This window comes from Bubalus bubalis, chromosome 1 (assembly GCF_019923935.1).
Source record: "Bubalus bubalis isolate 160015118507 breed Murrah chromosome 1, NDDB_SH_1, whole genome shotgun sequence".
Lineage (NCBI taxonomy): Eukaryota > Metazoa > Chordata > Mammalia > Artiodactyla > Bovidae > Bubalus > Bubalus bubalis.
The window spans coordinates 190,631,974-190,694,517 of NC_059157.1; the positions used below are offsets into that span (position 1 = coordinate 190,631,974).

Sequence of the window (62,544 nt, forward strand, 5' to 3'; positions counted from 1 at the left end):
TAAATAGCTAAAAACCTGGCCCAAAATGTCCACCAGCAGGAGACTGGATAATCTAATTATGGCACATCCACACCATGAATAGTGCATATGTGCAGGAACAGAAAGAAACTGACACATGGATACAACATGGGTGGACCTCAGCAGGGTTATGCTGAGTGAAGAAGGAGTACGATGTCATCCATGCGAAACTCAGGGGAAAGGTAAACGTAATCTACAGTGACAGAAATTTCAGTAATGTTTGTCGGAGGGTGGGGGATGAATTAAACACAGAAGGGGCGATGGAAGTGTTCTAAAGCTTGAATGCAGTGCTGTTTACCAAGGTATATACATTGGTCAAAACTCAGCAAAGTTTACACTTAAAACTGGTTCAATTGGAGGATATAAATTATATCTCAATAAATTTTGGTTGTCATAGACTTTTCCTTTTTTTTTTTAATTTCTTTTTTTTTTATCCACACCACACTGCTTCACACTCACCACACCACACTCAATTCCGTGACCGAGTTCCATTGAACCCAGGCCGTGGCCACGAAAGCCCAGAACCGTAGTCACTAGGCAACCAGGGAACTCCTTATTTATTCACTTACTTACTTAATTACTGGAGTCATGGACTCTTCTTTTGCCACCTTCGTGTATTTATTGACAGGGATGGGGAAAAAAAGGCTTTTTTTTTTTTTTTTTTTTTTTTTTTCAGTTAATAACTGCACACCATGTCCCGGGGGATGTGCTAATTTGCTCAAGCAATGAAACAACGCCTGGAACAGCAGCTGCAGGTGAGGTCCCCTCCTCGGAAGGTCCACTCTCATGCTGCAGTGGCCAGCTGTCTTCTGCAGAGGCTGGCTGGGAGAGCTGCAGGAGGATGTGGGGGAATTGTCACCCCTGCATCTTTCAAGTCCTTGGGACTGGCTCTAATCTCTGCATTTACCTGGGGTTATGGCCTTGCTTTAGATTTACTGTTTTCCTGTGTAGAGGCAGTCTTGATGGCTTCTAGTTGGCCTTTGCCAACATAGTAGCCTCACTCTACAGGTCAGAAAACCAGTGTGGGAATGCTGCCAGCTGTTAAGTATGTGTATTCCAATTATGCTGTCTGGAACTGGGGGAATAACCACAAGGACACATTGACACCCCATGAGACAGACCTGAGCTAAAACCTATTGATCACCTGACCTCCATAAGCCCATCCTCTGAGTAGGGGGCCACAGTGATGTTTTCTCCTCCTGAAATCAGTGTCAATCAGTTCAGTTGCTCAGTCATGTCCAACTCTTTGTGACCCCATGGACTGCAGCACACCAGGCTTCCCTGTATATCACCAACTCCCGGAGCTTGCTCAAACTCATGACTCCATTGAGTTATGATGCCATCCAACCATCTCATCCTCTGTTGTCCCCTTCTCCTCCTGCCTTCAATCTTTCCCAGCATCAGGGTCCTTTCCAATGAGTCAGTTCTTTGCATCAGGTGGCCAAAGTATTGAAATCAGTGTCAGTTCAGAGCTATTGTCCAGCAGCCCTCGAAATGTCTGATTATTTACTCTTCTCCAAAACACAGTTCAGTTCAGTTCAGTAGCTCAGTTGTGTCTGACTCTTTGTGACCCCATGAACTGCAGCACATCCGGCCTCCCTGTCCATCACCAACTCCCGGAGTTCTCTCAAACTCATGTCCATCGAGTCGGTGATGCCATCCAGCCATCTCATCCTCTTTCGTCCCCTTCTCCTCCTTCCCCCAATCCCTCCCAAATCAGAGTCTTTTCCAGTGAGTCAGCTCTTCACATGAGGTGCCAAAGTATTGGAATTTCAGCTTTAGCCTCAGTCCTTCCAATGAACACCCGGGGCTGATCTCCTTTAGAATGGACTAGTTGGATCTCTTTGCAGTCCAAGGGACTCTCAAGAGTCTTCTCCAACACCACAGTTCAAAAGCATCAATTCTTTGGTGCTCAGCTTTCTTCACATTAGCCCTGGTTAAACGCTTCCCTGGTGGCTCAGATGGTAAAGCATCTGCCTACAATGTGGGGAGACCCAGGTTCGATCCCTGGGTCAGGAAGATCCCCTGGAGAAGGAAGTGGCAACCCACTCCAGTACTCTTGCCTGGAAAATCCCATGGACTGAGAAGCCTGGTAGGCTACCGTCCATGGGGTCACAAAGAGTCGGACACAACTAAGCGACTTCACTTTCACTTAAAGGCTGTATAGGTCCTTTTCAGGAAAGACTGGGAGAAAGATTAACAGTGTGTGTGCCAGGGTCCTTCTTTAAGGGGACTTGGCTTCCTCTTTATCCAAGAAGTTCTGGGTCTGTAAACTAGCTCAAATCTGGGGACTGACTGAGGGGCCATGACTCTCTTCTTATGATCTGAGTTACATTTCTGTTCAATTGACCTAGAACTTTTCTGCTTATACAAGGCAAGTAAGAATTTAGTAGATTTTCTGTGTTTCTCTCCAGGGACATCACAATTAACAGGCTGGTGCTGTCAGTCTATGAGAGTCAGACCATTCTGACAGCTCTTTTGACTCTGCTGCTTGTCATGGTGACCATGCTTCCCCTTGCCTTTGGCAGCTGAGTGCCACCACTAGGCCCCTGGCACCCTGGCACCCATACACTACACTGCATTCAGGGTTTCCAGTGAAGTGGCTGTCATTCCTACTATAAGGTCTGGGCTAGACAGAAAAACTATCATGGAGCCCCTGAAGGATGCCAGGCTCCCCTCTCAAGTTTATTTCTTACTGTAGTAGGGAAAGTGAGTCTTTTGGACCCTCCCAGGATGAATGTGTAGGTCTTAGTGGCAAATCCACAATCACATTCCAGTCCCATGAAGCCTTTGAGTCATTTCCTCTACTTGAAACCAAGAGAACTCGGGCATTTCTGAATTGCAGACAGTGGGCCAGTTTTTGGTCCACGTCTCAGCCAACCGGCCAGACACACAGCTCTCCCTCACTCCTGTAACATTCAATGCAGAATCTCTGCCTCATGGACCCAGATCCATAAATTTGATCTGATCCAATTTGATCCTCCTTCCATCAGGCCCTTAGGATCCGTTCTCACACCAGTTCCGGGATTTCTACTTGTATGAATCAGAACACTCAAGTCCTTCTTTTGGAGTCACACTTCCTCTTAGGTCACACTTTGCTCCTCACTTTTAGGGGCCTGTGGGGACTTGAGTCTAGTTATGGGTCTAGAAGCAAAGGAGAGCGGTGGGTCCTGAGGAGAGTCAACAAGCCACTAAGGTTTTCCCAGAAAATGCAGGTTCAACCCCTCAGATCAGATGGAAAGGCTAACCACCACCATGGGTGAAGACTCCACAGAGGAGGCCATTTCTGCTGGGGTTGATAAAGAGGCCTCATCATAATTTAGGAGCTTAACATCCATAGCTTTGTCAGGTCTTCCCACACTTCCCATTACAACCTGTAAGATCCATTTCTTTCACAGTCAATCCCCTCACATTAACAGTAGGTACTCTGTGATGCCAGGAGCAGAGTTCCGCTTGGGCTGTAATTCAGGCAACCGCATGGATGCATTTGATTTTGAGCAATGTCATCCCTTATATCCTTCAGAGAAATTCTAGAAGCTCTATGATCAGCACGCACAGCTGGAGCTGGGAATGTGAATTCTAGAACTCATCTTTTTCTTTCATCACTTTGTCCAGTGATATTAGGAGTAACCAACCAATGTCTTTATATTCCTCAGTTTTCCAAATGTTTGAAAGGATCATATACAGGGCCACCCAGCTCTTTGCCTTTCCTAAGTGGTTGGCTGGGAGCATCCTCTGCAGTACTCCGTGTGTCTCTATAAACAGTTCACGCTGTGGACTATCAGTGCTCTCTTGACTACTGAAAATGGTCTTTAATATCTTTAAATCAAATCAGATTAGAGAGCTAATTCCAGAAACCCCAGAACTAACTCCCCTGGGACCTAGGATATATTTATTAGTCTGGAAAATGCCCCTTTTTCCATCCCTGTCAATAAAGACCACCAGGAGCAGTTTGCTTTCATCTGGCAAGGCCAGAAATACACCCTCCCCAACCTGCCTCACACATATCATCTCTCCAGCCCTACGTCATAACTTAGTTCACAGGAGTTTTGAGCATCTTTACCTTCCACAAGCTATCACATTGGTCCATCACATTAATGTTACTATGCTGACTAGACCTAGTGAGCAAGAAGTAGCAACTACTCCAGACTTACTGGTGAGATGTTTGTGTGTCGGAGGGTGAGAAATAAATCCAACTAAAATTCAGGGGCCTTCCATCTTGGTGAAATGTCTAGGGTCCAGTGGGGTGGGACATGCTGAGGTAACTCTCTAAGGTGAAGGATAAGTTGCTGTACCTGGCCCTTCCTGAAATCCAGAAAGACGCACGATGCCATGGGCCCCTTAGCATTTTGGAGGCATAGTATTCCTCATTGGGCTGTTACTCCAGCTCACCTACCAAGTGGCCTGAACAACTGCTGGTTTTGAGCAGGGCCAGAAAAAGAGAAGGCTCCTTGCAGGTCCAGGCTGCAGACATGCTGCTCTGCTGTGGGCCATGTTTCCAGCAGATCTAACACCTGAAGTGTCGGTGGCAGAAAGGATGCTGTTTGGAGCTTTGGCTGACGGTGCAGGTAATCACAGGGCAGGCCTCTAGGATTTGGGAGCAAGAACCCACCATTCCATGCAGACAACTATTCTCTTTCTGGGAAACAGCCCTTGGCCTGCTACAGGGCCTTAGCTGAAATGAATGTAGCTGTGGGTCACCGAGGTGCTGTGAGACCTGAGCCACCTGTCGTGAAGTAGGTGTCATCTGATCCACCAGCCACAAAGCTGGGGATGCACAGCAGCACTCCATGGTCCCGTGGAAGCTCAGCCTGTGCGAGGGGCTGAGCAGGCCCGAGGGCGCAGGAAGTCAAGGAGAAGCAGCCCAGAGCCCTGGCCCCACTCCTGCTCCTCTGCCTCCTCCCCACAGCATGCACCTGCAGCCTCATGTGGAACTTAACTCCCAGGATCGATGGCGGGAGATAGGTGATGCAGACAGTGCCCACAGTGGATGACTCCAGAACCCCAGCCCCTCCCTGGGACATCCCCGGAAGTCCTGATCAAGGGAAGCCCCTCAGGGGGCAGGACTTTGGGCAATGCACCTGGTTGTGCACTTTGCTTGGAAGGAGAAGCGGCCAGCTGTGTGGTTATGCACCGACTTACGGCTGCAGCCCATGGTTTGGCTGGGCCGTCAGGGACTTGGAAAGACCGTGATTGGAAAACTGGTGACAAAGAAATTTGGGAAGAGGAAAATGGAAAGACCCCTCTAAATTGGGGGACAGTGTGAAGATATTATGTCTTGTAGAATGCTCCCCAAATGGTGATATCAATAGAGAGGGATTTTAATAGTTAAGTGGGAAGGTGACCCATCCTGTGGGTACCACGCGGCCTCTTTCCCAGCCAGCCCTGTCATTGCCCAATGGGCTGTTGAGCAAGATAACATGGTGACAGGAATGGGGGGATGCATGCCCCCCCTCATCCAGGCTGACCTGACCACTGTTACTGCTGAGCATCCAGCCTGCCAGCAGTGGAAACCAACACAGAGGCCCAACGTGGCACCACTTCCGGAGTGAGCGGGCAGCCACCTGGGAGCAGGTTGATTACATTGGGCCACTTGATCACAGAAGGAGCAGCATTTTGTTCTTACAGGAATAGACACAATGGATTCAGATTTGCTATAATGCTTCTGCCAAAACAACCACTGTGGACTTGCATAATGCCTTTCCATCACGTACTCCACTCAACATCACTTCTGATCAAGGAACTCAATTCACAGCAAATAAAAAAAGTGTGGCAACAGGTCCATGCTCAAGGTGTAATTCACCCTCTAAGGTTGAGTAGACATCCACCTTCTCCCACCCTCAGAACCACCCTCTCCCACCTTAGAATCTCCTGGTTCTGGGGCTTTTGGACCAGGACTTACAGCATCGGTTTCCCAGTTCAGGCCTTGGGCTTGGACTGAGTACACCGCCAGCTGTCCTAGGCCTCCAGCCGCAGGGGCAGCTTGTGGGGCTTCTCAGCCTCCGTGATCACTTAAGCCAACTCGTGTAACAAATCCCTTCTTATATATGTGCACATGCTAAGTTGCTTCAGTTATGTCTGGCTCTTTGTGACCCTATATTGACTGTAGCCCACCAGGCTCCTCTGTCCATGGGATTCTCCAGGCAAGAATATTGGAATGGGTTGCCATGTCCTCCTCCAGGGGAGCCTCCCAACCCAAGGATCGAACCCATGTCTCTTAGTCTCCTGCATTGGCAGGCGGATTCTTTATACCACCAGAGCTACGTGGGAAGCCCCTTCTCATGTGTATCTGTATGTAAATAGGTCCTTATACGAGTATCTACAGGATACACATATATCCTATACAGCTATAGATCTGTGTATACCCTATAGATGTAAGGCTATATATGGTTTCTCTGGAGAACACTGGACTGAGCCTCTTGCTGGGTCCCACAGCTGGAGATGCAGTGCCAGGGATGGCCAAGACCTCGGCATCCTTCCAGACTCTCTGGGACCAGGTTGTGCATCCTGTAGCTTTCTTTCCATGGCTCAGCCCTGTCAGCCACCACAGACCACCCCACCTGGCCCACAGGGGTTCACGGTCGACAGTCTCAGGTGGTTTCTCTGTTCTGCTGGCTCCCATCCGATGCACCTCCAGCCCTTCTGACTCCAACTAACACAAAAGGAGGGAAAACAGGCCTCTTCCATATTTCAAAATCTTAGTCCCTGAGCAGGCTAGAAGGACCTCAGGTTGGGCAGAAGATTCTGGAAAGATCCTGCTCCCAGATAAAGCCTGGCAAATGTGACTTTGGCAGAATTGACAAGAGGCACCCCGTCCCCCTGGCTGGGCAGGTGTACAGGCCCAGCAGCAAGGCCACCTGAGCTGCATCCACCTGGGTCCCCACCCAGCACAGAGTCAGAGCAGAATAGGCATCTGTGGTCCCAAGGGGCTCCACCAGAGGAACAGAGGTGACCACTGGGGCCTGGGGGCTGGGCAGGGCACGTCCCTGGCTCCTATCAGCATAGGCCCTGCTGTCTGCCCGCTGCCCATGCTTCTGCCCCCAGGGGCCCCCTGGGGTTCCCTGGAGAGGGTCAGAAGATTTTCTGTGACAGAGATGTAACAGCCAGGGGCCCAGGGACACAGAGGCCAGGTGGACGCTGAGCTAGGCTGAGCTGTAAGGAAATGAAATGCATGGTCCTGGCCCCACTGTACATAGCTGCAAAGCACGCAGGCACCCAGAGGACCAGGACACAGCTGGGTGGGACCAGCTGGGGAGGCAGCCCCTGGAGCCGCAGCCCCATGCTTTCAGGAGGGACCTGGCCTACCACACTCCCAACTCATCGGCCAAACCAAGGACCCAGCCAGGTGTCCTGGATGTGGGTCAGAAGCACTAACGCAGCCACTGCAGAACGGGACCCTGTCAGGTCACCAGTCTCCCAGAGCCCGGCCCTCTCACTGCCCCATGGTGGATGGGAGCACCAGCCCCTGTGGGTCTGAGGATCTGAGAGGCTATGAGGAGCTGCTCCCAGACACCAGCCCCCACACATGGCAGGCTCTGTGCCGGCAGGACCATAATTAGAAACAGACCCATGTGTGACTCAGAGGGAGCTGGCGCCACCCTCCCCCACCAGCTCACACAGGCCTTTTAACCGGGGTTCACTTCCTGTGAGCCCCCGCCTCTGTCTGGCTGGCATGCGTAGGCCGCACGGCTGATGTCATCCAGCTGGGATATTCTAGTAGGCTCTGCTCCCATGCATGTCCACTCCAACTCTGGGAGAGAGGTCACCAAGTTCCTCATGCTTCCCAAGAGCACCTGGTTACATATGTACACATGCATGCATGCACACACATTCCTTTACATGTGTGCGCACAAACATATACATATACACAGACGTATTTACACACACATTCCCTTACATGTGCTCATACACATACACTTACAGGCATACACACATTATGCCCTTACATGCATGCATACACACACATGCATGCATGCACACATTCCCTTACATGTGTGCATACATATACATGTATATACATGCATTCCCTTACATGCATGTACACAACCGTGTACACACATGCATGTACATGCATTTCCTTGCGTGTGTGCACACAGATGCACATATGTGTCTGCTTACCTGCATGCACACAGACACATTTACATACATGCACACAGGGCCATATACATATATGCCTACACAGAGATGTATGCACATCCACATACATATGTATGCATAAACATGCACACAGACACACACAGACACATATGCAAGCATACATGCACACAAACATACACACACCCATTTACTATACACATACATGTGCACTTATATATGTGTACTACACATACATATATAATTCAGACAGGCATATACACCTACATACACACACACGCAGCACATTCTACCAGCTCCTCACCCCTGCAGGGACATGGAATCCCAGCTCACTGCAGTGACCACTCAGGACTCCCAAGTCCCTGCCCCAGCCTCTCCAGGGGCTCTGCTTTGGAAAAACACAGATCTGCCATGGGATGAGAAGGACACCAGTCCCTCCTACCAGCCCATGACCCTCTCTCATACCCTGCTGGAAAACAGCCTTCATTCTCACAGCGAATCAGCCCTGCTCTGTGGGTGTGCACCATGGGAGCTATGTGTACCATAGGGGAGTGAGTGCACCATGGGGTAGGTGCACCACAGGGAGGTGTGCACGTTGGTTGTGTGTACCATGGGGTTTGTGGGTACATGGGATTTGTGGGTACATGGAGTGTGTGCACCATGGAGGGTGTGCACCATGGAAGGTATGTACCATAGGGGTGTGTGCCTGTGGGTTATGTGTGCACCATGAGGGTGTGTGCACCATGGGGGGTGTGCACATGGGGAGTGTGTACCATAGGGTGTGTGGGTACATGGGGTGTATGTATACCATAGGGGTGTGTGCACCATGGAGGTGTGTGCCCATGGGGTATGTATGCACTGTGAGGGTGTGTCCACATGGGGGATGTGTGTACCATGGGGTACACCATGGTACATACACCATGGGGGTGTATGTGCACCATGAGGGTGTGGGTATGTGAGATATCTGTGCACATGGGGTGTGTGTGCACCATGATGGTGTGTGCACATGGGGTATGTGTGCACATGGGGGGTGTGGCACCATGTGGTACATGCACCAAGGGGACTACCAGGATACATGCCCCTTGCTCCCAGACCTGCCCCTCAGCCTGGACTCCTTCTGTACCCCATCCTTGTGTTACCTGCTCTTGTTCCCTGGAGGAAGGTCCAGATGAACTGCCCTGCCACACCCACCTGACCTCTGGCTTCCCAGCTCTAGAACCCACTACTATGTGAGTGGGGAATAGCCATGAGCTTCTTCTTTTTTTTTTACCTAAGGTGTAATTGACATAATTAATAATAGTTTCAGGAGTATAATGTAATGACTCAATAACTGTATACATCGCAGAATGATCACCACAGTAAGCCCAGTGCGCCTCCATTACTACACACACTCATAATCTTGTGATGAGAACTTTTCAAGATCCACTCTCTTAGCTACTTTCACATATACAACATCTTTTTTTTTATACATCTTTTTATTAAGTATATGACATGCCCATGATGGATTCATTTTATAACTGGAAGTTTGTGTCTTTTGAGCCCTTCATTTATTTTGCCCACCCCCTACCACCCACCTGAGGCAACCACCAACCTATTTTCTATATCCATAGTTCAGGTTCTTTGCTTGAATTTTTGGTTTGGTTTTGGTTTTTTTAGATTACACATATAAGTGAAATCATATAGCATTTGGTTTTCTCCATCTAACTTATCTCAGCAAAATGCCCTCTAGGTCCATCAGTATTGTCACAAATGGCAAGATTTCATTCTTTTTTATGACTGGGTAATATTCTGTTGTATGCATATACCAATCTTCATTCTGTTGTATGCATACACCGCGTCTTCTTTACTTCTATTCACCCATCAGTGGGCACTTAGGTTGCTTCTACGTCCTGGCTATTGTGAATAAGGTTGGAATGAACATGGGGGTGCATATGTCTTTTTGTGGTAATGTTTTCTTTTCCTTTGCATAAATACCCAGAAGTGGAATTGCTGTATCATGTGGAGGTTCTATTTTTAGTTTTTTGAGGAATCGCCATACAGTTCTCCATAGAGGCTGCACCAATTTACATTCCCATCAACAATGTAGGCAGGGTCCCTTCTCTCCCCACGCTCACCAGTGCTTCTTGTTACTTGTCTTTTTGTTGATGGCCATTCTGACGGGTGTGAGGGGATACCTCACGGTGGTTTTGACGTGCATTTTCCCGATGATGAGCAGTATGAGCACCCTTCACGCACCTGAGCCTGTCCATGTATCCTCTTTGGAAGAAACATGAGCTTCTCCCTGGACACTGGGAGCACATCCAGTGGGCACCAGGTGGACCAATGGGATCTGCCAGTGGTCCAGTGGGGTCCGCCTCTTGAGTCCAGTGGGATCAGAAAAGCAGTTAAACATTCAGGGCAGGTGCCAAGAGCCTGCCAGCTTTGCAAGGACTTGGCAGACGGGGCCCCAGGAAGTGTATTCATTTTCTACAAACTGCGGCTTGAACACACCCACCCATAGCCCGCCATCCATGGGTGAGAACTGCAGGAGCCCTGCTGGTCCTCACATGCCAGCGGCAAGGACAGATAAGCTGGGGTGCGATCGGGTGGGGCTCTGAGGACCCCCTTCCAGGCTCATCCGGGTCCTTGGCTGAATCCAGTTTCCTGTGGCTGCAGGACTAGGTCTTTGGGCCACTGTCACCTGGGGCCGCCCTGAGCTACTGCCACGAGTCGCTCCGTCTCTGCATCAGAGAGCTCCCTCAGGTCCAGTCCCTCCCAGGGTTTCCTTGCCTGCCTCCATCCAGAGAAAACTCAGCTCCAGAAGGACCACCGGTCAGGTCAGGCCACCCGGACCGTCTCCCCATCCTAAGGTCAGCTGACTGGCAACCTCAGTTATACTGCAACCATGCCGTGGTGCTCAGGCCTGGCTCAGGGGTCATCTCAGAATCCTGTGCCAAGGAACAGAGCTGGACTCTGAGATGGGCACCAGAACAGGAAGATCTCCTGGGCAGCAAGGTCAGGGTCCCAGAGGTGGGGAATAAGGGTGGGGTCAAGGGGTTGAGAATGAGCCAATGCAGCCACCACACCTCGGACATGTAAAGCGATATCAGGGACGGCGGGATGGGGAGGAGACGCAAAGGCCCAATGATTTCGTCTTCAGCTCATCCAGACACGGGGGGCCTGTTCCACAGAAAACGTGGCTGTTTCACTGTTTCCACAGTTACTCACAAACAGCCCAAATTCCTTGATAAATTTGTTGTGACACACTCACCTCGATCCAACCACCTTCGCAACATTTTCTTAGAGTGACTAATGAAGCTCAGCTGCCCGGGTTCTGGAAAGTGCATCTTTACAGGAGCCGCTGTGGCCAAGCTGGCTGGCCAAGGAAAGGGCTGTGGCTGTATCTCTCCCCAACAGGGTGACGTCCCCACCCAAGCCCCACAGGAGACCCTGGCCCCCAACCCTAGGGACTGAGATATGGGCACAGAGCAGGGAGTAAGGGAGGGAGCCCTGTCTCTGGGTCTCTTCTGCAGAGGAGCTGGTGGGCTGGCCAGTCACTCTGTCTCTGGCACTTGCCCTGCGCAGGGCACCTGGGCCAATGGCAGCTGGCTCAGAGCTGCACGCGTCTTCCAGCCCCAGGTGGCAGGATGCCCAAGCTGGCAAGAGGCACGTGCAAGCCCTGGCATCTAGGACAGCCATGGAGACAGCCACTGCCGGCCACCAGCACCACATCTGGAACAGGGTCCAGGGTGGACAGTGGCCCCACCCAAGAGGACTGGGTGGGTAGGTGCACCCTGACCTCTGGGGCAGGCAGATCTAACCCAACCAGCGTCCAGGACTGACTGCTGAGGTTGGTGGAATTTCTCACTGGTGGTATGTGGTCCGGTGATGTCCCTTCACCTTCGTAGCCATTTCCTTGTTCTCGGGTGGAGCCCTTCACATGGGGACAGGAGAACCTCAACTGATGGCCAGGGTGCCTGCTCCGTCTCCCTGACCACCTCGCAGGACGTGTCCACCCATTTCACAGGTGGGGAGACTGAGGCAACGTGGGGCCTAGCAGTTGGCCTCAAGCTACACAAGAGACAAGCAGGGCCCCAGGATCCTGGCTCCTCATTAGTGCCATGTGTGGGCAGAGGTCTGCCTACCATGGAGTGACCAGAGTCTGAGGCCCACGGGGAGTGGTCCCTCTGTCATGCCATAGCCACACTACCCAGAGGCTGACCATGAGCATTTACCTTGGGCAGTGCAAGAGCCCATGTCCAGGAGGGCAACCCCCAGGGCCAGGCTGAGTGGGTGGGACAGGAGGGCAAGAAGATGGGGACCTCAGGGGCTTCATGTCAGAAACAGCTTTCCACATACACAAGCCTGACCCCCACCCTGGCAACCACTTGCTTGCACCAGCCACAGCTCGACCACTATGCTGATGGCTTGGCCACCATGGCAGGGACCCTAGGAGGCCAAGGTCAGTCCTAAAGCCGGAAGGCAAGGCCAGGCTGTGGCCTGTCTTCCTGGAGGGAGTGACCCAGGCCCCTACCACTCCCTTAGGATCCACCACTGCATCCCTCAGGTACCTGGGCCCTCCAAGGCCCCACCCTCCCTTCTGACTGCTGACCCAGAGGACTTTGTTCTTGGGCCAGACAACTTCTCCAAGACCCTTCCTGCGGGCCCGGCCTCAATGGCAGAGCTGGGTGGGCAATGGAGGCTATCTCTTTGGGCCCCCATGTCGCCCAGGCAGCCATCCAGACCAGCGGGGAGAGAGGGCTCAGGAGGACCTGGGATCTGGCAGGACCAAGTGAGTCAGCACCTCCTCCAGGAGGACCACTTAGAATAGGGGAGCCAGGTCACCAAACAGTCCAAGAGAGAGGCAGACTAGCAGGATCCAGGGACAGGGCAGGGTGCTGGGGTAACCAGATAAGGGGGCTCAGAGCTGATAGAGGTGTGCTCCAGGAAGAGGTGGCCAAGGTAGGGCTTCGCCACAGGCCAGGCTCAGACCAGTCCTGTAGGCCAGGCCTATGTGGTCCTGTAGGCCAGGTGGGATATGGCAGCTATAGCCAGAGGAACACCCTGGCAGGGTTCTCCAGCCTGGCCAGTCCTTTCAGACACTCAGCCACTTCCCCAAGTTTGGAAAGGTGCCCAAGGCTGGTCAGCTGCTTCCCCACCAAGTTCCAGGGTGAGTGAGGATTAGCCCTCTGCAAGAGGGTTGTCCACTCCTGCCAGACAGAGTGACTTCCGCACCCCTCCCACCTCATTGGCTATGACCACGCATGTGTGGAGGACTAAGTGTATGGAATAACTGAGTGGAGGGAGGGGCTGTAGGGACACAGCGCTGGTCTCTCTCAACCTCATCCACGTAACGAGGAAAGGCCTGCTCGATGGGGTTAACCATCCCCTGGGGCCCTGCAAGGGGAGGTCGGTGGCAGCTGCAGCCTGAGCCCCTCCCAGTCCGTGAGGCCCTGGTCTGAGGGAAACTCGATAGGGCTCGTGTGGCATTTCAGAAAAGCCCACACCCGCAATCACCCTGAGCCCTGGAACCAGGACTCTCTTGAAGTCCCTTCCAACTTGCAAATCCATCCCAATCGCCGCCCACAGAGCCGCCCACCCGCAATGTAGGTCTGCAGGAATTCACGACTCGGCTCCTTCGTTCTGTGTCTTAAGGCTGTTAATCCTCAGACAAGCTGGTTCTGTTTAGGGCTTCATTTGTCAGACAATTGAGAATTTTCTTCCTGCCAGAAAGGGGTTCCATCAAAGGGCAGGGACCCTTCTCTGTGGCTGATGTCTCCTCCTGAGAGTCAGCCATGGACAAGGGAGGGGCCAGAAGGCCTCCAGAGTGGACTCACATTGGGGGAGGGGTCTGCAAGCACCAGGAGAACGCTCATCCCCGGGAAACCCCTCAGGGCCCCAGGCTGGTGCTGTTACACCACCAGCCTTCCTAATTTCTCAGAGCGGCAGCACACTTGGGGGTGGGCATGAGTCCCTGAGTCCTGACTCCATGGGGTGGGAGGACTTGGGCTGCTGTGAAGTGGGTGTCCCTCCAGGTGGACCCTGAGGTTCCTTCCAGGCAGGGGATGCTCCATTTATGATTCTCAGGCTGCGCTCTGTGCCCAGGGGGCCCTTCTGCCTCCTGAGCCTCCCTGTGTTGGTAGTAGACATCTAAGCAGCAGCAGCCTGACTGACTCAGTGTCCAGGCTCTGGGTCTAAGTCTCCCCAGGTCAGTTGTGGCCCCAGACCTCACACTCCAGCTCTGGGGAGGAGCCAGGTCCCCTGCCAAGCCCTATGGTGTCCTCTCCCCTCTAACCACAGCATCTGCTTCGGCACAATCCCACCAGTCCAGAGGCACCAGGACACAGCTGGGCGGGAGGAGCAGGGAGTGAGCCGGCACCATGGAGGGGGACTGCCATCCAGGTAAGGTGCTGACCCCACAGCAGATGCAGTAGAGGAACATCAAGAGGAGCAGAGTGAGCCTAGGCAGGAAGCAGTCACCATGCCAGTGGGAGAATGAGGAACACATGGGAGGAACCCTCCCAGGCTCGCTGCCAGTGTGAGTGCCATTTCTAACAATGCGAGAACAGGGCTTGTCAGGACAGATGCTGGGTGTTGCTAGAAGCACTCTTAGCTTGTCTCCTCCTCTTCATATGGGACACTCAGATGTGTTTCCTGGGTTCTGCTGGACTGTTTTCCCATGACTGTGCCAACCAGCACACATGTGCACCCAGTGGTGACCTGGGGAAGACACCTGAGGGGCGAAGCTACAGACCAGCACTGTCCTGACCCTGGTACCCTGCAGAGTCCCTTACACTTGTGGGATGGCTCCCTGCCAAGGGTGCTAGGAAGAGCCCTGAGACAGAGGAGCAGCCACAGCTCAGGTGACCCCGAGGCCTGGTCAGCATCACACGGCACAGCTGGAACTCTGCAGTCATGTCCATTGTGACTGGTCACTTGTGTGCCTTGGCCCCAGCGTCCTGACCACCGTCATCACGGACCAGCCAGAGGCAGTGATCTCCCAGATGGATGGGCCAGCACAGGACTGCTCTTTATCTCAGGAAGAGAGATGGGTCCAACCACACAGGGAAGTCAGGCTCAGACACACCAGCACCAAAGTGGAAAACAGACAAATGAAAGATAAACCACCAAGACAAAAAGCTGATTGCCTGAAAAGATCAATACATTTGATAAAACTCTACCTATACTGATTTTTAAAAAGAGGGACATCACAAATTATCAACATCAGAATAAAAGAGAAGACACCACTACAGATCCAAAAGACACTAGACAGACAATAAGGAACAATAAAGAAAAGTGATGGTGAGAGACTAGAGAAGCATCGGCAGAGTTCCACCAAGCTGTCAACCCAATGGGAATCACAGTTAGAAGACCCTGGGCTTGCAGGTTTCAGATTTGTTTTATCCTTGGTTCTTAAGTAATAATGTAGAGAGTTCTTCTCTCTCTACTTTAGTTTCAAAAAAAAAAAAAGAAAGAAGAAAAAAATAACAATGACCATCATTATGCCATTTAATTTAGACAACTTATATGAAACTAATTCATTGACAGACACAAATTTTTCTAAACTAACTCGAGAAGAAATAGTCCTATATTTATTAAGGAAATTGAATTCTCTATCTGAGAGGGATTCACTGAAGAATTCTATCAACCATTTAAGAAAGAAGAGGCATCAATCCTATATAAACTCTTCCAAAATACAGAGGAAAGGGAACATTTCGCACTTTATGAGGCCAGCATTACCCTGATACCAAAACCAGACAAAAGTATTAAAAGGAAAGCACAGAGCAACATCTCTGATGAATACAGAGCCTTAGAAACTGAACCAACCAACTTCCAAAACCATGACCAAGTGGGATTTAACACAAAATTCAATTTTGAGTTAAGATTAAAAAATCAGACAATATAACAGAATAACAGTGATGCATATATTTGATCTCTTCAATTAACACAGAAAATATATTTGGCAAAATATGATACATGTTTATGAAAACACTCTAAGAAAACTGGGAACTGAAGGTAACTTAGGCTCAAATGGTAGAGAATCCACCTGCAATGCAGGAGACCCGGTTCAAACCCTAGGTCAGGAAGATCCCCTGGAGAAGGAATGGCTACCCACTCCAGTATGGTTGCCTGATGAATTCCATGGACAGAGGAGCCTGGCAGGTTACAGCCCAGGGTGGCCCTAAGAGTCAGACATGAGTGAGTGACTAACACTTTCACTTTTCTCAACCTAGTAAAGAACATCATCAACAATAACCAAAATTCAGTTCAGTTCAGTCACTCAGTCGTGTCCAACTCTTTGTGACCCCATGAACCACAGCACACCAAGCCTCCCTGTCCATCACCAACACCCAGAGTCCACCCAAACCCATGACCATCGAGTCAGTGATGCCATCCAACCATCTCATCCTCTGTTGTCCCCTTCTCCTCCTGCCCTCAATCTTTCCCAGCATCAGGATCTTTTCAAATAAGTCAGCTCTTTGCATCAGGTGGCCAAAGTATTTGCATTTCAGCTTCAACATCAGTCCTTCCAATGAATATTCAGGACTGATCTCCTTTAGGATGGACTGGTTGGATCTCCTTGCAGTCCAAGGGACTCTCAAGAGTCTTCTCCAACACCACAGTTCAAAAGCATCAGTTCTTCAGTGCTCAGCTTTCTTTATAGTCCAATTCTCACATCTACACATGACTACTAGAAAAACCTTGACTAGACGGACCTTTGTTGGCAAAGTAATGTATCTGCTTTGTAATATGTTGTCTAGTTGGTCATAACTTTCCTTCCAAGGAGTAAGCATCTTTTAATTTCATGGCTGCAATCACCATCTGCAGTGATTTAGGAGCCCAGAAAAATAGTCAGCCACTGTTTCCACTGTTTCCCCATCTATTTGCCATGAAGTGATGGGACCGGATGCCATGATTTTAGTTTTCTGAATGTTGAGCTTTAAGCCAACGTTTTCACTCTCCTCTTTCTTTCATTAAGAGGCTCTTTAGTTCTTCTTCACTTTCTGCCATAACCAAAATTACTCCTCAGTTAATATCATATTTAATATGAAAACAGAAGGCTGTCTCTAAACTTGGGAATGCATTAAGAGTGTCCCCTCTCACTGCTGCTATGGGACATTGGACAGGAGGTTTCACTAGTACACAAAGGTGAGAAAGGGAAATAAAAGAAATCTAGATTGGAAAGAAGTAAGACTGTCTATTCACAGATGACCACAGACTGGTTCCAAATAGGCAAAGGAGTACGTCAAGGCTGTATATTGTCACCCTGCTTATTTAACTTATATGCAGAGTACATCATGAGAAATGCTGGGCTGGAAGAAGCACAAGCTGGAATCAAGATTGCTGGGAGAAATATCAATAACCTCAGATATGCAGATGACACCACCCTTATGGCAGAAAGTGAAGAGGAACTCAAAAGCCTCTTGATGAAAGTAAAAGAGGAAAGTGAAAAAGTTGGCTTAAAGCTCAACATTCAGAAAACGAAGATCATGGCATCCGGTCCCATCACTTCATGGCAAATAGATGGGGAAACAGTGGAAACAGTGTCAGACTTCATTTTTCTGGGCTCTGAAATCACTGCAGTTGGTGATTGCAGCCATGAAATTAAAAGATGCTTACTCCTTGGAAGGAAAGTTATGACCAACTTAGATAGCATATTCAAAAGCAGAGACATTACTTTGCCAACAAAGGTCTATCTAGTCAAGGCTATGGTTTTTCCAGTGGTCATGTATGGATGTGAGAGTTGGACTGTGAAGAAAGCTGAGCGCCAAAGAATTGATGCTTTTGAACTGTGGTGTTGGAGAAGACTCTTGAGAGTCCCTTGGACTGCAAGGAGATCCAACCAGTCCATTCTAAAGGAGATCAGTCCTGGGTGTTCTTTGGAAGGAATGATGCTAAAACTGAATTTCCAGTACTTTGGCCACCTCATGTGAAGAGTTGACTCATTGGAAAAGACTCTGATGCTGGGAGGAATTGGGGGCAGGAGGAGAAGGGGACAACAGAGAATGAGATGGCTGGATGGCATCACCGGCTCGATGGACATGGGTTTGAGTGAACTCTGGGGGTTGGTGATGGACAGGGAGGCCTGGCGTGTTGCAATTCATGGGGTCACAAAGAGTCGGACATGACTGAGCGACTGAACTGAGCTGAACTGACTATGTACTTAGAAAATTCTATGAAATCTACCAAAAAAAAAAAAAAAAACCCTGCAAGAACTAATGAGTGAATTTAGCAAGGCACAGGATCTATATACAAAAGCAAATTATAAGGCAGGACTTCAGGAATGATGGAGTGAGCACCTCTGTGAATTCACACCTTCTTACAAGCAATGAAGTAACTGACAAAAGTAGCTAAATTAACTTTTTCTGAGCTCTGGAGATTAACCAAAGGATTACAACAATCTGAAGCGCTTATTCAAGAAAAACTACTGTACTTTGGTAAGAATAAACTACTGAAACATACTGTGACATGAATGAACCTCAAAAACATTGTGCCAAATGAAAGAAGCCAGACACAAGTGTCCACGTGTTATATGTTCCATTGTTTGTTTGTTTGCACTGCGGAGAGTATGGGATCTAGTTCCCTGACCAGGGATCGAACCTGTTCCCACTGAATTTGGAGCACAGTCTTAATCATTGGACCATGAGGGAAATCCCTATATGATTCCTTTTATATGAAACGCTCAGAAAAGGCAAATCCATACAGATGAGTAGACTAGCGGTTTCCTGGGGCTGAGGTGGGAAAGGGTTGACTGTAAATGAGCCTGAGGGCTCTTGCTGGAATGATGAAAAAGTTCGAAAACTGATTTGTGTTGATTATTACACCATTTGGCAAATTTATCAAAAATCATTGAATTGCACACCATTGAATAGAATGAATTTTGTTACATAAAATATACCTCAATTAATCTGTTTTTTGTTTAAGCTACGCATAGTCTTTGCTATTATCTCAGTTCAACAACTAGAATGCTGGACCTTTAAAAGAACAGAAGGCTTGGTAAATATGCCACACTCTCAACTGGGTCACTTAGAAAGTTACGTTCTAAAAATAAGGAAGAAGTGGTGATAATATACCATTCTTCACAAAGGCATAAATCTAGATTTGAGTTACATCAGTTCCTGATTAGAAAAAGGTAATCTGTCCCTAAACTAACTTCCCACTAAAATAAAATTAAATCCTATAAAAAGGAAGATAATATTAAGAAGAATCTCTACAATCTTTCACAAATAATGTCCAGCATTTAATCAAAAATCACCAGGTTAGTCAAGAGACAAGACTATATGGGGAAATAAAAAATAGATCCACAAGTGGGTCTGGTTTCAGAGTTATTGTATGTTAACTTTAAATGTGATTAATATCTCATATTATTAATATTGAGATATTATTATTTTTTCCCCATAAAATGAAAGATGAAATAGCCAACTGAATAAGAGAACTGTAATCTAGAAATTGAAGATAAAATGGAAATTCCAAAAATTAAAAAAACAATAACTAATAGTGAGAACTCAATGGATGGGATTAACAATGATTAGACACAGTGGAAGAGAAGATAAAATAATTGGAAAGTTGAAAATGATCAATAGGAAATGGTCAAGACTGAAGGACAAATGAGAAATGGAAAATATCGAAAAGAGCATAAGAGATAAATGCAAATGATGAAAATATCTAACATACGTGAAACTCAAGGCCCAGATGGAGAAAAAAGACAGAATAGGGCAGAGGCAGTATGTGAAGAGATAACAGCCAAGAATTTTCTAAAACTGATAACAGGCATATACTACAAGTCCAAACAAGGAATCCACATATGCCAACCAGGATAAATGCAAAGACCAGCACTCCTAGGTATGTCACAGGAAAACAGCTATAAACCCAAGACAGAACATCATAGAAACAACCAGAGAAGAAAGGCACAGTATCTTCAAAGGAACCACAGAAGGACGGACTTCCCGCAAGTCTGGAAGCCTGAGGTCGACGCCTGTCTTCTCTGTCATCTAGCTGAGAGGGAATTCTGCCTAGGAAACAGCCTTCAAAACTGAAGGCTAAATAAAACGTTGCAGAGACTAGTGAGAACTGAAAAGATGTATTACCACCAGACGTACACTAAACTAAATATTAAGAGAATGACGAAGGGCAGTGTCTGAAGCGTCCCCTGTGGAACCTGGCAGTGATTCTCTCCAGTCAGGCATTGCAGGGTGGGCTGTGAGGAAGGTCTGTTTGCTATTCTATGTCCTGTTGCACCCTTTGAATTTTGCACAATGAACAGGTGTTATCTACTCCAAAATAAATAAATAATGTTATAAACATTCAGTGTCAAACGTTAGTCAAATTTTTTTAATTACTAAAATTGAAAAGGCCATGGAAATGAAACACAACTGATAAGGGCACTCCTGCACACGGGCACACTCCCATCACGCATTCCTTGTGCATCGTGGAGGGATGGAGGCCTCGCAGTAGAAAAGTCCCAGCCCCTCAGGCCCCCTGCCCTCTCTCTCCCTCCAGTCTGAGGGTGAGTGAGGAACATGTGGTTAGCACTCCAACATGAGCACACCCATCATGAATGTCCTTCATCTTCACTCACATGGCAAGGCCTTTGAGAACAGAGGCTGTAACTTTCTAAGATACAAGCCCCTGAAATGGTCAGCACTTGCTTGGGGAGAGAGCATGATGGGGCCAAACAGGATGGAGGCAACATGGGAGAGGGCCTCAGTTGTGGTGGGAGCATAGACCAACCACCGTCACAGAACCTCTGCACCTCTTCCCACACCTCCATTCTTGAGTCATAGTCCTGCGTCTTGCTTTGACCAAAAAAATGTGGCAAAGTGATGCAGTTCTTTTGAAATGTGGTGTTGGAGAAGACTCTTGAGAGTCCCTTGGACTCTTGAGTCAAGGAGACTCAACCAGTCCATCCTAAAAGAGATCAGTCCTGGGTGTTCATTGGAAGGACTGATGTTGAAGCTGAAACTCCAGTACTTTGGCCACCTGCTGCGAAGAGCTGACTCATTTGAAAAGACCCTGATGCTGGGAAAGATTGAGGGCAGGAGGAGAAGGGGACGACAGAGGATGAGGATGGTTGGATGGCATCATCAACTCGATGGACATGGGTTTGGGTGGACTCCAGGAGTTGGTGATGGACAGTGAGGCCTGGTGTGCTGCAGTTCCTGGAGTCCCAAAGAGTCGGACACAACTGAGCGACTGAACTGAACTGATGCAGTGTGATTTCTGAGCCCAGGTCTCAAGAATCTCTGCAGCTTCTGCTCTCATTCTGTTGCAACCCTGCCATCACATCAAGAGGTCTGAGTTTCTAGAGAGGCCACAGCATGGAAGGTCAAGACCCTGGCCAACAGACAACTCCACAGGACTTCCAAGTGATCCCATCCTGGATCCAAAGGATGGATACTGGTGGTGGGGGTGATGGCGGTAGTGAAGGTCATGGTGGTAGTGAAGGTCATGGTGGTGACGGGGGTGGTGGTAAAGGTGGTAGTGAAAGTGTTGGCTGGTAGTCATGGCAGGAGTGATGGTGGGGAGGTGATGGTGGTCACAGTGGTATGACCCCTCTGGACCTCCTGCTGCTGCTGCTGCTAAGTCGCTTCAGTCGTGTTCAACTCTGTGTGACCCCATAGAAGGCAGGCCACCAGGCTCCCCCGTCCCTGGGATTCTCCAGGCAAGAACACTGGAGTGGGTTGCCATTTCCTTCTCCAATGCATGAAAGTGAAAAGTGAAAGTCAAGTCCCTCAGTCGTATCCGACTCTTCGCGACCCCATGGACTGCAGCCTACCAGGCTCCTCTGCCCATGGGATTTTCCAGGCAAGAGTACTGGAGTGGGATGCCATTGCCTTCTCCTCTGGACCTCCTAAGTAATCGTAAAAAGACTAAACTTTGTTTCACGTGGTTTTTGTATAATTTTTTGTGTCTCAGTTATTTGAAAATCTGAAATGCCTTTGGAATTACTTATTCCTTTGAGAATACCATGAAACTTGTGGGTCCTCTTTCCTGGAAGATGTGCATGGGACAGTTTTGCTCAGACTTTGGGGGTCTGGTAACCTGGCCCCTAAGGCAGACCCGCAGTGAGAATCCCTGTGGTGTGGCTGCCTGGCCATCCCACACCCCAACCATCCAGGCCAGCCCTGGCATCCCAGAGTGGCCTTCCTGAACCAGCAGAAGTTGAGTTGCATGACATTCTGGGCCCTTTCAGTTCAGGACAGTACAGCTGGTCAGGAGGAGGCATAAACATTTTGAGGCATTTTGTAAACTAATTCCATGTAGTTTACAAGTACCCAGAGGTGGCGGAGGGGAAAAACCACCCCTGCTGGGGAAATTAGATGTTCAAGACCTAGAACTTTCTGCCCCCACCTACCCTCCCTGTGAGCACCAGTCTCTTGACTTCGAGGCTCTCACAACACAGGATCCATTAGTCAGATGTGTGAAGGGAGCGCTCAGAATGCTATCGTCAGCCTGGCTTCACTTCCTAAGACATGACCAGACATGCAGGAGAGGTAAAGACCCCTCAGGAGCGTTGCGTGGCTGGGTGGAGTCCACCAGGCACTCACAGCGCCTTTCCACTCACCCACCAGCACAAGTCCCCTGACCTTCCTGCCACCCTGTGCCCTGGCCCCTCGTGGGCCCCTCACCGGGGCTCACCGTTGTTCTGGCTCCCCCCAGAAAGTTGGATGGTGGTCCATGCTGAGCTGTCATAGCGCCCGGGGGTTGTCATTAATACAAGCGCCCCACTGCCCAGCCCTGCTAAGATGGTCCAGACCAGTGAGTGGCTTTGGCTTAAAACCATGAAAGCTGAGGCTCTCCCGCTGACTTGGGATCCGAGCTGACACACTGGCTCTCGGCATCGCTGCTAATGGCAGGTCTTGTTTCTGTGTGTCTCCCTGGAGAGTGGGAGTTAACTCTGTCAGCCCTGAGAGCGAGCAAAGGAAAATGTTGAGTCCTCACTCATCTTCTGAACGCATTTCTGAGGCTGTGAGAGCCCCGCCCGCTACCAAGAACGGTCCCACAGGAGACCCTGAACATGAGAAAGCCGCAGAGGGCTTGTCCATACGGAAGCACTTAAGGCCTCCCTGGGCCTGAGAACGTGTGGGCAGAGGAGGAAATGGCCAGCAGGGCCCTCAGCCAAGCACGGCTCCCTCCCCCACCGCGAGCACACATGTGTCTCCTGGAGTCACTGGTCCCAGTCCTCGGAGTGCCTGCGCTGCCGAGGCCTGAGACCAGGCTGTCCATATACTTCGTGCTGCTTGTCTCCACACCTTTCCCCGCAGATTAGAGCGGCCCTAGCATCTGGCTTCCTCCTGGAAACTCTCTGGGCCGAGAGCCCCCAGCCTCTGACTGAGCCAGGTCCTTCATGGATGCTGCCCGGACCAGGCGGCCATCCCAGTGCAGACAGCTGCCCAGGGCCAAGGGCTGACCTGAGTGCCCCCATACCCTTCTGCACCTCAGAATCCTGAAGGAACAGTGGTGCAGGAGCAAGGGGACAGAGTGACCAGAGCTCCCCAGGGGGAGCAACCCCCACCCCCACCCACCGTCAGCCTGCAAATGGGACTGACGAACGGGGAGCAGACATTGCCCAGCTGCAATCCTAGGATGTCAGGACGGCCCCCTCCCACGTCCTGGCTCTGACAAGGGGAGGCTCCTTAGGCTCAAGGATCAGAGAGGCTGAATAAAGCCAAAGCAGGAGGTCCTTCCAGCGGGTGTCTGGTTTCACTGCTGTGGTCTGAGATCTGTAACACACCTCGCAGAACCCCCCACCCCCACAGCCAAGGTGGGCTGGACGCAGCGGGCAACCCTGAGGGTCTCAGTCCCGTGAATCTCCACGGAATCTCCAGGCCCTGCAATGCCTGTACTTCTGAGGTTCAGGGATTCACTGATTCAGCAGCCATTCCCCATGCTGAAGCTAGGCGCTGCCCTGCAGGCGGAGGGCTCAGGAGACCACCCTCAACTCCAAGGCTGAGGTTCTCTTTCCAGGAAGGTTATGTCCACTCTCAGACCTGTTTCCTTGGCAGCGAGGGCAGGAGGGCATGGACAGCAGGTGTCAGAAGCTGCACAGAGGTACTGCCTGGCGGGGAGTTCCCCCTCGAGAAGTAGGAAGCCGTCGAGCGACTGATGATGTCATCACTGCCTGGACAGGCAAACAGAGCAGCAAGCACAGCTGGCCTTGCGCTGATGGCTCCCTCCACGGAGGAAGCGGGGGACGCAGTGTCCCAGGAGGCTGCAAGTGCCTGGCACCCCTGACGGTGGGCCCCCCAGGGCAGACAGCTGCAAGGCCAGGCTGCTCCCCATGCTTGGGAGTCAGGAAGCATTTCTCTAAAGGTGAGTATCGTCCACAGACACACAACCTCGCTCCAGAGCCCAGGGCCTGCCCACTGACACCTCCAATACCACAGGTCCAAGTGCAGGGCCAATGGCCCAGGCCTGCTGCACAGACATTCCTGCTCCCTGACACCCTCAATTCCTGCTTTATTGATTATGCCAAAGCCTTTGACTGTGTGGATCACAATAAATTGTGGAAAATTCTGAAAGAGATGGGAATACCAGACCACCTGACCTGCCTCTTGAGAAACCTGTATGCAGGTCAGGAAGCAATAGTTAGAACAGGACATGGAACAACAGACTGGTTCCAAAGAGGAAAAGAAGTACATCAAGGCTGCATATTGTCAACCTGCTTATTTAACTTCTATGCAGAGTACATCATGAGAAACGCTGGGCTGGAAGAAGCACAAGCTGGAATCAAGATTGCTAGGAGAAATATCAATAACCTCAGATATGCAGATGACACCACCCTTATGGCAGAGAGTGAAGAACTAAACAACCTCTTGATGAAAGTGAAAGAGGAGAGTGAAAAAGTTGGCTCAAACTCAACATTCAGAAAACAAAGATCATGGCATCTGGTCCCATCACTTCATGGCAAATAGATGGGGAAACAGTGGAAACAGTGGCTGACTTTATTTTGGGGGGCTCCAAAATCACTGCAGATGGTGATTGCAGCCATGAATTTAAAAGACGCTTGCTCCTTGGAAGAAAACTTATGACCAACCTAGACAGCATATTAAAAAGCAGAGACATTACTTTGTCAACAAAGGTCCATCTAGTCAAAGCTACGGTTTTTCCAGTAGTCATGTATAGATGTGAGAGTTGGACTATAAAGAAAGCTGAGCACTGAAGAATTGATGCTTTTGAACTGTGGTGTTGGAGAAGACTCTTGAGAGTCCCTTGGACCGCAAGGAGATCCAACTAGTCCATCCTAAAGGAGATCAGTCCTGGGTGTTCATTGGAAGGACTGATGTTGAAGCTGAAATGCAAATACTTTGGCCACCTGATGCGAAGAGCTGACTCATTTGAAAAGACCCTGATGCTGGGAGAGATTGAGGGCAGGAGGAAAAGCGGACAACAGAGGATGAGATGGTTGGATGGCATCACTGACTCAATGGACATGGGTTTGGGTAGACTCCGGGAGTTGGTGATGGACAGGGAGGCCTGGTGTGCTGTGGTTCATGGGGTCACAAAGAGTCGGACACGACAGAGCAACTGAACTGAACTCAACTGATGCCCTCAAAGCTGCCCTCCGTCTGAGTCACCCAACACATGGGGTCGAGTGATACACCTAAGAGTGGAAGGTGCTACCTCCAGAACCCAAGTGGCCTGCCAGGCCTGTGCTTCTGCCTTGGAAGGGGACACAAGGCACAGCAACTTGTCCTTCACTTTGGGGACATCTGGGCATGCCCTGGCCACCAGCCCCTACAACTGGCATGAAGGGAAGCTCCCTGTATTTCACAGGGCTCCTCTCCCACCTCCAGGGTACACATGTCTTAAGGCCCCCTGACCACTAGCCTCCTGGCCCAGCCTGACCAGTGTGAGATGACCTCAGTGTGAGGGGCCTGTCCTGTCCTGGGGGGATGTCAAACATTAGGACAGAGGGGAGAGTTGGCACCGCCCTGAGGCCAAACCATAAATGAGCACTGTTGTGCCCCCACATGACTGCAAACTGTTTCTGAGCCTCTTTTGGTAATTGGGATGGAAAAGAACGTGATCACTGACCAACGGCCTCACTAACCCATGACAAGGGTGTTGCACCTGGCACAGCCTGGGGCCTGTCTGTTCCTCCCTCCACCTTCTACCAGGGAGGCTTCAGCGCTTCCTTCCTGCTCACCATGGGCCAGCACTTCTCCAGGCCTCTGTGAGTCATCCCAGAATTGAGTCTGTCCTGTGACCTGAAGACTGCTGGGAGATTAAATCCTGCATTCCAAGACGGTACCTCCAAGTCCAGCTTTCCTGCTTCTCTAATCTTCTGTCCTGGCTTCGGGTAGTATACGCATGCAAAGTTGCTTCAGTCGTGTCCAGCTCTTTGCGACTCTATGGACTATGGCCCACCAGGCTCCACTGTCTAAGGAATTCTCCAGGCAAGAATACTGGAATGGGTTACCATTTCCTTCTCCCGGCCCAGGGATCGACCTGTGTCTCCTGCATCTCCCGCATTAGCAGGCGAGTTCTTTCACCACTAGTGTTACCTGGGAAGCCCTTCTGGGTCAAGGATCCACAAATCCAGCCCAGGACCACAGTCAGCACCTGCAGGCTCCCTCGCCACTCCTGACACTTGGCCTCTTTCCTTCTGACCAGGCCTGCACGTCCCCATCCAGGTTCAGCGTCTCGGCGTCACTCGGCCAGGGCCTGACAGTCACAGACCAGCAATGGCCAAGCAGACACCTTCCACTGCCTGGTCCGCTTCAAGGGTGCTGGTGAGGCACCCTGTCCCTGAGCCAGGGACCTCGGCCCCAGTCCCTTCTGCATCCCTTCTCCAGAAGGAGCATTGGTCCTAGGGAGTGGCAACCCCCACCACAGCCCTACCTGGGACCTCTTCTCATTCTGCTCAGGCAGGGACATCACAGAGATCCCAGGGCCCAGTCCCAAGAGCAGCTCCGGGGTTCTCACAGGGTAATGGTCTACCAGTCCCTTAGGCCCTCCTCTCCACCCAGAGAGCCTGAGGCTCCCGCTATCCTGACCACCCTTGCCCCTCCTGGCTGGCCCTTCACCTCTGGGTGGCGGAGACCCCAACGCAAGACACACATTGTGATCCATGGGTCACAGAGCTGCGTGTCCCTGAACGAGGAACGAGACCCCAGCCTGCCGGTTCTGAGCAAGGGGGACTTGGGAAGGAGACGCCTGGCGGGAGGACTCTGCAGCCTCCCAGGGCCATTCCTCCGAGGGCCGAGTGAGTGGTGAGTAAGGTGCCCCAGGCCCGGTAGTAGACACTCCAGGTCGCCAGGAAATGGGGGAGTGCGCAGCAAGCAGGGAGGTGGGCAGGTGTCCAGTCGGAGCAGCATCCAAGAAAAGGGAGGGGTCCTGACTTAGCAGGGACCGCAGAGGGGCCTCTCTTCCGCACCCCTGCCCCCTGGGGTCCCTTCCCGCCCCCCACCCGCACCCCTGTCCCCTCGGGTCGCCTCCCGGCCCCGCCCTGCCGCCATCCACGTGGCCGCAGCGCCGCCCGGTGGCCGCCGTCTGGCCGCGGAGGGGCGGGGGCGCGGAGCAGCGGCGCGGGGCGCCGGGCGGTGGACGGGACGGGGCGGGGCGGGGGCGGGGTCTGGCGGCGGCCCTTCCCGCCGCCCCTCCCTCTGCCCACTCGGCGCCGTCTTGCGTGGTCAGGACCCGGAGCCTCTTCGCTCTGGACGAGTCCGACGAGGGCGCCCAAAGCACGGTCAGGTAAGGCCACTGGCAGCTCAGTGCCGCGCAGCGGGGACGCGGGGAGTTGGGTCTTGCCCGGTGGGGTCCGCCCCCGCCGCGGTGCTCCCACTTGCACCGCCGGCCTTGCTTGGAGCCCCCGGGTCCGCTCCTGGGGCGCCTCGCGCGGGGACCCATCCGGCTGCCCCCTTCTCTCCTGGGCAGAGCCGGGTCCCCGTTCGGGGCGCCGTGCTGGGGCTCCGGGCGCCTGCCATCTACGCCCGGTCCCCCATCTGCAGCCTGACCCCTGGCCGTTCCTGGGAGGTTCGATCCTGTGTCTTGTGCCTGGGGACATCTCGAGTTTGAGGAGCCCAACTCACTCCCATGGGATGACTCCCCCTCAACACGAAACTGGGCACGGAGTGTCCAGGGGTGCTGGCCCCCCTCCTCGGCTCAGCTGAGAAGGAGCGGTTGTCCCTCCTCCCCAGAAAGACTCGTCCCTAGAATGAGGTCCGAGGGGCCAGCTTCCCTGCAGTGGGCCTCAGGGGAGGAGGGGTCCCTGACATTCCGATGGAGAACAGGGGAAGGGGAGTCACACTCACACCCCACCTACCCAGGAGCCAGCAGGACCCCAGCCTGCCCCATTTCTCTGAGGCTGGAGGTGTCCACTGAGCATCTTACCCCGACCCGAGAGTCTGCTGAGGGAGACTGAGGGGAGCGCGGGGAGGGGAGGGCGGGTGCTGAATATGCTGGGCGGCTCCCCTTATGGGCCGGCCCCACACCCGCCCGGATCCTCAGGATCCACCCCAGCAGAGCCGGGGCCAGGGCTCAGCACCCTCTGGGGTGGTGGGGGAAGGTCTGCCGCTGGGGCTACCTGCTGATACCAGTAAGGACGACCGAAAACAGCAGGATGCCACCCCTGTGTGCCTGCCATCCTGCCCAGGGCCCCCAAACATCCTCCCCTGCACCTAGGGAGGAAGCTGACAGCTCCGACACCCCTAGGCCACCCAGCTGTCCCCAAGCAAAGGCTCTTCACTTGCAGATTGACACCCAAAAAGAAGGAGGCTTGAGGTCCACACATTTCCCTGGGTTTAGTTTCCAGTAAAGGAGCTCTGGCCTGGAGACACTCTTATAGCAGCGTTTATTCCCTGCCTGCCTCTGTCTGCCTCACCAGGGCCAGGAGGCCTGATGGGTATTTGGGGCTCCCAGGAAGGAGGGAAGTGGTCTGCTTCCTCCTGTTGCTTGGTGGCAGGAGGTGGGGTGGGGAGAGGGCCTGGGCCCCTGGGGCATAGGTGACTGGAGGGGCTAGACCCAAGGGGCAGAGATGTGTCCATTCGGCCAGACGTGGGTCTCAATGGACCTCTGAAATACTCTGGCCACTGCAAAGCTACCACCCTGGGCTGATGAAAGTGACCTGGGGGCAGGGCTGTGAAGACCGCAGCAGGTTGGGGGCAGTTGTTGGGCCCGTCCAAGGTGGAAGCCACATGCAAGGCAACATACAGGAGACCAGGCTCCAACCGCTGGGTCACCTGGTCAGGCAGGGCACATCCACACCCAGTGGACTCTGCATAGCCAGCCAGCACGGGTGGCTCTGTTGTGCAGTGGTCCCTCAGGTCAGTCGAGCTCCCTGGAATGGGCCAGTGCCTGGGAGAAGGAGCAGGACCCAGGGGTCTTCCCAGGCCTCAGCAGAGGGTGTGGGCCGAGCCTGCCCTCCTCTCCATTGCCATTTTCTCATCTGTAGGACAGGGTCTCCAGGTACAGAGTGGAGGGAGACCGTGTTTGCTGCCATGAGTGCTTTATGATACCTGGAAAACTTGGCTCTCATGATTATTTTAAGAAAAACCCAAATAGTTTGATTCTTTTATTTTAAACCCCACCCCATGTTCCACTGGATTGATCCCTCCTGTGACTCCTTTCAAACATTTGTGCAGAGCTGGGGGACCCTGGTGTGGGGCACATCTGCAGAGAAGCAGGACTCATGGGATTCTGCTCACTGAACAGGACCTGGAGGCTGGCCCCTATCCTGCGTACTCGTTGGGGCTGGGCCAGATCACAAAGCAACAGTGCAGTTAATGCAAATGGAAATGTTTTCTTAATTTACCTTTTGTGTTGTTCATTGTTGGTGTATAAAAATGCAAATGATTTTTGTGCGTTGACTTTGTATCCTGCTACTTAGATTAATTCATCTATGTAACAGTTTCTTTCTGTGGACTCTTCAGGATTTTGTACATGGAAGATCATATCATCTGTGAACAGAGATAATTTTACGTCTATCTTTTATTTCTCTTTCTTGCCTAATTGTTCTGGCTAGGACTTCCAATACTATGTTGAATAGAAGTGGTTAAAATGGGCATCTTGTTTTGTTCCTGACCTTAGAAAAACTTCTAGTTTCTCACGATTGAGTTTGATATTCGCTGTGGGATTTTCATAAATGGCTTTTATTATGCTGAGATAGTTTCCATCTAGTCCTACTTTGTTGACTTTTTGAATCATGAAAGGATATTGAATTTGATCAAAAGCTTTTTCTGCATCAGTTGAGATGATCATGTGGGTTTTTCCTTCATTCTGTTAATGTGGTGTGTTATGTTAATTGATTTTCATATGTTGAACCATCTTTGCATTCCAGGAATAAATCCCACTTGATCATGATGTCTAACCCTTTTTCCATCCTGTTGAATTCTGTTTCCTAATATTTTGTTGAGGATTTTAGGTTGTAGTTTTCTTTTCTTGTAGTGTCTATCTGGTTTTGGTATCAGGGGTAATATTGTTCAGTTGCTAAGTTGCTAAGTCCAACTCTTTGTGACCCCTTGGACTGCAGCACACCAGGCTTCCTTGTCCTTCGCTGTCTCCCAGAGTTTGCTCAAATTCATATTCTATGAGTCAATGATGCCATCTGTAATGCTGACTTCATAGAATGAGTTTGGAGGTATTCCCTCTTCTTCAATTTTTTCGATAAGTTTGAGAAATATTGATATTAGTTCCACTTTAAATGCTTCATCAGTTCAGTTCAGTTCAGTTGCTCAGTCATGTCCAACTCTTTGCAACCCCATGAATCGCAGCACGCCAGGCCTCCCTGTCCAACACCAACTCCCGGAGTTTACCCAAACTCATGTTCAAGTCGATGATGCCATCCAGCCATATCATCCTCTGTCATCCCCTTCTCCTCCTGCCCCCAATCCCTCCCAGCATCAGGGTCTTTTCCAGTGAGTCAACTCTTCGCATGAGGTGGCCAAAGTATTGGAGTTTCAGCTTCGAAATCAATCCCACCAATGAACACCCAGGACTGATCTCCTTTAGAATGGACTGGTTGGATCTCCTTGCAGTCCAAGGGACTCTCAAGAGCCTTCTCCAACACAGTTCAAAAGCATTAATTCTTCGGTGCTCAGCTTTCTTCACAGTCCAACTCCACATCCATACATGACCACTGGAAAAACCGTAGCCTTAACTAGACAGACCTTTGTTGGCAAAGTAATGTCTCTGCTTTTGAATATGCTATCTAGGTTGGTCATAACTTTCCTTCCAAGGAATAAGCATCTTTTAATTTCATGGCTGCAATAAAGCCATCAGGTCCAGGGCTTTTCTTTGTCAGATTTTCAATTACTGATTCAAACTCCTTACTAATAATACTCAGATTTTTCTTCATGATTTTCTCTTTATAGGTTTTGTGTTTCTAGGAATTTGTCCATTTCATCTAGGTTATCTCATTTGTTGATGTGCAACTGATTATAGTACCCTCATAATTCTTCTTATTTCTGTAGAATAAGTAGTAATTTCCCACTTTCATTTATGATTTTAGTGATTTGAGTATTCTCTCTTTTTTTCTTAGTCCATCTAGCTAAAGGTTTGTCAGTGTTGTTGAACTTTTTGAAGAATCAACTTTTGGTTTCATTGATTTTTTTCTACTGTTTGTCTATTATCCATTTCATTTATCTCTGCTCTAATGTTTATTATTTCACTCCTTCTGCTAGATGTATGCTTAGTTTGGCTTTTTTTTTCTAGTTCCTTAAATTGTAAAGCTAGGTTATTGATTTGAGATCTTTCTTGTTTTATGTAAACACTTACAACTGTAAATTCTCTCCTTCATACTGCTTTTACTGTGTTTCATGTATTTAGTATGTCTTGTTTTCATTTTTATCAGTCTGATATTTTCTAATTTCCCTAGTGATTATTCTTTAATCTTTTGGTTGTTTAAGAGTGAGTTGTTTAATTCCCACAATTCTGTGAATTTTCTAGTTTTCCTTCTGTTATTGACTTCTAAAGTCATCCCATTGTAATCAGAGAAGATACTTTTCATGATATTTTCTTTTTAAATCTATTGAGGATTCCATTGTTGTTACACTTTTCCCTATCATTGCAAGCCTTACCCTCTCTGGTTGAGTTGACTTCCAGGGGATTTAAAAGACTGCCACCTCCCCCACCCTTTTATTTTTCTCTTTTTCTCATTTTGGAAGTCAGACATTGAAGACTATAACATTGGAAAGCAATTGCATATACAGGGGAAATTAGGCACTGCACATATCTAGGGGAAAGTACAGGTTCAGGAAGGATATAAGAAGACCTTACCTTTACTCTTCGGGGCTTCCCAAGTCCCAAGTGGTCAAGAACCTGCCTGCCAATGCAGGAGACATAAGAGATGCAGGTTTGATCCCTGAGTCAAGAAGATCCCCTGGAGAAGGAAATGTCAACCCACTCCAGTATTCTTGCCTGGAGAATTCCATGGGCAGAGTAGCCTGGCGAGCTACAGTCCATGGGGTCACAGAGTCAGACACAACTGAAGTGACTTAGCATGTACACACGCACCTTTACTGTTCAGGCTGATCCTTGGCACAGAGACAGCCTAGAACATAAATAAAACAAAAACAATCAAAAATAGCAAGCCCTAGGGAAGGAGAAGAATCTGATTTCCAGAGTTACCATATTAGATTCAAATGTCTAGTTTTTAACAAGAATCAAAAGGCAAGTAAATGAACAGGAAAATATGGCCCATTCAATGGAAAAAATGTAAACCAACCAAAACCATCCTTGAGAAAGACCTGATGGTGGATCTACTAGACAAAGACTTTAACACAACTATCTTAAAGATGCTCAAGGAGCTAAAGGAAGATGTGAAGAAAGTAAAAAATAATGTATTAATAAAATAGAAATATCAATAAATAGAAAACCTGGTAGAATCAAAAAAGATTTAATAGAGCAGAAGAGCACAATGATTTTATTTATTAGAGGGCTTCAAATGCCAATTTGAGCAAAGAAAGGATCAGTGACGTTGAAGATAAGAATGGAAATTATGAGTCTGAGGAGCATAAAGAAAAAAAGATTAAAGAAAAGTGAACAGAACCTAAAGGACCTGCATACAGTTTTGGGAATCACAGAAGGAGAAGAGAGAGAAAGGGGCAGATTAAACATGTGAAGAAACTTCCCAAATTTGATGAATGACATGAATATAAACATCTAAGGCAAATAAGAGGAACTTAAAGAGACTCACATGTTACACAGTATAATCAAACTGTCAAAAGACAAAAACAAAGAGAAAAATTTTATATCAGCAAGAAAGAAGTGGCTCATCAGATCCAAAGGAACTTCAATAATGTTACCAGAAGATGTCTCATCAGAAACTCTGGAAACCAGAGGCAGTGGGTTAATATATTCAAAATGCTAAAAGAAAAAAAATCTGTCACCCCAAAATTCTATATCCAGCAAAACTGTCCCCCAAAATTGAGGGCAAACTTAAAAAATTCCCAGATAAACAAAAGCTAAAGAAGTTCATCACCAGATCTTCCCTATAAGAAATGCTCAACAGAGTCCTGCAGGTGAAATGAAAGGATAATAGACAGTAGCTTGAAGTCATATGAAGAAACAAAGATCTCAGTAAAGGTAAATACGTGAGCAGTTTTATAAAGCTGTTATTATAACAATGGCATATAACTCACTTATTTTCTACATGATTTGAGAGACTAATACATGTTTTTTAAAAAAACAATAATTAATCTAATGTATACCCCAGAGTGGAATTGCTGGGTCATATGGTAGCTCTGTCTTTAGTTTTTTTGAGAAGCCTCCATACTGTTTTCCACAGTGGATGCACCAACTGATTACACAGTGGAATCCACCAATTCCCTTCAAAAGTGCGTGAGGGTTTCCTTTTCTACACATCCTCATCAACAGTTGTTATTTGTATTCTCTCTGATAATAACCATTCTGACATGTGTGAGCTGATATCTTATTGTGAATTTTGATTAGCAATTTCCTGATGATTAGCAGTATTGAGAATCTTTTCCTGTATCTGTTGGCCATCTGCCTTTCCTCTTTGAAAAAATATCTGTTCAGTTTTCCTGCCCATTTTTTAACTGGGTTGTTTGTGTTTTTGATGTTGAATTGTATGAGCTGTTTATATATGTTGGATAGTAACCCCTTATTTGGAGAAGGAGATGGCAACCCACTCCAGTATTCTTGCCTGGGAAATCCCATGGACAGAGGATCCTGGCAGGCTACAGTTCATGGGGTCGCAAAGAGCTGGACACAACTGAGTAACTAACACACACACACACCCCATTATTGGTCTTATCATTTGCAAATATCTTTTCTCATTCAGCAGGTTGTCTTTTTGTCAGTGGTTTCCTCTGCTGTGCAAAAGCTTTTAAGTGTAATTAGATTTCACTTATTTAATTCTGGCTTTATTTCCTTTGTTTTTGGAGACAGAGCAAAAAAAAAATTGTGCTGTGATTTATGTCAGAGTGTTCTGCCCTTGTTTCCTTTGGGAGTTTCATGGTATCCAGTCTTACATTTAGATCTTCAATCCATTTTGAGTTTATTTTTGTATATAGTGTTAGACAATGTTCTAATTTCCTCCTTTACATTTAGCTGTCCAGTTTTACCAGCACCAATTATTGAAGAGACGGTCTTTTCTTTATGGTATATTCTTGCCTCCTTTGTCATAGATTAATGACCGTAAGTGCATGGGTTTATGCCCTGGGCTCTCCGTTCTTTCCTGTTGATCTGTGTCTGTTTTTGTGCTGGAACTATATGGTTTTGATTACTGTAGCTTTGTGGTGTAGTCTGGAATTGCACACATGATCCCTTCAGCTCTGTTCTTCTTGAAACTAGTGTTATTGTAACTTCAGTTTGTAACTCCACATTTTGTTTTCTACATAATTTAAGGGACCAATGCATTACAAATAATATTTGCTTGTGTTTTTGGAGCAGTTTTTTGTGTGTATGTTGTTGAACTTAAACTGGCTTCCCAGGTGGCACAGTGGTAAAGAATCTGCCTGATAATGCAGGAGACACAAGAGACACAAGTTCTGTCCCTAGGTGGGAAAGATCCCCTGGAGTAGGAAATGGCAACCCCCTCCGATATTCTTGCCTGAAAAATTCCATGGATGGAGCAACCTTGGGGGGCTACCAGTCTATGGGGTCGCAAAGAGTCGGACATGACTGGGCAGGCAGCACAAAGTTAAACTGGCATAAATTCCAATTATATTGTTATAATTTTATAATGTTAAGTTAATCCCACGGTAACCATAAAGAAAGTACCTAAAAACTCAAAAAGAAATGAGGAAGGGATGTAAATGTTTTACTACAACAATCAGCTACACAGAAAGGAAGAAAGTAATGCAGAAAATGAGGAACAAAAAACTATAAGGTACATAGAAAACAAATAGCAAAACTACAGAAGTAATTCTCTCCTTATCAATAGTTATTTGAATTGTAAATGGATTATACTGTCCAAGCAAAAGACAGATACTGGCTGAATGGACTTTAAAAAACACCATCCAGCTAAATACTGTCTATAGAAGATTCACTTTAGATCCAAAGACACAAATAGGTTGAAAGTGAAAGGATGGAAAATGCTATTCCATGCAAATAGGAACCGAACGAAAGCAGGGGCAGCTATACCAACACCAGGTAAAGTGAACTTTAAATCAAAGAGAGTTATAAGAGACAAAGAAGGATATTATATATTAATAAAAAGTTTACAACAGAAAACAACATATTATAGTTGTAAATATATACACAATAACAGGCTATCAAAATGTTTAAACCTTAAAAATGTTAAATCTTGATCAAGCATTGGGAAGATGGTTGCCTGGCTCTTGGTCTGTTTCCACTCTGCCCATGTCACTTTGTTGTAATAAAGGTGATACGTGAGAGCCCAGTTATCACGACTGTGGACTCAAAACCATGCTGCCTGGATTTGGAGATCAGCTACTAGCTGAGCACCTCGGACAAGTCACCTATCTTGGTCTTAGTTTCCTCATCTATGAAATGGAGGTTATATTAGCACTAATATCCAAGGACTGTTGTGAAGGTTAAAAATCTGCAGTGTACCATCTGGTGCAGAGTAATCATAGGCATTTCATGCCACTTCATCTTTTCTATTTGCTTCAAAGACTTTTTAGTCAGTGCTCTACACACAGTTATTTGCTCCTCCTGGATTTTATTTGGGTGCCCTGCATGAGGTGGGATTACTTTTAGTCATGTTGTAAGCCCTTTTCCAGCCTTCTTTCACTGCTCTGAAAACAGCCATCTCATCTTTTCAGTTCTCATATGGTTTTATGCCACTGCTGTGTGGTCTTCTGGCCATTTCCAACACCAAAACAACAAATACTTCATTGCTATGATTGTATTCCATTATTGCACTTGATATCATAAATTTTATCAACCTTCATTTTTTTATTTTTCTCACCTACTCTTATTTATTCCTTCAGATGAACCTAGGATTTATTTTGTCAACAGATAATGGCAAAAAATAAAATTTATTGGAAATTTTAGTCAAAATTATATTCAATTATAGATTTGGTTATAAATAACTGATATTCTTAAGTATTGTGTGTCTCATCTAAAAACAAGGTTTTTCTCTCCAACTGTGTTCTTTGGAAATTTTTTTAGTTTTTTCCATAAGTCATGCACATCCTTAGGTTCTTGTTAAGTTTATTACTTGGATTTATTTTGGTTTTCTTGCTAGTGTAAATAGTATTTTTTCCATTACCTTTTCTAGTTGGTCATTCCCGATAGAAGAAAACCTGTAGATTTTTGTGTATTTTTCTTATAACTGCCTCATTGAAACCACTTTCTCTCTCCCCTAAACTTTGTTTAGTTTATCTTATTGAGTTTTCTAGGTAGATAGTACCATCTTTAATAAGGAGTTCCCATCTCATCCTTTACAAGATTTATACTTGTTTCTTTTTACTGTCTTATTGCATTGGCTTCCAACACAAACAGTGAGTAATAGAGTGAGATCAACACTCTTTGTCTTTTTTAATTTTTGTACTCTAATGGTCATTCTTCAAGTGCAGGAGTTTCAAATCCATAGTCAGTTCCATACATGGGCTCACTGAAATAATAAGGAATATGATTTCTGTATACGAGTAATCTGTGTATTTGTGTCAGGTAAAATTGTCCACATTCTTAAAGGAGTCTGTGACCCATGAAGACAAAAACATCTATTTTAGCTTTGTGTAAAATTTGATGCTGTTGTTCAGTTGCTAACTTGGACCTGACTCTCTGTGACCCACTGGAATGTAGCACACCAGGCTTCCCTGCCCTTCACTGTCTCTTGAAGTTTGCTCAAACTCATGTCCATTGAGTCAGTGATGCCATCCAACCATCTCATCCTCTGTTGTCTCCTTCTCCTCCTGCCTTCAGTCTTTCCCAGCATCAGTGTCTTTTCCAGTGAGTCATATCTTTGCATCAGGTGGCCAAAGTATTGTAGCTTCAGCATCAGTCCTTCCAATGAATATTCAGGGTTGATTTCCTTTAGGATTGACTGGTTTGATCTCCTTGCAGTCCCAGGCACAGTCAAGAATCTTCTCCAGCACCACAGTTCAAAAGCATCAATTCTTTGGCATTCAGCCTTCTTTATGGTCCAACTCTTCCATCTGTACATGACTACTAGAGAAACCATATCTTTGACTAGATGGACCTTTGTCAGCAAAGTGATGTCTCTACTTTTCAATACATTGTTTAGGTTTGTCATAACTTTTCTTGATTTGAAATTTATATCCTTTATGGTGTTAATCCAACTCCTAAATCTCTTATGAGATTTTGCCTTGTCTGATTTTTTTAATCATAAATGGATGTTTGGTGGCTTTAATAGAACTGTTACATACATACTTTATTTTAATGTACTTCACATTATTGCACCTTGCAGATATTTTGGTTTTTACAAATCAGCAGCTTGCATTGAGCAAGTTTATCAGAGCCATTTCTTCAACTCTGTTTGCTCACTTTCAGTCTCTGTCACATTTGGGGAGTTCTTGAAATATTTCAGACTTTTTCATTATTACCTTGTTATGGTGATCTGTGATCAGCAGTCTTTAATATTACTAATACAACTCTCTGAAGGCTCAGATGATGATTAGCATTTTTTAGCAATAAAATATTTTTAATTAATCTATGTATATTGTTTTTTAAGACATACACCATTTCACACAATAGACTACATTATAGTGTGAACATAACTTTTCTATGCACTAGAAAACCAAAAAAATCCATAAACTCCCTTTATTATATTTGCTCTATTATGGTGGTCTGGAATCAAATCCACAGTACCTCTCTATTGTTTGCAGAAACTCCTTGCAGAATATTTTTTAGGAATGGTGTGTAGGTGGGATAGATCTGAGCCCATTTACATCTGAGGTGCTTATCCGTTTTTTACTCTTTATTTGTTTTTAATTGAAGTATAGTTGATTCACAATATTGTGTTAATTTCTGCTGTACAGCAAAATGATTCAGATATACATGTATATGCGTTCTTTTTTATGTTCTTTTCCATATGGTTTATCTGAGGATATCGAATATATTTCCTTATGCTATATAGCAGGTCCTTCTTTTTTATCCTTTCTAAATGTTAGTTTGCACATACTTACCCCAGACTCCCTGTCCATCCTCTCTCCCCCTTGGCAACCATATGTCTGCTCTCTATGTCTGTGAGACTGTTTCTGTTTGGTAGATAAGTTCATTTATGCCATATTTTAGATTTCACAAGTGTTATCATATCACTTATGTAATATGGTATTTATCTTTCTCTGAACTACTTTACTTAGTTTGATTATCTCTAGTTACATTCATGTTGCTGCAAATGACGTTATTTTGTTCTTTTTTTAGCTGAGTAGCATTCCATCGTGTGTATTAACTATGCACCACCTCTTCTTTATCCACTCCTCTGTTAGTGGACATGTAGCTTGTTTCCATGTCCTGGCTATTGTAAGTAGTGCCGCTATGGACATATGGGTGCATGCATCTTTTTGAATTAGAGTTTTGTCTGGATATATGCCCAGAATTGGAATTGCTGGATCATATGGGAATTCTATTTTTAGTTTTCTGCGATGTTTATTCTTGTATATGAAAGATAAGGTAGCTGGGGAGACATCCTTGGGTCATTTCATTTTCCTGTCAAAATTCTGAATTATTGTCTCATCTTCAGTCTACAATGTTGTAGAAGAAGACTTTGATGCCTCTATTAGTGATTTATTGCTGTATAATAAAGTATTCAAAAACAGTGATTTAAAACAATGTGCTAAGTCACTTCAGTCATGTCTGACTCTTTGCAACCCTATGGACTGTAGTCTGCCAGGCTCCTCTGTCCATGGGCTTCTCCAGGCAAGAATACTGGAGTAGGTTGCCATGCTCTCCTCCAGGGGGATCTTTCCGACCCAGGAATCTAACGCACATCTCTTATGTCTCCTGCTTTGGCATGTCGGTTCTTTACCACTAGCGCCACCTGAGCATTTACTATCTCGTAATTTATTCAGGTTAGGAATTCAAGGGAGGCTTTGCTGGGTGCTTCCAGCTCAGGGTCTCTTGCAAGGTGCAGGCAGGATATTGGCTCTGCCACGGTCATCTGAAGTCTTGGCTGGGGTGGAGGCTCTGCCTCCAAGATGGCTCACTCACCACTGTCAACTGGAGGCCTCATCACCTCCCCTAGTGAGCTGCTGCAAAGGCTGTTGGCACGTCTTCGTGTCGTGACAGACAGCCTCGTCCTTAGCAAGCAGTTCAAGAGAGGACCAGGCAGAAGCCACCATGCCTTTTATGTCCCACGTGTGGAAGTCACACAACACACTCCAAGTTATTCTGTCAGCCACAGTGGTCAGTGATAATTTGGGGCTGAAAGGACTCCAAGGAGGGTACCTTGGAGATTGCCTCCCATAGGCCAAAGTGATTTATCCTTTTGGGTATTTCTGTATTTTGTTGTTGCTTTTGTGTTTTTCCACTGGGTAGATATTTTTAGAAGTTTTCATTACATTTGAGAATAATATTTTCCACCAGTACACTTTATTATTGGAGAAGGCAATGGCACCCCACTCCAGTACTCTTGCCTGGAGAATTCCATGGATGGAGGAGCCTGGAAGGCTGCAGTCCATGGGGTCGCTGAGGGTCGGACACAACTGAGCGACTTCACTTTCACTTTTCACTTTCATGCATTGGAGAAGGAAATGGCAGCCCACTCCAGTGTTCTTGCCTGGAGAATCCCAGGGACGGGGAAGCCTGGTGGGCTGCCGTCTATGGGGTCGCACAGAGTTGGACACGACTGAAGTGACTTAGCAGCAGCAACACTTTATTATGTGGGCCTCTTTTTAATTATGTGTGTTAGTGCGTGGTGTGTGTGGTGTATGATGTGTGTGTGTGATATGTGTGTGTGGTGTGTGTGGTATATGTGGTGTGGAGTGTGTTGTGATATGCATAATGTGTGTGTGGTGTGTGTATGATGTGTGCGGTATGATGTATGTGTGTGATGTGTGTGGGGGTATGGATTGTGTGTGTGGTATGTATACTGTGTATATGTGGTGTATGATGTGTGTTTTTGTGGAATGTGTGTGGTGTGTGTGGTGTGGAGTGTATGAGTGAGGTGTATAATGTGTGTGTGGTATGTGTATAATGTGTGTGTGAGATGTCTATGTATGTGGTGTGTATGGTGTGGAGTGTGTGTGTGATGTGTATAATGTGTGTGTGGTATGTGTGTGATGTGTGTATGATGTCTGTGTGTGTGGTGTCTGTGTGATATGTATAATATATGTGTGCCATGTGGTGTGTATAATGTGTGTGGTGTGTGGTGTGGAGTGTGTGTGTGTGATGTGTATAACATATGTGGTATGTGTATGATGTGTAAGTGATGTGTGGTATGATGTGTGTATGATGTGTGAGTGTATGATGTGTATGTGATGTCTGTGTGTGTGGTTGTGTGGTGTGGAGTGTTTGTGTGATGTGTATAATGTGTGTGGTATAATTCAGAACCCCTGGCCTGCGCCTCACCCCACCTTCTCAGTCAACACAATCGAGTGTTGCCCCCAGCCCTCTGTAAACTAGATTCCTCTGGGCAGGGAGTTCCCTTCCTCTGGACACTTCTCTCTGTCTGGGCACATCCATCACCTCCTGCAGGAAACCCTCCTGGATTTCCTGATGCTCCTATGGGGCTTGCTTTAATCTCTACACCCAGGCTGCGCAGGGCAGGGAGGAACAGTGAACGTCACACTCAGAATGGAGCCCAAAACCTGCAGTCTCTGCTCCCACTGTGCTTGTTGTCCCCACCCAGGCAAAGGAACAAGGCGCACGCTGAGCTGAGGTGCTTCCTGACCTCCGTGTGTCCCCCCAGCATCATCTGGGGAGGGGGGCTGGGGGCCGGTGATGTGAGGGTGGGGCACGGTCTGCAGCGCCACTCTTCCCTTTTGCAGGATGTTGAGGCGCAAGGGTGCTGCCAAGATGCTCCGCAGCCCCTGCTCCGCCCTCCTGCTCTGGGGGCTCCTGGGGGCCGTCCATGCTCAGCAGCAGGAGGTCATCAGCCCTGGCACCTCGGACAGGAATAGCTGCCCTGGTACGACTGGTGTGGGTGTGGTGGGGCGGGGCCGAGTGGGGCAGGGATGGGGCGGGGCCTAGGGTGGAGGGGCGGGGCCGGCTGCCGGGAGACCTAGCAGGCAGACCCCAGGACCACCGGCTCAGGCCCCGAGGTGACGCCTGTGCATCCCCAGAGAAGGCCGACTGCCCAATCCACGTGTACTTCGTGCTGGACACGTCGGAGAGCATCACCATGCAGTCCCCCACTGACAGCCTGCTCTACCACATGCAGCAGTTTGTGCTGCAGTTCATCAGCCAACTGCAGGATGAGCTCTACCTGGACCAGGTGGCCCTCAGCTGGCGCTACGGCGGCCTGCACTTCTCCGATCTGGTAGAGGTGTTCAGCCCGCCGGGCAGCGACCGGGCCTCCTTCACCAAGAGCTTGCAGAGCATCAGCTCCTTCCGCCGGGGCACCTTCACCGACTGCATGCTGGCCAACATGACCCAGGAGGTCCGGCGGCATGTGGGCAAGGGTGTGGTCAACTTCGCGGTGGTCATCACCGACGGTCACGTGACCGGCAGCCCGTGTGGGGGCATCAAGCTGCAGGCAGAGCGAGCCCGCGAGGAGGGCATCCGGCTGTTCGCGGTGCCGCCCAACCTGAAGCTGAATGAACAGGGCCTGCGGGACATTGCCAACACACCCCACGAGCTCTACCGGAACAACTATGCGACCATGCGGCCGGACTCCACTGAGATCGACCAGGACACCATCAACCGCATCATCAAGGTCATGGTGAGTGGCGGGCTGGGGCAGGGCAGCAGGAGGCAGTACACGCTCCAGGTCTGTCTATCCGCTGTGAGGTGACTGAAGGGTGTGGGCCGGGGGTGGGGAGGGGTCTGATGTCTGCTCTGATGTCCTGGGTCCCTGCCCAGATGTGGAGCTGGTGCCACCTCCAGTTCCCCACTCACCAGGGTTTCTCTCTGTGTCTTTTCTGCAGAAACATGAAGCCTATGGAGAGGTGAGAGTGTCTCCATCCCAGCCCCATGGCTGCCAGGGCCTCTGACTCAGAAGAGATGACCACTTCTTCCCACACCCCACTCCCGGGAGCTAGGACAATGAGAAGGGATGAGGGAGCATGACCCCTCTGCTCCCTGTGGAGCCTGAGACTGTAGCCTGATTGAGGGGCTCTTGGCCAAAATCGTGCTGTTTAAGCCCAGGAGATCAGCATCAGGGTCACCTGCAATCCCTGTGGATGAGGCTTGAGGTTGAAGGTTGCCCCCGGGCTGACAGGCTCTATCCACCTAAATCAGGCCAGGAGGAGAAGGCAGGTGGCCAGCTGTGTGCCCAGTGTGGGACCCTCGTCCCTGTGCTTCCCCAGCACCATCTCACAGCCCTGGCTCCTACAAGCGTGCCCTTTCCCAGGACAGCTGCTCAGAACACAGAGATTTACCATGCAAGATCAGCGGACACTGGCCAGCAGCAACTTAATCCTTCCTATTGCCAGTCATTGCTTAACCCAGCCTTGGTTTCCCAAACTTGACTAGAGCACTCATGTAGACCCCCGAACCTGCCCCTGGTGGGCACAGAGCCCTCCTGGACACCTCTCAAGTCTGTTCCATCACACAGGCCCGTTCTCAGGATGGCCCAGCGTCCAGGGGGCCCAGCCTACTCCCCTCCCTCCCTCCTGGTGCTTGTGACCCTGGCCTCACACACTGCCCCTTGCTTCTGATTTTAGTGCTACAAGGTCAGCTGTCTGGAGATCCCTGGGCCCCCTGGCCCCAAGGGCTACCGCGGACAGAAGGTAAGATGCCCAGACCACCGGTGGGGCCGATGCCACAGGAAAGCCTCTGACCTCTCCCCAGCTCCATATATCTTAGGGCCACTGCACGGTGGATGGACTCACCACTTCTCACCCTGGAGGATCTAAAATTCAGTTTTTATCAACTTCCTTTCCTATGGCATTTTCAGAAAAGTAGGAATACTTATAAATTAAGATTTGCCCATAAAATACTCCTCTAAAGTAAACAAGCATGCCCATGTACATAAGGAAGCACGAGCTACATTACTGTTAGTAACATGGTGAAAATTCATACAGGGCACCCATGCTTGTCATTTATTAAATAAGTGGTTTTTAAGAGGTCAGGTTGGCCCTGCATTTTCATAACAGCAGAGGTGTATAAAATGAAATTCTTCCAAAATTACTACCCGAGTATAAGAAACGCCAGTGATTCATGTCAGAAAGCTGCTTCTTTCCAAATTCAGGGGTGAGGTATCTAGGTGCTTGTCTGCCAGGCCGCTGGTCACATGTTCCCGCTGCCTCCCTGGTGACTCCAGTCCTAGATCCAGTCCTATTTTCCACCAGAGGCAGCTTTGGCCACCCATGGCAGAGCTGTGACTCTGGTCCTTGGTGGGGAGGGAGCATCTCTGGAAGCTGCTGTGGAGATCACTGTGGTTAGTGTGGGGGCAGAAAGAACCCCAAAATGGGGCACAGATGTTCAGAAGCCTCTGCCCACCCACTAGTTCCTGTCTGTGGCCTCCCTCTTCCTGGATCCCCAAGACCTTCTGCTCCTTACTCCTCCCTTCTCTGACCTCCTCTCACTTCTGCCCATCTTTTTGCCCTGAAACTGGAAGCATCTTAATAAGTAGATGCATTTACTTAATACAGTCCCACATTGTACAGTTAAACCTTGAATTCTGGGGAGCTGGCCTGTCTTGAGGTGTTATTTAGCTGCCCCCACAGGATCCAGAGGAATTGACATCATGGCATGACATACGGGCAGGAGCAGCCAGGTGCAGAATTGGAGTCCTGTAGATCTGTGTGGGCACCCCCACCCCAGGGCCGCTCCAGCCCCACCGCAGGGCGGCTTCTCAGAGAGCTGACAGTCAGAGCTCAAGGGAGCAGGTCAGATAGGCCTGTTCTGACAGGGTCCAGGACTCTAGGGGCCCCGAGGTGGCACTATAATTGTCACCTGGCCACCCAACCCCAGGACCACAGTCTTACCACCTCCCAGGAGCTCCCCTGGCCCAATGCCTCCCTTATTCCTTTCTCTGGCATCTGCTTTCAGGGCGCCAAGGGCAACATGGGTGAGCCTGGAGAGCCTGGACAGAAGGGGCGACAGGTGAGTGCCCTCCCCACCCCGGCCCATCCAGAGGCCCCTGTCCCCGCGGCTGGGGTTGCATCCACCACCCTCTGTTCTTGCACAGGGAGATCCAGGCATCGAAGGCCCCATTGGATTCCCTGGACCCAAGGTAAGTTGCTGCTGACCCTGCCTGGGGGGTGGGGACATGGGGACAAGCCAAGGGCTTCCTGCCTCCAGGAGGGGCCAGCCATGGGGTCAGGCTGTGCCCGGCACAGTCCATCACCCCTGCCCCTGACCCACGGAAGCGAAGTGCCTCGGTATTTCCAGTGTCGCATCATCCCTGGTGGCACCTCTCCACCAGAGCCTGCCGACACACCCTCTTCTCTTCCCTGGACCTGGTGGGTGGGTCCCAGCACCCTGCCCACCTGTGGTAATGCTTCTTTTCTTTTCTTCTGACCTCAGGGTGTTCCTGGTTTCAAAGGCGAGAAGGTGAGATTCCACTCTGGGCATCTGAGCATCTGGGCATCACCCAGCCCAACCCCCTCAGCTGCATCCTTCAGCTAGCCCAGGGTCCTTGCTGGGACACGAGACCCCACGTCATGCCAGTCATGACCTCTGGGGCCTCTCTGGCCTCATGTTTGGTCTGAGGCAGATTCCGCCTGGAGGCAGTGGTGTCTGTGATGCGGGAGATCAGCACTAACTGGCCTCTTTCCTCCTGCACAGGGCGAGTTTGGAGCCGACGGGCGGAAGGTGAGCAGAGCGGCGGGCAAGGGCAGGGTGCCCACCTTCCCACTGTTCTGAAGGAAGTACCAGGGAGCTAATGGGGTCCCTCCTCCCCTCTCCTCCAGGGTGCCCCGGGCCTGGCGGGCAAGAACGGGACAGATGGGCAGAAGGTGAGTACACCGTTCCTGGGCAGGGCAGCAGTACCCACGGAATGAGCATGATCCCTTTCAGACTCTCAGGTCCTTCAGGGGGTGGGCTTCTGGGCCCATCCACCCACTGCCCACACCTGTGGCTTGGGCAGCCCCTGGTTGTGCCTCCTCAATGGACACAGGACAGACGGGGACCCGCATGAGGGGAGTGGACATTTGCTGCAGAAAAGCAGGTACTGGCCAGGCAGGAGTCTCCCAGCCTGGCCTGCAGACCTTATGTCTGGACTGGCTGGGGGTTCACAGACCTGCACGGGTGCACACTTAAAAGTGTTGCAGGAGACCATGCATGTATGCACACATGCACATATGTGGAGGAGACACCACAGACCCACACGCTCCCGGCCACACCCCAGGGATGCCCTCCCACCTTCACAGAAGTGCCACCCTGACAGCCATTCACACAGATGTCCCACAAGGGGTGCCCAGTGTACCCAGACCTGGCACCTCTGACCCCTGTCATCAGGGCTCATGTCCCCAAATCCGGCCCTGATGCGTCTTCTGCTCCCCTCTTCTCCTTCAGGGCAAGCTGGGGCGCATTGGACCTCCTGGCTGCAAGGGAGACACCGGGGATCGGGTGAGTGCAGCCTGGTGGCTCTGGGAGATGCTAGGCACCAGGCGGGGGTCAGTCCACCAGCTGTAGCGGGAAGCCAGGTGGCAGGGGCCATAGTGGAGCTCCTCCCCAACCACCTGTCCTGGACCCCTGCCAGAGTTTAGCCAGTGTTGGGGTCACAACGTGACAAGTGACCTCAGGGCTCTTGAGTCAGATGGAGGGGAACTGCTCTACAGTCCCAAGGCACGTCCCCCCAGGTTAGCAGCTTGTCTGATCGGCCCACCCAGGCCCAAGGGGTCCCGGCATCCAGTCCAGAGATGGGATGCTGGTCACCCTCCCCCTGGTCAACTGGCCCTGAGCTCACAGAGAAAATTCAAGCACGGCCCTGGGCAGGAGCCCAACACAACCTTCTCCCTTCTCTCAGGGCCCTGATGGCTACGTGGGGGAAGCCGGCAGCCCTGGGGAGAGAGGAGACCAAGGCTCAAAGGTAGACCGCCTGGCCACGGCGCGGGCGGGCCAGAGCAGATGGAGCCACCACCCTTCCAGGGCCTTTTCCCTGCCCCCAGCACCCAGCCTAGACACCCAAGAGGCGCTGTCCCTGAAAATCAGGCCGGGGGCCATGGGGTGCCCACACATGGGGGTCATGTGGTGCCCACAGTGGGGGCCACGAGGTGCCCAAACATGGGGGTCATGGGGTTCCTACACATGGGGGTCGTGGGGTGCCCACACATGGGGGTCATGGGGTGCCCACACGGAGGCAGGGCTTGCTCCATGGACACAGGAGGAGAATTACAAGCCCCCAGCCCCACCGGGGTCCTGTCCTGCTCCTGGGTCTGAGGAACAAGAGGCTGATTTCTTTATTTCTCCAAACACTTCCAGGGGGACCCTGGCCGCCCAGGACGCAGAGGCCCCCCCGGGGAGAATGGGGCAAAAGGAAGCAAGGCAAGTGTTCCCGGAGGCCCTGCGCTGAGGCCTGTGCTACCCCATGCGGTGAAGGGGCAGTGAGGAAGGGAGGGAGGTGGTAGTGCAGGCCAGCCTGGACCCTGAGCACCCCCCACCCCATCTCTCTGGCCCTGCTGCCAGGTGACCAGGGTATATTGCACCTGAGGCAAACGTGGTCCCTCTGGAGGCAGCGGGCGTGAGTCCACTTGGGGCTGGGCCCTGCCCCTGGCCAATCACACATGTGGCCAGATCACTGTAACTGAGCTATCTCCTCCCCACAGGGCTATCAAGGCAACAACGGAGCCCCAGGAAGTCCTGGCCTGAAAGGAGCCAAGGGCGGGCCTGGGCCCCGAGGACCCAAAGGCGAGCCTGTGAGTTCACATCCGCCCAGCCCCGGGGTGCCCGTCCCCCGGCTCCTGCCTCCTGCTGAGCCACCCCAGCACACTCCCTGCTCCGGGCATCTCTGAGCCCAACGTCCTCTGGCGTCTCTAAATGTGCCCCTTGTCCCCATGCTGCAGACACCAAGCAGGGCCACCAAAGAGTGGCCTGCAGGGCCCAACCATGCCCCTGCCAGACACTTGGTGCCTGTGAAGTGGCCCCGTGTCCCCATCTCATCCCCCCTAGCAGGACTCCCCAGAGGGCTAAATCTAGACCCAGAGACACACAGGGCCAATCTCCGGGCTGACCCTCAGAGAGGTCGCAGCCTGAGGCCTGGCCTAATCCAGCAGGGACCTAAGTGACCACGCAGAGAGCTGGTCCAAGCTGGTGTCAGTCATGTCACCTGAACCCCCAGCCCGCATCATTCCCAGACCCTTGGCTGGGACAGACTGGCCCAGCAGAGGACACAGTCTAGGCTGAAGCACTCTGAAGGGGGTCCCAGGCCCCACCGCCAAAGTCCTCATGGCGAGAACAGAGAGTAGGGTTCCAGTGTGGCCCCCACCATCAGGACCCCCCTTTCCACAAGCCTGTTTTCTGCAGGGGCGCAGGGGAGACCCTGGAACCAAAGGCGGCCCAGGCAGTGACGGCCCCAAGGGTGAGAAGGTGAGTGTCTGCGTTAGGGGAGCCTGGGGCATTGTCGGCCGTGTCTGTGTCTGCACTGGGGTCTCACTGGGTTGAGGGGCCAACGGGGCCCCTGTAACAAGGGATGACCAACACCCCCTCCACAGTCCACCTCAGACAACAAAGGCGACCCCCAGGGCCTGACCGTCAAGGGGCGCTTCCTGCAGGGTCTGAGAGAGCAAGAGGCACTCCCTGCTGAGGGGCCTGGGCAGGGCCAGTTCCATGCACACCATGCACATTTGCGCAAGCTGCATTCTGCTCCACCCCCGGCCTCCCCTCCCCTCCCCCGCACACATGTGTTCCTGTAGTTGGCACAGGAGGTCTTGTGATGAAAGCCGAAGGTGGCCAGCTCCCTGTGAAATTTGAGTGAAGGGCTCCAAGGAGGGCTTCCTCCTCTGGACATGAGTGGTGGCCCCTGCCTGCCCAGGCTGCATGAGGCTGAGTGGACAGGCCTGCTATTCCAGCGTCACCCTCCACAGTGTGCGGCCTCCTCCTCCAGGGAGTTAGTGATCCCCTCTCCCACCTCCCTCGCATGCAAACCAAACTAACCTGGCCTTTCTCCTCACAGGGGGACCCTGGTCCTGAGGGGCCCCGGGGCCTGGCTGGAGAGGTTGGCAACAAAGGAGCCAAGGCAAGTGGTCATGGCTGGGTGGTCACAGGGGCCATGTGCCCTCCTGCTGGAGGGGCTGCACCAGGAGCCCCTGCCCTCTCCCACCCTCCACCTTCAGACCCAGCCCGGGGGCCACTGTGGTCAGGGCTGAGGGCCTCTCGGAGGGCAGCACAGCCCCACCTTGCTCACGTCCACAGTGAGTCTCAGGCGCTTCATCCCTCTTCCTTCCAGGGAGATCGTGGTTTGCCTGGACCCAGAGGTCCCCAGGGGACTGTCGGAGAGCCTGGGAAACAGGTCAGTAGCAGAATGCCAAGGAGGGCCCGTGGCTCTGGGACCCAGGCCCCTCGCTGTCTTTTGACCTCATTGTCCCCCTTCCCCACCCTGCAGTCCACTTGGATCTTCTGTCCTTGGGCAGGAAGGACACTGTCCCCAAAAACCTGGGCAGCGGGACAGGGGGCATCTCACACCCTCATCCTGCCCTGAGGGATCCAGCTTTACCAGATGGGAGGCGGTGTGGGGCCTGGGAGCTGGACGTGGCTCATGGAGAGTAGAGACCTTCAGGATGCCCAGCCCCATGGGGCAACAGTGTCACCTGGGGGTCAGAGCAAGATGACGTCAGTCCCCCTCTTTGCCGACTCCTTGCCTCCTTTCTGTTCTCAGGGATCTCGGGGAGACCCTGGTGATGCTGGTCCCCGCGGAGACTCGGGACAGCCTGGCCCCAAGGTATGCCCCCTCCCCACCCTCCAGGATGGGGCTGGGAGCCTGACCAAGTCTTCCAGGAATCTGCCCGCTCAGCCCCCTTGGTGTGGGAGGACATCAGGGACCGAGCAGCAACCCCCCCACCTCCCCCATTTTCTCACCCTTGGGGGTAGTATGTCCTCCCAAAGCGGTCCCTGCCCATGAGGCCCCTCCCCACCTGCCCCAGTCCAGGCCAGCTGGCTTAGTCTCCACATTTTCCCACTGACCTGCCCTGACTGGCCTCCTGTGTCCCCCAGGGAGACCCTGGCAGGCCTGGATTCAGCTATCCCGGACCCCGAGGAGCACCTGTAAGTCCTGGCACCTGACGTGGGACAGGTACTGGGGGAGGGCCATGACCAGGGAAGGTTCTTGCTAGTTCCTGCTAGGCCTAGGGTGAGTGGAGAAGGGCCCGAGGTGCCAGCAAGAGGCAGGCCTCCTGGAACCTCAGACCTTCTCCCACAGCCTGCGTGGCTCACCATGAGGGCTGGGATGGGGCTGCAGGGCCTGCCAGCCCTTGGCCCTTGCTGAGTGACCCCTGTGATTGCTTCCCAGGGAGACAAGGGTGAGCCAGGCCCCCCCGGCCCCGAGGTACGTATTGTGGTGCATGGGGCCGTCTGTGTGCCTGGCCTCCGCTGAGCTCTGGGGGTGGGAGCTGGCTATGCCCTGAATCTGTGCGGGGTTGCATCTCTGCCAGCACTGCTGAGTACGGGTTCCTCCTGAAAAAGCTGGCAGGTCTGCTGAGGCTGGGGCAGGGAAGCAGTGCTGGGCCACAGAGCTCTCTGCGCTATTAACAAGGGTGTCCTGTGTCACAGGGGAGCAGAGGTGACTTTGGCTCCAAAGGAGAACCTGGGAGGAAAGGCCAGAAGGGAGAGCCTGTGAGTACCTCCATGCCCAGGGCAGAGCCGTGTGCGGGGACCACCCAGGGCATTGCCAGAGCCCACCTGCCCTTTTCCTTCTCAGGCAGATCCTGGTCCCCCTGGTGAGCCTGGCCCACGAGGGCAGAGAGGAGCCCCAGGACCTGAGGTAGGTCAGTCGCCATGCCTTTGGCCCTGAGGCCCAGCCCCTGGGTCAGCCTGACCAACAGGCACCCAAACCACATGGCCTGCAGCCCTCGCAGCCTTGGCCATGAGGAATGTCACCTCTCACTGTCACCCTTCCTCCTCCAGGGAGAGCCTGGCCCCCCAGGAGACCCCGGCCTCACGGTAGGTATCAGTTGGGTTGGACTCAGGGTCCTCCTGCGTCTTAAAATCCTAAGAAAGGGCAGCAGGGACAGACAGGTCGGGGGTGAGCTCAGGGCAGGAGGTGGACAGGGTCGGCAGGCTCCCAGGAAGCACTTCTGGTCCCTCCCTGTGGTTCACGCTCTGCCCCGCCCACCCGGCTGTGTTCCAGGAATGCGACGTCATGACCTACGTGAGGGAGACCTGCGGGTGCTGTGGTGAGTTGCGGCCCCCACGCAGCTACATCGGAGCACTTGTGTCCCTTGGGGCTCCTGTCCAGGGGTCAAGGTCACCTGCCCTAGTCCTGCCCTCCGGGTTGCGTTCACTGTTTCCCATGGTGCACTTGGGTGCATGCCCCTGGCGTCTAAGGGTGTCTCCATGGGCCGGGGGTCAGCGCGGCGACCCTCCCGCCCCTCCCGCCCTCGGTTCGCCCGGCTCCGCCCTCCTGCCGGGTTCCCGCTGACCCCACCCCACCACTCTCCTGGCTCCCGGCAGACTGTGAGAAGCGCTGTGGCGCCTTGGATGTGGTGTTCGTCATCGACAGCTCTGAGAGCATTGGCTACACCAACTTCACCCTGGAGAAGAACTTCGTCATCAACGTGGTCAACAGGCTGGGGGCCATCGCCAAGGACCCCAAGTCGGAGACGGGTCAGCTGCACCGCAGTGGGGTGGGGTCCGGGAGCGCCAGGCCGCAGTCTTGAGCAGAGAGGGGCCGGCGCGCAGGGCACCTGGGATCCAGACGGAAGTCCACGGGAGGGGTCTCGGAGGGGCCGTAGCTCTGCCAAGGCTGACCTCACGCCCGCGCCCACTGCAGGGACCCGCGTTGGCGTCGTGCAGTACAGCCACGAGGGCACCTTCGAAGCCATCCAGCTGGACGACGAGCGCATCGACTCGCTGTCCAGCTTCAAAGAGGCCGTCAAGAACCTTGAGTGGATTGCTGGCGGCACCTGGACACCCTCGGCCCTCAAGTTCGCCTACAACAAGCTCATCAAGGAGAGCCGGCGCCAGAAGACCCGCGTGTTCGCGGTGGTCATCACAGACGGCCGCCACGACCCCCGGGACGACGACCTCAACCTGCGGGCACTGTGCAACCACGAAGTGACGGTGACGGCCATCGGCATCGGGGACATGTTCCACGAGAAGCACGAGAGCGAGAACCTGTACTCCATTGCCTGCGACAAGCCGCAGCAGGTGCGCAACATGACGCTCTTCTCCGACCTGGTGGCAGAGAAGTTCATCGACGACATGGAGGACGTGCTGTGCCCGGGTGAGTCCTGGAGGGGGCGGGGGGGGCGGGGCCGAGAGGTGTCGGGGGAGGGGTGGGGGGAGGGGCGGGGAGGGCGGGGTGAAGGGAGGGATAGGGCGGTGCAGGGAGAGGTGGGGCTGCGCGAGGAAGGAGCGGGAGAGGCGGGGAGAGAGGAGGGGCTCCTGGCCCCGTAGGACCTGAAGGAGTCACCAGGACCCCCGCCTCTTTTCCTCTCTCCTAGATCCCCAGATCGTGTGCCCGGATCTTCCCTGCCAAACAGGTAACGCAGGCGCCACTGACCCCCAAACAAGTCGGCAGCCAGGGCCGTAGAGAGGGCTGTGCAGGGACCTCAGGAAATGCTGGTGCGGCCACCCCCAGGAGAAGCCTCAGGTTCTAGACCTGTGGTGGCCCAGCCTCCAGGATCCCAGCACTTCTGAGGAGAGGGCTGGGGGTGCTCAGCCACCCCCCACCTCATGCATGTGGGGAAGGGGAGCTGCCCACTGGGCACTGCGCTGGGCTCTCCAGCTACTGGTCTCAAACACACGGGTGCCTAGAGGGACAGAAACCCCAGAGTTGCCTGGGGCTGAAGCCCTGGATCCATACATGAAATGGCTGGTCTTAAACCCTCCAGGAGGTGAACACATTCACAGCCCAGGGGCGGCTGGGCGAGGCAGAGGGGCCTCTCCCCTGACAGCCCCATGCTGCTGCTGCCCAGCATCGCTGGTCTGATCTTCTCTCTGGAAGCAGACGTTTACGGGGCTATGCCCCCCGCCCGACGTGTTTGCACTAGTGTTGGAGGCTGGGGACCCACAGAGGCTGCTCCAAGGGGTCCCTCAGGCAGGATGGCATCGTCCAGCCCCACTGAGCATCGAGCTGCTGCCTGCAGGTCTCTGCTGCAGTGACTGGGCCATGGAGGTGCCCAGGGACACCAGGAGCTGAGCCCCCACGGCTCGCCCTGCCCTCGCCAGCCGGGTTGTAGAGCCAGCTGGATCCTTGCGCTGAGTTGTGGGTGCTGGGCCTGTCCTGGAAGTGGGTCCTCCAGGGCTGACTCTGGGAGGTAGGGGCTGCCACAGCGGGCAGGGGCCAGGTTGGGCTGGGCTGCTGGCGGGTCCAATGTTGACGGGAACACGGGTCGTGCATCCACACCCATGTCTGCCATGAAGTTGGCGCTGGGGCTCCTTCCAGGCGTCAGATGGACCCCTGGGTAGGTTCAAAGGCTCCAAGGCAGCCTGAGGAGAGGGAATGTGTTGACTTGGGGACAAGGGTCCCTACTCTTATTCTGACAGAGAACTTCCAAGGAAGTGCTCCTGAGGTTGTACCAGTGACCACGCCATGGCCGATGGCGAGCAGTGGGGGCATCCCAGAGACAGCCTGGGCCTGAGGGCCCCAGAGTCAGCTGGAGACTGTGGTGTGTGGTGCCCAGGGCCACCCAACCCCCAGAGGCTGACCCAGTAGCACCAATCCCCATCTCCTCTGGGGCTAAAGGGGCTGGTGTCCCCACAGAGACCCAAACAACCCATGGTCTGTGCCCCTGCTGCCCTCAGGACGCCCAAGTCCTCCCAGGGTAGGAGCCCTGTGGTCAGGTGGCCTCTTGAGGACAGAAACCTGAGCCCAGCCCTGGTGCCAGGGCCCAGCAGTCATCTTGCTGGGGAAGTGTCGAGTCTCTCACCATGGGCAGTCGGCTGAGGGTCTCTGTAGCTACTTCTCACAAGCTGAGGCTGGTCCCCTCGTTCCTATTACTGAGAGTCTGTCATGAACACGTGTGGGATTTTGTCAGATGCTTTTTCTGCACCTATGATATGATCGGGTGGTGTTTTTTCTTTAGCTTGTCAACATCATGAGGTAGAGTCTTTGGATTTTGAATGCTGACCCAGCCTTACAGACCTGACATAGATCCTATTTTGTCATGGTGTGTAATATATATACATGTGTATACACACACACACACACACTGTTGGGCTTCCCTGGTGGCTCAGTGGGTAAAGAATCCACTTCCAATACAGGAGACACAGGTTCGATCCCTGGGTTGGGAAGATCCCCTGGAGGAGGGCATGGCAACCCACTCCAGTATTCTTGCCTGAAAAAAATCCCATAGACAGAGGAGCCTGGCAGGCTACAATCCACAGAGTCGCAAAGAGTTGGACATGACTGAACAACTGAACACACATGGATACAGACTGTTGGATTCAGTTGCTAGTATTTTGTTGAGGATCTTTGCATCTGTGTTCATGAGAGATGAACAGAGCTGTGTGACCTTTCTTGTGATGTCTTTGGTTTTGATATTAGAGTGATGCTGGTCCCCAGCTTGGTGATCTCACTTCTCCTGAGCCTCCAGGACCTGAGAGTGAAAGGGAACAAACCCCTGAGAGACCCCTTCTCCCTTCTCCTAACTCTTCCTTTCACTAAACTCACACCCTCATTCTCCTTTTTTTTTTTTAATTTCCACCTTGTCCTCTTTTTTTTTTTTTTTTTTAATATTTATTTGGCTGCGTTGGGTCTTAGTTGTGGCATGCTAGGTCTTTGTTACAGCATTTGAACTCTTCATTATGCATGTGTGATCTAGTTCCCTGACCAGGGATTGAATCTGGGCCCCTTGCATTGGGACTGTGGCATCTTAGCCACCACCAGGGAAGTCCTTCATTTCCTTTAAAATGATTTTAAATTTCCAAGTAAATTAGACACTGTGCCCAGAGAGGAAGAGACCAGATGTAACTACAGAATGTGCTCCTTGACACGAGTGGACTCCGTCCAGCATGCTGAGGGCTGAGCAGACAAGGCGCAGGGGGATGCTGCCCGCTCTAGTGCAGCCCGGACCTTCTGGGCCAAGTGGCCCCGTCCACCCAGAGACTCAGCCACATCTGGGCTTGGATTGAGCTGGGTGGCAACTCAGCTGGGGCGGAACCATGAAGCCGCCATCAAACAACGCTGGACACCAGTCAAAGGCAGCAAAGGCAGGTTTTGCTCCACGACAGCTGCTGTAGGAGGGAGGAGAGCCAGGAGGCCTGAGCCCTGCTCCCCACACCAAGGCCAGGGCTCTGGAACACTGGGGCCTGAAGGAAGGGCGCAGGGCAGGGGTGGGGCCATGGGCCAGGCCACCTGGACGAGCTAACTGGACATGCCGAGGCAGTCCCAAGGACAGGAGGCGTTGGGCCCATTGGACCCAGAGGGTAGGCCCTGACCTCCCCAGGGACAGGGTGGGTAGAGAGCGAGAGGCTCTCTGAGCGATTATTCCTCGGTCCTCGGAGATGGCTCTGGGCCTAGAGATTAACATCTAAAGGGCGAGGCAGATTTGTCTAAAGAAATTGCTCCAGAGGGGCTTCAGGGGTCACCTGCCTAGCACCGGGTAGGGCTGAAACAGGCAGGAAATTCTCCTGGCAGTGCTGAGGCGCTCCCAGGGCAGGGCCCTGAGTTGTCAGCAGCCACCAGGCCGGGTCCATTTCAGAAGCCATCTGTGCTCAGAGTCTAGCAGTTCTCGAGCTCTTGCTCCATCTCCTCGGGGCTCCCTGAAGCCCCACTTACTTGGCCTTGGCCCTCAGGGCCAACAGTGCAGCCTCCCTGGCTCCTCATCTAACCCCTGGCTGAGCCTTTGGCCCCTCCTCGTCTCTGAGGAGAGAAGCGGCCGGAGGCATGCTCATACCCACCACATCCCTGAAAGGCCTCTCTGGAATCCCCCGCAGATGGACCGTGGCCTGGCGGCGAGCCCCCGGTCACCTTCCTCCGCACGGAAGAGGGCCCGGATGTCTCCTTCCCCAGGACCATCCCCCTGATCCAACAGTTGCTAAACGCCACGGAGCTCACACAGGACCCAGCTGCCTACTCCAAGCTGGTGGCTGTGCTGGTCTACACTGCGGAGCGGGCCAAGTTCGCCACAGGAAACGAGCGGCAGGACTGGATGGACCTGTTCATTGACACCTTTAAACTGGTGCACAGGGACATCGTGGGGGACCCTGAGACCGCGCTGGCGCTGTGCTAAAGCCGCAGGGTGCAGCCCCACCTGGCTGCATGAGCTCCCGGGGGCTGCCTGCCTTACACTGCCAGGCTTTAGACAGCAAGAAGCTGTTCTCTCAGTCTGGAGGCCAGAAGTCCAAAGTCAAGGTGTCCTGGGCCACACACCCCCTGGGCCTCTAAGAGAGGGTCCTTCCTGCCTCTCCAGTTCCCCTCTCTGCCTCTGTGGTCATGAGACTTCTCCCCTTCCCCTCTGCCTCCTCCTACAAGGACTCTTGTGGTCGCACTTAGGGCTAGATAACCCAGGATAGTCCCCCCCATTTCAAGGGAATTGTTCATTGAATTCCATCTGCAAAGTCCTTTTTGCCATATAAGGTCACAGTCACAGAATCCAGGATTAGGATCTCTCAGGGGCCATTATCTGGCCTTAAAGAAAGAGAGACCAGCAGAGCCTCACAGACGACCCAGCTCCCGACTCCCCGCTGGCCTGTGCCCAGGGCCCCTGTGCAGTCCTCTTGTCCCCTGGCTGAGACATGGAGGAAACTCCCCCTGCCCACACCACCAGTCCCTACATCTCAGACTGCCTGCCAGGGACACAGAGGGAGCTTGCTGGGCAGTTTCAGTCCACCTCGAAGCTGCTCTTCATCTGCACCACCACCAAGATAAGCTGCATCATTAATAAGCTCCTTAAAAAAAAGAAAAAAAAAATCTACTGAAACCCTCGCTCCTCTGCTGGGAGCAGCACTCCAAGGACACACCCAAGCGTGTCCTTCAGGTGCTGTGAGATCATCTCAGACGTTCTATAAAAGCTGAAAAGCAAGGTACCTGAGTGTGTGCTGTGGTCAGCGGCTTGCTGGGGTGAATTGGTTGCTCGCCGGATCTTGAGGGTGACCCATGTGGCACAGGGGGGTGGGGGTCACCTGGTGCCTACAGGACCCAAACAGGACCTTGCCCCATCATGGTTGCTGCCAAGGGTCAGGCACCCCTGTGTGCCCAGCCCTGGATCAGCACACCTGGGCTATGACCAGAGTCCTTTTCTGCCCAGGTCAGGAGGGGTGACCAAGGGCTGAGGTGCTAGACCCAGGTGGGAAGGACCAGCCTGGTCCACGCTGAGCCCCCAGGGTGGTTAGAGTTGCGATCTCAGCAGTGGCTAGGGGAGGGGCTTGGCTGCACATTCCTGGCCTATGGATGGGGACCGAGCCTGTGGTCCCTCCTGTGTGTGGAGTGGGTTTTCAGCCTGTGTAGTGGCATGTCCCCTAGGTCTAGCCTCAGCCTGGCAGCAATCTTGCCCGCACACTGTCCAGCATGTCCAGGCTGGTGACTGCCCAGATGAGGGCAAGGGTGTCCTGGCCACAGCTATGCCAACTGGCCTATCAAAGCCTCATCTAGTTGACGGGCCCCTCTCTCTAACATTCCCAAGCCTGGAGAAATCTGGCCAGAGGCAGGTCGTTGAGTCTGAGGATCTTCTTGAGCTGTTTTTACACAGTCACACCCTCATTTCCCATGGACTGTGATCCTTTGGGGGCGTATCCAATTCTTGGGTCAAAAAAGGGGGCTTTATGGACCCCTCCCATGAGGGCCTGGAGGCTGCTGGGCAGAGATGGTGCTGGTAGAGTGAAAAGGGACCCCTCAGTCTCGGGGTTGGGGACATTTCCTGGTGGCAGCACAACCAAAAGAGATGGTGTCGGTCTCAGGGAGACGGTGGGAGTCTGCACCAACGTCCTGGGCGCTGTCAGGTGGGGGAGTTCCCTACCGGAGTGGCCTTGGGGGAAGCTCCAGCGTCTCAGTGCTCCTGTGGGCGGGGTGAGTGTAAAGAGGCCAGCGCGGGGCGTGGCCCGGCGGGCGCTCCAGGGGCCGGGCCGCCGGGCCTCACGTGGGTCGCCCGCGCACCACCCCTTCTCGCTCCTAGAGCTGTACGTGGCCCAGTGCACACAGCGACCAGTGGACATCGTCTTCTTGCTGGACGGCTCTGAGCGGCTGGGCGAGCAGAACTTCCACAAGGTGCGGCGCTTCGTGGAGGAGGTGTCCCGACGGCTGACCCTGGCGCGCAGGGACGACGACCCGCTCAACGCACGTGTGGCATTGCTGCAGTTCGGGGGCCCACGTGAGCAGCAAGTGGCCTTCCCACTGACCTCCAACCTGACCGTCATTCAGGAGGCGCTGGCGAGCGCGCGCTACCTCAACTCCTTCTCTCACGTGGGCACGGGCATCGTGCAGGCCATCAATCAGGTGGTGCAAGGCGCTCGGGCTGGGGCACGCCGCCACGCGGAGCTGTCCTTCGTGTTCCTCACCGACGGCGTCACAGGCAACGACAGCCTGGATGAGGCAGTACACTCCATGCGCAAGCAGAACGTGGTGCCCACCGTGGTGGCCGTGGGTAGCGATGTGGACACGGATGTGCTCTCCAAGATCAGCCTGGGCGACCCGGCCGCCGTCTTCCGCGAGAAAGACTACGACAGCCTGGCCCAGCCCGGCTTCTTCGACAGGTTCATCCGCTGGATCTGCTAGCAACCCCCTCCCCCAGCCCACACCCCCACCAGGCCCCGGGCCCCAGCCCCGTGACTCCTGCCCTACGGGCTCTGTCCTCCTGTCCATGGTGCTACTCCGACCCCACTGAGAGGTCCAGCCGCTGAGGAATGAGTCTCCACGAATGGGTATAAAGTCAGGAGTGAAGGACACCGGCCCACCCAGCTCCTACTGGGAATCCCATAGCTCCGGGCACCCCAGCCCTCCTCCCCTCTTCATCATCTGCCCTGGCCCTGCCCACTATGCCCTCCCAGGACCCCAGAGGCTTCCTGGGGTGCACTTCTCCAGTGGACCTCCCTCAGCCCAGCCTCATTCACAGACTCATCCTCCCCCCCCACCCCTGCCCCGCAAAGGCTCTCTGCCAGCCCCAACAGCCCCCCTGCCGCTTTCAGGTCTCCAGGGGTCACCTTCCCCATCAGAATGAGCTGTGATAGCAGGCCCCATACCTCCCTGTGTGCACACACCCCAGTCCAATAAAGGCTTTGACCCCTCTTGCTCCCCAGCTTCCAAGTGACTGTACCAATAGGGATTCACGTAACCCCCAGGACTGATCATATCGCTGGGGACCCCGGATTGTTCTGTGCACTGAGATGTTGCTGGGCCTGGCCCCGTGTCCTTCCGTGTTCTGGGCTGAACTGTGTCTCTCTTCCCTTAACTCCCAACGTTCAAGTCCTTCCAGACACCACACTCCCAAGGGACAGGATGGCCTGAGCCATAGAATTCACCTCTCTAGTTGACTCTGGGCTGAAAACAATGTACTTGGTTGATGAAGTCTCACTCTGTCCCCAGACCAGGGCCAGAGTGCTTTAGGGACACTTGTTGGTGTTTGCACAACGATATTTGTGGATAGAGATAGATGGTGGAGAGATGATGGAGAGGTGATAGAGACAGAGGATAGATAGATAAGTGATAGAAAAAGATGATAGGTAGACTGATTGATTGATTGATGGGTATATTGATGATTTTAACAGTGATAGATAATAGATATAGATAGGAGAAATGAGACAGAGGCGGTTTTTTTCTGGCAGCCTCGGTGACTTTGTGTTCAGACACCCAGGTCTTTTAAGTTCACCCTCTGGGAAGTGCCCTCTTAAACCCGGGCTGTTTATCATCTGCAGGGCCTGGCCTAGCAAAGGGCCTCAACATGGGGTCTTAAACACAGTCTGGAGGCCAGCGTTTGACCAGGTGTCTGCAGGCCACCATCCCCCCAAGGCTCTTGTTCTCCCAGCCCATGTGTGTCCACGTTTCCCTTTCGTGCACAGACGCAGTCATGTTGGATTAGGGCCTATTCCACCCAGGATGACCTCATCTCAGCTAATAACAGATGCCATAACTCTACTTCCAAATAAGGTCAAATTCTGAGGTGGGGGCTAGGACTTGGACATGGGAGTTTGGGGAAGAGAGACACAGTTTGGCTCAGAACATGGGGAGGGGGCATGAGACTGATTCACTCCACCTCTCCTCATCTGCCTGTGTAGCCTGCAGCTAGAGGGCAGGATATCCTACCAAGTACCTTCCCTTCCTCCGCCCCTCTCTCCCCCTAGAGAACCCAACAAAATGCCAGCAGGGGACAGAGAAGAGAGCCCCAGGTCTCAGAGCACAGTGCTGGTGCCTATGAATTTCCAGGGGTCATGGCAGGGTGGAGGGGAGGGGATGGTTGGGGTCCCTCCCTCCGGGTCTCCAGAGTTCTGCCCACTGGGCCCTGCACAGGTCCCCTCTGCAGAGGGAAGGACACACACTCTCTCTCTCTCTGTGATGCTGGTGAGTGGGGGGCCAGGTTCCTTCCAGGGCGCAGGCCACCCTGGAGAGCTGCAGCGTGCTTGCCACACTGGCATCCCCCAGGTTCTCCCCTGAGGGCCCCAACCTCCCCAGAGGACAAGGGCAGAGCTCCCTCTCAGGGCTGTTCTTTGAGGCCCCACGTGCCCAGCTCTCAGCCCTTGGGGGACCCCCAGACTCACTCCCTGCCACATACATGTGCTGATATTTTGGTTTCCTACAAGGCCCTTCACTCCATACACACAGGACACCCTCAGACCTCTAGCAAGGCCGGGTTTGCAGGGCCCTCCCGCTCTGCCTGCTCACCCCCACCCAACCCTACTCGATGTGGATCCTCTCCCCTGAAAGCAGTGGACATGAGTGAAGGAAACCCAGCAAAGATGAACCCAAATGGGCTCACTTGGGGCAAAGGTCACAAAAGGAAGCCCAAAGAGTGGCCACAGGACCCACAGGACAGTGAGGGGCGCCAGCAGGCATCGCCAGCATGAACTGTCCATGAGCTGGGACTCCAGGTCCTCGTGGGAGCCCAGTGACTCCCAGGCGACAAAAGTGTGCACAAGGCCATGGGTCCACCTACCTAGGAATGACGTCCTTATTCCAGGACCAAAACATAGTGTTTGAGGAGGACCCTCAGCCTGAATGGATGTCACAGCTGCCAACTCCACTCCCCACAGGAAGGACAGAGTCGACCCGGAGAGTCTAGGCCCTCGAAGTGTCCATAGGGGCCTGACCAGCCACACTCCTGTCTCTAGAAGGCACATCCCCTCACTGGTGTCCCCACACAGACACCCCTCGTGAATAACCCCACTAAGGCCCCCCCACCGGCACCCCTCAGCAACAGCCCTGCACAAACATCCCCTCACCAAGGACCCTCACCAATGTCACCATTCTAATGTCCCCACACCAACATCCCACATGAATGTCCCCTCACTAACATCCGGTCATCACTCAGCAATGCCCACACAAATGTCACCTCAGCATCATGCCCTCAGTAACATCCCCTCAGTAATGTCCCCTCAGTAACAACCCCTCACTAACATCCCCTCAGTAACACCCCCTCACTAACGTCCCCTCAGTAACACCCCCTCACTAATGTCCCCTCAGTAACAACCCCTCACTAACGTCCCCTCAGTAACAACCCCTCACTAACATCCCCTCACTAATGTCCCCTCAGTAACACCCCCTCACTAATGTCCCCTCAGTAACAACCCCTCACTAACGTCCCCTAAGTAACAATCCCTCACTAACGTCCCCTCAGTAACAACCCCTCACTAACGTCCCCTCAGTAACACCCCCTCACTAATGTCCCCTCAGTAACACCCCCTCACTAATGTCCCCTCAGTAATGTCCCCTCAGTAACGCCCCCTCACTGTCCCCTCACTAATGTCCCTCAATAACATCCCCTCAGTAACACCCTTCACTAGTCTCCTCACTAGTTTCCCATACTAACAGTTCCTAGTGTTCCCTCAAAAATGTCCCCTCAGTAATGTTCTCTCACCACCATTTCTCACTAATGTCATCTCACTAATACACTTCAAGAGACTCCTGGAATAACAGGCAAATTTGGCCTTGGAGTACAAAATGAAGCAGGGCAAAAGCTAATAGAGTTTTGCCAAGAGAACACACTGGTCATAGCAAGCACCCTCTTCCAACATCACAAGAGATGACTCTACACATGGACATCACCAGATGGTCAATACCGAAATCAGATTGACTATATTCTCTGCAGCTGAAGTTGGGGAAGCTCTATACAGTCAGCAAAAACAAGACTGGAAGCTGACTGTGGCTCAGATCATGAACTCCTTATTGCAAAATTCAGACTTAAATTGAAGAAAGTAGGGAAGACCACTAGACCATTCAGGTATGCCCTAAATCAAATCCCTTATGATTATACAGTGGAAGTGAGAAATAGATGCATGGGATTAGATCTGATAGACAAGTGCCTGAAGAACTATGGATGAAGGTTTGGAACTCTGTACAGGAGGCTGTGATCAAAACCATCCCCAAGGAAAAAAAAAAAAAAAGCAAAAAGGTTGTCTGAGGAGGCCTTACAAATAGCCAAGAAAGCAAGAGAAAAGAAAGGCAAAGGAGAAAAGGAAAAATAAATGCATTTGAATGCAGTTTCAAAGAATAGCAAGGAGAGATAAGAAAGCCTTCCTCAGTGATCAGTGTAAAGAAATACACTGAAAAAATAGAATGAAAAGGAAAACAATAGAATGGGAAAGACTAGAGATCTCTTCAAGATAATTAGAGATACCAAGGGAATATTTCATGCAAAGATGGACTCAATAATGAACAGTAACAATGTGGACCTAACAGAAGAAGATATTAAGAAGAGGTGCCAAGAATACACAGAAGAACTATACGAAAAGGATCTTAATGACCCAGATAACCACTATGGTGTGATC

At 51.7% G+C, this 62,544-nt stretch overlaps 1 protein-coding gene across 3 annotated transcripts; it reads left to right on the forward strand.

Annotated features, from left to right (window-relative positions):
• The first annotated feature begins 27,632 nt into the window (after positions 1 to 27,632).
• Positions 27,633 to 58,855, forward strand: COL6A2 (collagen type VI alpha 2 chain). Of its 3 annotated transcripts, none has more exons than XM_044947838.1 (28): positions 27,633 to 27,789; positions 41,415 to 41,554; positions 41,709 to 42,307; positions 42,513 to 42,533; positions 43,251 to 43,316; positions 44,581 to 44,634; positions 44,720 to 44,764; positions 45,058 to 45,084; positions 45,319 to 45,345; positions 45,444 to 45,488; positions 46,048 to 46,101; positions 46,502 to 46,564; positions 46,957 to 47,019; positions 47,301 to 47,390; positions 47,998 to 48,060; positions 48,647 to 48,709; positions 48,920 to 48,982; positions 49,349 to 49,411; positions 49,684 to 49,734; positions 49,979 to 50,014; positions 50,239 to 50,301; positions 50,387 to 50,449; positions 50,593 to 50,628; positions 50,816 to 50,861; positions 51,139 to 51,291; positions 51,458 to 51,910; positions 52,131 to 52,169; positions 55,567 to 56,658. In XM_044947838.1, the coding sequence occupies exons 2-28, from the start codon at positions 41,416 to 41,418 to the stop codon at positions 55,860 to 55,862; spliced, it is 2,781 nt and encodes a 926-aa protein (XP_044803773.1). In that variant the 5' UTR covers positions 27,633 to 27,789; position 41,415; the 3' UTR covers positions 55,863 to 56,658. The 3 variants fall into 3 exon arrangements, with proteins under 3 accessions (XP_044803773.1, XP_006047111.1, XP_025148817.1); XM_006047049.3 differs by lacking the exon at positions 55,567 to 56,658 and adding an exon at positions 57,744 to 58,855 and having other exon boundaries at positions 27,634 to 27,789; XM_025293032.2 differs by lacking the exons at positions 27,633 to 27,789; positions 55,567 to 56,658 and adding exons at positions 41,180 to 41,305; positions 57,744 to 58,855.
• Positions 58,856 to 62,544: the final 3,689 nt, after the last annotated feature.

Excerpts from the sequence above, each read along its gene's own strand:
- COL6A2 (XM_006047049.3), top strand. The coding sequence starts at position 41,416 with ATGTTGAGGCGCAAGGGTGCTGCCAAGATGCTCCGCAGCCCCTGCTCC. Across the intron at positions 41,555-41,708 it reads GGACAGGAATAGCTGCCCTG|AGAAGGCCGACTGCCCAATC; the intron begins GTACGACTGGTG and ends GTGCATCCCCAG. Across the intron at positions 48,061-48,646 it reads ACGGCCCCAAGGGTGAGAAG|GGGGACCCTGGTCCTGAGGG; the intron begins GTGAGTGTCTGC and ends TTCTCCTCACAG.